Source organism: Chlorocebus sabaeus, chromosome 10 (genome assembly GCF_047675955.1).
Source record: "Chlorocebus sabaeus isolate Y175 chromosome 10, mChlSab1.0.hap1, whole genome shotgun sequence".
NCBI classification, from domain to species: domain Eukaryota; kingdom Metazoa; phylum Chordata; class Mammalia; order Primates; family Cercopithecidae; genus Chlorocebus; species Chlorocebus sabaeus.
The window spans coordinates 115,312,506-115,373,453 of NC_132913.1; the positions used below are offsets into that span (position 1 = coordinate 115,312,506).

The 60,948-nt window shown below is 42.8% G+C and overlaps 1 protein-coding gene, 1 long non-coding RNA gene and 1 pseudogene across 3 annotated transcripts; 1 reads left to right on the forward strand and 2 right to left on the reverse strand.

Moving 5' to 3' along the window:
• Positions 1 to 28,275: 28,275 nt before the first annotated feature.
• Positions 28,276 to 28,489, reverse strand: LOC119625101 (small nuclear ribonucleoprotein G pseudogene; annotated as a pseudogene).
• A 15,963-nt stretch (positions 28,490 to 44,452) lies between these two features.
• On the reverse strand, positions 44,453 to 51,597 carry LOC140712692 (uncharacterized). Its single transcript, XR_012094401.1, has 3 exons — positions 51,522 to 51,597; positions 50,599 to 50,665; positions 44,453 to 45,383 (listed from the first exon to the last, which is right to left on the reverse strand). It is a non-coding gene; the product is annotated as an uncharacterized lncRNA (long non-coding RNA).
• Positions 51,598 to 56,192: 4,595 nt separating this feature from the next.
• CCL20 (C-C motif chemokine ligand 20) lies at positions 56,193 to 60,086 on the forward strand. 2 transcript variants are annotated; one of them, XM_007966515.3, is made up of 4 exons: positions 56,193 to 56,523; positions 57,976 to 58,090; positions 58,836 to 58,913; positions 59,591 to 60,086. In XM_007966515.3, exons 1-4 carry the CDS (start codon positions 56,448 to 56,450, stop codon positions 59,610 to 59,612), a joined length of 291 nt encoding a protein of 96 aa, XP_007964706.2. In that variant the 5' UTR covers positions 56,193 to 56,447; the 3' UTR covers positions 59,613 to 60,086. The 2 variants fall into 2 exon arrangements, with proteins under 2 accessions (XP_007964706.2, XP_072876388.1); XM_073020287.1 differs by having other exon boundaries at positions 57,979 to 58,090.
• The last annotated feature ends 862 nt before the right edge of the window (positions 60,087 to 60,948 follow it).

A 60,948-nucleotide genomic window follows, 5' to 3' on the forward strand; every position in this document is an offset into this window, starting at 1 on the left:
TGAAACCCCATCTCTACTAAAAATACAAAAAGTAGCTCAGCATGGTGATATGTGCCTGTAGTCCCAGCTACTTAGGAGGCTGAGGCAGGAGAATCGCTTGAAAACCCGGAGGCAGAGGTTGCAGTGAGCCGAGATTATGCCACTGCACTCCAGCCTGGGAACAGAGCAAGATTCTATCTCAATAAAATAAAATAAAATAAAATAAAATAAAATAAAACCACATATATAATCTATATAATATAATCTATATAATATAATATAGATTATATATATGTTTGTGTATGTTACTTGTATCCATTATAGTATACTTATGTTATATATGAAATTCACATATATGTTATACATACGTTACTTATATATAACAGATATATATACCTCAGATTGTATACGTTACACACAATTTTTTACACATCCACATGTTATATGTATATACATATGTGTGTATGTATAACACATATATGTTCTCAGAGTCTAAACTTTGTGACTTAACACATGATTTTGTAAAATCTAGTAATTTTCGGAACATACATTCTCGAATACATTGTTTCCATTGTTAAGCCTTGCCTCCACCTCACTGTGTCTGTTCCTTTCTGGTCAACTGTGATTGCAGGGACTTCACCCTTGTGTTTACTTTATGCTCCGTGGCTTCTACCAGAGGTTCTCACCGGTCAGAATATTACCATCCAAAAGTCCTTTAGGCACTTCAATCCAGACAAAGCAAAGGCATCAAGATCTGCTGTATGTACTTATATGAAGAATGTCCATTGGCTCACACCTATAGTCCCAGCACTTTGGGAGGCCTAAGTGGGCGGATCACTTGAGGTCAGGAGTTCGAGACCAGAGTGAGCAACATGGTACAGCCCTGTCCCTACTAAAATTACAAAAATAACTGGGTGTGGTGGTGGCGCGCCTGTAATCCCAGCTACGCAGGAGGCTGAGGCAAGAGAATTGCTTGAACCCAGGAGGCAGAGGTTGTAGTCAGCCGAGCCAAGTTCGCGCCACTGCACTCCAGCCTGGGCAACAGAGCAAGACGCTGTCTCAAATATAAAAAAACATCCTTGAATTGTGTGTTTGTGCTGGCTGGCTAGTGAGCTGTTTGTGAAAAGGGTGAGTGTATGGTGTAAGAAGGTGCACATGGAGAAATGACGGTTGGTTTTGTCACCAGTAGAGGGTCATGACTGCAAGTCGTCCAGGTTCTTGTCATTTTGAACAAAGAACTGGACAAACTGCCCAGCAAAGAAAAAAAATAAAAAAATTAAAAAAAGAGAATGAAGCAACAAAAGAATGAAAGCAGGGATTGATTGAAAATGAAAGTACACTCCATAGTGTGGGTTCTGGCCCAGCAGTGGCTCAAGGGCCCAGATACAGAATCTTCCTGGGTTCAAATACCGCCTAGAAGTTTCCCACTGGCCACTTCATACTCACCTCATGTAAATAAAGCGGTAGCCTGCAACCAGTCTGATTGGCTGTCGACAGCAGCCAACCAGAGGCTGAAGTGAAGTTACAAAGGTCACACTTCTGTGCAAACCTCTGATTGGTTGCTTTTTTGCACCAATTGGTTGGCTAGGGTGAAGTTACAAAGTTATAATTCTATGCAAATGAAGTACACATAGAAGAAGAAGTGGTTGGAGGAGGGAGAGAGGTTGCCGTGAGCGGAGATCACACCACCGCACTCCAGCCTGGCTGACGGAGTGAAACTCCGTCTCAACAACAAAAAACCAAACCCCAAAAAACCAAAGGTCGATTATTCAGAAATACCGTATAACATAGTAAACAATTTCTTAACTAACTTTTCGTAAGCACATTATCTACCAACAGTAGCACATTGTATTTGTCTGCTAGGGCTGCCATAACAAAACACACGGGCTGGGGAGGCTTAAACAATAGAAATGTATTTTCTCACAGTCTAGAGGCTGGAAGTACAAGATCAAGATGCCAGTGAAACCGCCGTTGTAAAATTACAATTGAGTAAATTACGGCAGTGAAAGCCGACTCCATCTTGCTTCTAGCCTTTAAGCTATCCTTGTTCATTCATTTCTGGGCATAGGCAGAACTAACTTTGGGAAGGAATTCAGTTCATGGTTTGACTCTGAAATAAAATTGATAATAACTCTTTCCCTAAAAGACCCCCTTCTTGCCTGGGGACCAGTCTGCCTTTGCAAGACTAACAAAAATTAGCTACAAGATTAGAAATTACAGATAAGGGGTCATGCAGCCTCTGGCTCCAAGAGTCCGAACCTCCCCAAATTGTTCTTGGAGATAATACCACTATTGTAAACCTAAGATCAGTGCTTGAGATATTTTGCAGACTCCGCACTCGATGGATTAGCTGATACCATCCAGACGGTAACCTGGCTCAACCAGTTCTGCCTTTCCACCCAGGAACAGAGAGCAAGAAAAAGTTACTTCGGGTCAGGTGCGGTGGCTCACATCTGTAATCTCAGCACTTTGGAAGGCCAAGATGGGCGGATCACTTGAGGTCAGGAGTTCGAGACCAGCCTGACCAACATGGCAAAACCCTGTCTCTAATGAAAATACAATATTAGGCAGGTGTGGTGTTGCGAGCTTGTAATCCCAGCTACTTGGGAGGTTGAGGCAGCAGAATTGCTTGAACCTAGGAGGCAGAGGTTGCAGTGAGCTGAGATTGCACCATTGCACTCCCGCCTGGGCAACAAGATGGAAATTCCACCTCAAAACAAAACAAAACAAAACAACAGGAAAAACTCACTTCGACCCCCTATGATTCCATCTCTAACCTGACCAATCAGAACTCCCCTCTTCCCAAGCCCCTACCTGCCAAATTATCTTTAAAAGCTCTGATCTCTGAATGCTTGAATGCTCCAGGAGAATGATTTGGGTAGTAATAAAACTCTGGTCTCCCGCACAGCCGGCTCTGCATAAATTACTTTCTCCACTGCAATTCCCCTGTCTTGATAAATTGGCTCTGTCTAGGCAGCAGGCAAGGTAAACTCATTGGGTGGTTATACCAGCAGGGTTGGTCTTTTTTGTATCTTCTCTTCTTGGCTTGCAGATGACCCTCCTGCCATGTCCACATATGGCGTTTTCTCTGTGTCCACTCATCTCTGGTGCCTCTTTCTTTCCCTTCCTTCCTTCCTTCCTTCCTTCCTTCCTTCCTTCCTTCCTTCCTTCCTTCCTTCCTTCCTTCCTTCCTTTCTTTCTTTCTTTCTTTCTTTCTTTCTTTCTTTCTTTCTTTCTTTCTTTCTTTCTTTCTTTCTTTCTTTCTTTCTTTCTTTCTTTTCTTTCTTCCTTCCTTCCTTCCTTCCTTCCTTCCTTCCTTCCCTTCCTTCCTTCCTTCCTTCCTTCCTTCCTTCCTTCCTTCCTTCCTTCCTTCCTTCCTTCCTTCCTTCCTTCCCCTTCCTTCCTTCCTTCCTTCCCCTTCCTTCCTTCCTTTCTTCCTTTTTTTTTTTTTTTTTTTTTTTGACAGAGTCTTGCCCTGTCGCTCAGGCTGGAGTGCAGTGGCGTGATCTCAGCTCAATGCAACCTCCATCTCCCAGGTTCAAATGATTCTCCTGCCTCAGCCTCCTGAGTAACAGGGATTACAGGGGCCCACCACCATGCCCAGCTAATTTTTGTATTTTTAGTAGAGATGGAATTTCACCATGTTGACCAGGCTGGTCTTGAACTCCTGACCTCCTGATCTGCCCGCCTTGGCCTCCCAAAGTGCTGGGACTACAGGCGTGAGCCACCGCGCTCTGCTTGCCTTTTTCTTCTCATGGGAACACTGGCCATATTGAATTAGGGTCCCAACTGAAGGGCCTCATTGAATTGAATTACCTCCTAAGAGGCCCCATCTCCAAATATAGTCACATCAGGGGTTAGGGCTTCAACATATGAATTTTGGTGGGAGGCAGGAGTCACACTTCAGTCCATAGCACATATCATTATTGTAAATCCACAAAGGTGGAGTAGTTTGAACAAAACACATAGAATTAGGGGAGCCCCAGACTAATTAATCTCTAAGAATAGAAGTGGGGAAAGTTGACATATGATGTGTACATCCCGTACCTACTCCTACATGGGCTCGATACTTGTGAGCAAGAATATTTGTTGTATTGTTTATAGAAGAAAAGGGTTTGAAACTACCTAATGACCCAACAAAGGAAGACTTAGTTAAGTTTGGTACACATGTGAAAAGAAATAAAATAAAATATAGTAACAAATGAGAAGGAGGCAGCTGCCTATGTATTATTTTTATTTTATTTTATTGATGAGAAAGTCAAGGTAAGAAACAGAATGGCATACTCAGTTATCACAGGGGTCTGTATATGTATAGACTATCTTTTTCTTTTGTTTTTTTTTTTTTGAGACGGAGTTTCACTCATGTTGCTCAGGCTGGAGTGAGTGCAATGGCATGATCTCAACTCACTGCAACCTCCACCTCCCGGGTTCAAGTGATTCTCCTGTCTCAGCCTCCTGAGTAGCTAGGATTATAGGCGCCCGCCACCATGCCAGGCTAATTTTTGTATTTTTAGTAGAGATGGGGTTTCACCATGTTGGTCAGGCTGGTCTAGAACTCCTGACTTCAAGTGATCCACCTGCCTCGGCCTCCCAAAGTGCTGGGATTACAGGCGTGAGCGACTGCACCTGGTCCAAACCTTTTTTTTAATGACACAGGTAATATATGGATGCGTGCATGGCAAATTCGAATAATAAAAAAGTGTATGGAATGTAAAGCAGGATGTGTCTTCATCTCACCGCCAATCTCATTTCTGCTCCTATAGTCATAGTCATGACAGGATGGGGCTGGCCACCAGCCAGACTAAGTGATTAGAGAGTGGGAACTTTCAGCTCCGCCCACTGACCTCCAGGGAGGGGACCAGGACTGGAATTGGAGCTCCGTCCAACTTTTGAACAAAAAGATTCTGAGAGCTTCTGCGTTGGTGAATGCCCCAACTACCCAGAGACAAAAACTCCTGCACATACAGATACTTGCACGTTTAGAAACATATCTTACTGGGTTTTTTTTTTTTTTTTTTTTTTTTTTAATACAGCAGTGGAATCAAGATGTATTTATTTTTCAGAAAGTTGATTCTTTTTCAATTAGCATTATGCTTTAGAGCTCTTTACAGGGCAGTTTGTGTAGATCTACCTTATGCTTTGTTCTTTTTTTGAGACAGAGTCTTGCTCTGTTGCCCAGTCTGGAGTGCAGTGGCCAAAATCTCAGCTCACAGCAACCTCTGCCTCCCAGGTGATTCTCATGCCTTAGCCTCCCCAAGTAGCTGGTATGACAGGTGCCTGCCACCACACCCAGCTAATTTTTCTATTTTTAGTAGAGACAGGGTTTCATCATGTTGTCCAGACTGGTCTCCGGTTTCTGATCTCAAGTGATCCTCCTGCCTCCACCATCATACCCAGCTAATTTTTCTGTTTTTAGTAGAGACAGAGTTTCACCATATTGTCCAGGCTGGTCTCCAGCTTCTGTTCTCAAGTGATCCTTCTGCCTCGGCCTCTCAAAGTACTGGGATTACAGGCGTGAGCCATCATGCCCAGCCAGCTCTCTCTTTTTATGTCAAGATTTCTCAATCTTGGCTCGACCGACTTTGTGGGCTGGATAATTCTTTGTTGTAGAAGACTGTCTTGTGTTTTGTAGTATTAACTAAAAGGTATCTGATACGGACCTTGATCAGTTTAGAAGTGTATTTTGCCAATAGTAAGGACATGCCCGGAAGAAAAAAACATGGAATCACAGAAGCAGACTGTGACCTGTGTCTTTCTCCAACGATAAATTTGAGAGTTCCAATATTTAAAGGGGAAAAGTGAGCTGGAGGGGAAAAAGGGAGGGTACGGTAATCCCCATGTTGCAAGAGAAAAGGAGTAGGTAAGGAAATAGTCAATTATGCATTTGTCTTGTCCTCAGTAAACCAGCAGTTTACATAAGACACAACGGCTGGGCGCAGTGGCGCACACCTCTAATCCCAGCATTTTGGGAGGCTGAGGAGGGCGGACCACCTGAGGGTAGGAGTTCGAGGCCAGCCTGGCCAACATGGTGAAACCCCGTCTCTACTAAAAACACAAAAATTAGCCAGGCATGGTTGCACACGCCTGTAATCCCAGCTACACAGGAGACTGAGGCAGGAGAATCACTGGAACCTGGGAGGTGGAGGTTGCAGTGAGCTGAGACAGCACCACTACACTGTAGCCTGGGCAACAGAGCGAGACTCTGTCTCAAGAAAAAGATAAAAAAAAAAAAAAAAGTTCCCACCCTCTAATCACTTAGTCTTGCTGGTGGTCAGCCCCATCCTGAGGCCATCTAGGGGCTCTGCCCTAAGTAACCTCATTAGCATAAACTCAGGTAGGATTGAAAAGGGCCTCTTATAAAGAACAAAATACACCTTTTTTTTTTTTTTTTTTTTTTTTTTTTTTTTTGAGATTTGCCTGCCTTGCCCTCCCAAAGTGCTGGGATTGCAAGCCTGAGCCATCTCGCCCAGGCACAAAAGACACTTCTGTCACTCAGCAAATTTTAAAGGTTTTAGGAGTTCTGTGCCAGAAACAAGGGACAAATCCCAACTATGCGTTTTATGATGCTGCCTTCTATAAGAAGCAGAGAGGTGCTTTAGTAGAGATAGGTGGCAAATGGCCAGAGATGAGGTCTGAGAGCTAAAAGGACCAGGTCAAGAAATAAAGAAGTTAAAGAATTTCTGCTTTAGATTCCTGAATATTTCTCTATGATAGACGCTGAAAATGGATTTCCCAGGTTGAAATTTGAATTCTGATAGGCTCACCTAAGTTGCTACAATTTGAACTCGTGCTAATGGCATCTGAATGGCCCATTTCTCACTCTTGTTAACACTGGGTATTTATTTCTCTTGCGAATCTGGAAGGAGCATGAGGCACTTCCTTGAGTGTCAGGGATCCCAGGCTCATTTCCTCATGTAAGTTCCGCATCACTGCTCCTTTTTCTGGCAATTGCTTGTTCATATGTGTTAAGCAAAGTTAACGAACTTCTGTTACTTTCCTCATCTGTAAAATGGGGACAGTAATATCTTCCAACAACGTTCTGGAGAGAAAATTGTGTATGTCACTCGCAGAGAGCTTTGAGAGGTGCCTGGCCCAGGTCCAGGGGATGTTTGATGTACTCTGTGCATGGTGGTGCCAGTGCTGTTGAAAACTCCTGTGATTATTATGTGCTGATTTTTTTTTTTTTTTTTTTTTTGAGACGGACTCGCTCTGTCACCCAGGCTGGAGTGCAGTGCTGTGATCTCGGCTCACTGCAAGCTCCACCTCCCGGGTTTACGCCATTCTCCTGCCTCAGCCTCTCAAGTAACTGGGACTACAGGCACCCGCCACCTTGCCTGACTAATTTTTTGTATTTTTAGTAGAGACGGGGTTTCTCCTGACTTCATGATCTGCCTGCCTCGGTCCCCTCAAAGTGCTGGGATTACAGGCGTAAGCCACCGAGTCCAGCCTACTATGTGCTGATTAATTGGAGGGATGGCCTGCCTGGCGTTGGCCGAGAGCAGAGTTTGAGGGACGACAAGTGGCAGGATCCCATCACACCCACAGGTGGCCTCCACTCTGTGGTCTTTTTGCCAGGTTCGTCTCTGCAATAAATCTGAACCCATCTGGCTCAATCTTCATAGATGTTAAGGTTGTTCAAATTCTATTTCTTCTAATCCAGTGCTGACCAAGGAATGCTTTCTTTTCTTTTTTTCTTTTTTTTTTTTTTTTTTTTGAGACAAAGTCTCACTCTTGTCCCCCAGGATGGTGTGCAGTGGTGAGATCTCGGTTCGCTGCAACCTCCGCCTCCCGGGTTCAAGTGATTCTTTCCTCAGCCTCCCGAGTAGCTGGGATTACAGGTGTGCGCCACCATACCTGACTAATTTTTGTATTTTTAGTAGAGACGAGGTTTCACCATGTTGGTTAGGCTGGTCTCGAACTCCTGACCTCAGGTGATCTGCTTGCCTCGTCCTCCCAAAGTGCTGGGATTACAGGTGTGAGCCATCATGCCAAGCCAGGGAAAGCTTTCGTAATTGCTGGGTCTTTCAGAAAGTAGAGTTTATTTTAACTAAGTAAATAATTAAGCAATTGCTTTTAAGAGGATACGCTTGTCAGAGGATTTAACAGTTGGCTTGCTTTGGGAGTTAAAGAAAAAAAAATTGATCACTTCTGTAAGGTTCTCTGAACGGGCTACACCATGGTCGAGCCATTGTGACCCCTGTGACCCACACATACAGGCGTCCTGGAATCCCAAAGCCTGCAGCAATAGGAGAGCCACTAAAGAAGAAGAAACAGCTAGTTCCTGCCTTCACTGATTAACCGACCTTGCAACATTCCACCATTGTTCCTGCCCAACCCTAACTAATCAATCCACCTTGTGATATTGTGCCTTGTGACCTTCCCCCACCTCGTGACTATGCACCTTGTGACATTCTTCCCCTGCCTGAAAAAACTGTCGCTAACTGTAACTTTCCACTACTTTCCCTTTACCTGTAAAACTAACTGCAATGCCACCACCCTCCGCTGACGCTCTTTTTGGACTCAGCCTGCTCGCACCTGAGTGAACAGACAGCCTTGTTGCTCAGGCTTAGCCTGTCTCTTCAATTAGATGCAGGGTGTCTCTTCAATGAGACGCGTGCACAACTTCTGGCCGAACTGCCTTGTTTGGGCTTGGTAGCCTTAGTCACTGTTTCAGGCCTGAATGCCTCTGGGCCTCCCTCTAACCGCGCTCCCTCTTCCTACGCGGACCTCAGCCAGATGCAGCTCTTCCAAGGGGCAGTCATCATAAGGTCCCAGCCGGGTACCTACCCATCAGCTTTGCTGGGTGCATTTTCAGTCTGCTTTTGTTCCATGCCTCTTTAACTGTGACACGAGGAGTGGGTCAATGGTTTTCATAAGGATATCAGCATTTCTCCTTTGGAATTCATGGTCATTTGAAGGCTTCTGTGTTTCTCTCTCTCTCTCTCTTTTTGAGACTGAGTCTTACTCTATTGCCCAGGCTGGAGTGCAGTGGTGCAATCTTGGCTCACTGCAATCTCTGCCTCCTAGGTTTAAGCGATTCTCCTGCCTCAGGCTCCCAAGTAACTAGGATTACAGGCACCCGCCACCATGCCTGGTTAATTTTTATATTTTTAGCGGTCTATCATCTTAACCACTCGGCCACTTCATCCTACAATTTTTGAATTTTTAGCAGAGACAGGATTTCAGCACGTTGGTCAGGCTGGTCTTGAACCCCTGACCTCAACTGATCCACCTGCCTTCACCTCCCAAAGTGCTGGGATTACAGGCATGCGCCACTGTGCCCAGCCAATTTTTTTTCTTTTTTTGAGACAAAGTCTCACTCTGTCACCCAGGCTGAAGTGCAGTGGTAGGATCTCAGCTCACTGCAAGCTCCGCCTCCAGGTTCAAGCGAGTCTCCTGCCTCAGTCTCCCTAGTAACTGGGACTACAGGGGCCCACCACCATGCCTGGCTAGTTTTTGTATTTTTAGTAGAGACAGGGTTTCACCATGTTGGCCAGGCTGGTCTCAGACTCCTGACCTCAAGTGATCCACCTGCCTCAGCCTCCTAAAGTGCTGGGATTACAGGAGTGAGCCACTGCACCTGGCTCTCTCTTTTCTAAAAAATAGAGATGGGTTTTCGCGTGTTACCCAGGCTGGTTTCGAACTCCTGAGCTCAGGCAGTCTGTCTGCCTCGGCCTTCCACAGTGCTGGGATTATAGGCATGAGCCACCACACCCAGCCCTGTGCTTCTCTTTACCACAGCCTACAAACTCCGATGTAATCTAGTCCTTAACTACCAGCTTCCAGTGCACCCCTCTGTGCTGGACTGCAGCTCATCTCTTCTCAATCTTCCTTGCCTCAGGGCCTTTGCACCTACTGTCTCATCAGTTTAGAACACACTTTACCCCCATTTTGCACTTCTGGCTCCTTATCCCTCTGTCAGGTCTCACAGAGTCCTCTGCCCCATTATTGTCATCATCGCATTCCTTACAAATTGACATTACATATATTTGCCATTTATGATCTGTTTTCCTCCACATTTGGTGCAAATATCGTGGAAGTCTGTCTGCTTTAGTGCTATATCCCTAGGGCTGGGACTAGCCTATGCTAATCAGTACAAATTAGTAAAATGAAAAACAGAACAAGAGTGACCTAATGTCTGCAGAAATTGGATCAGCAGTCCTAGTTCCCAAACACGCAGATACCAAGGGCCTGGTGTGGCCTTCTAGGCCTTCCCAAATCTTACGCCATCTCTTTTTCTAAACTCAATGTCTAAAATTCCCCTTCATTCGAGCCATGTTTACATTAACCCGCACATTTTCATCCACCATCTCTGCTGGTTAGACTGTTTGTTTCTCTACTTGGAATACACTTTCTGCTACCCTCAGGCCAGCTTTCAGCACGTGGGATGCTGACCTCTCCATGTGTGTAGCTGACATCTCCATGTGGATGCTGTGCAACCTCATGATGCTATTTTATGAGTTGGCAAGAGTCCAAAAAAGGGGCCTTGCTGGGTGAACCTGAAGCAGTTGATGAAGAAGATCAAGGTGTCCTTGATGTCCTTGCCTTTGTCCTTGTTCTGCGGCTTAAGTTGGCGCATGGGGGAAGGCTCAGGCCTTCTTTCTCTGGGTTCACTGGCTCTTGCGTTCCTTTTCTTTTTCAAAAGCTACTGCAGGAAAAGTCTTGATAGCAGAAGTCAGTTATTAAAAGCTGTGTAAATGTACTAAAGATGACAGGTGCCAGACACATTTTCATTTAACATTTGACTCTCAACTGGGAATTGTTTGCCTTTGAAGGAATGTCAGGCACAGTTCCTAGTTGGGGCTGGAGCATTTTTGTGATGTTCTGTCTAAGTCTTGGTCTAGAGAAGAAAACCGGCTGCATGGATAGCACGAAGAATACCAATTCACTTGAGTAATAATTATGCAAAATCAGGGTTCAGGGCCCACTAGGTAATCATCCAACATTTCTGTACTGCCTCTTGCACATAACACAAGAGAGTGAAGTACGCCAGATCCAGGAAAAGGCAAAGTTCAATAATTAGCTATAAATACAACTTTATAGCCATTTCCCCAGACTAAAGGGCGAAGTTTAATAACTGGCTATAAATACGACTTTATTGCTACATCTCCAGACTCTATTTTTATAGTGAGGATAATGGGTTCTTAAATGATTAACACAGTTGATAGCTACTGCTCTTTGTCTTTGAAGAAGCATATGGTATTTCGTGGAAATGTGCGTATGTGTGTTTGTGTTTGTATCTTAAGTCAAACATTAACAAACAGCACAGAAAGTCCCTTGTTTTCTTGTCTTGCACTTAGCCTTTTGCATCTCACTTCTTTCTTTCTTTCCTTCCTTCCTTCCTTCCTTCCTTCCTTCCTTCCTTCCTTCCTTCCTTCCTTCCTTCCTTTCTTTCTTTCTTTCTTTCTTTCTTTCTTTCTTTCTTTCTTTCTTTCTTTCTTTCTTTCTTTCTTTCTTTCTTTCTTTCTTTCTTTCCCTTCCTTCCTTCCTTCCTTCCTTCCTTCCTTCCTTCCTTCCTTCCTTCCTTCCTTCCTTCCTTCCTTCCTTCCTTCCTTCCTTCCCTCTCCTTCTTTCTCTTCTTTCTCTTCTCTCTCTCTCTCTCTCTTTCTCTCTCTTTCTTTCTTGACAGAGTCTCACTCTGTTGCCCAGGCTGGAGTGCAGTGGCACAATCTTGGCTCACTGCAACGTCTGCCTCCCAGGTTCAAGCGATTCTCCTGCCTCAGCCTCCTGAGTAGCTGGGATTGTAAGCATCCACCACTATGCCCAGCTAATTTTTTGTATTTTTAGTAGAGACGGGGTTTCACTATGTTGGCCAGGCTGGTGTTGAACTCCTGACCTCAGGTGATCCACCCATCCACCCTCCTTGGCCTTCCAAAGTGGTGGGATTACAGGCATGAGCCACTGGGCCCTGCTACATCTTGCTTATTTCTAAGGAAAACTACTGAATGGGGATCTTTCTCCTGGCATGTACATGTGGGTATACAATACCTCCTGTCTGAGTTCTAACCAGGCCTGACCCTGCTTAGCTTCCTCACTCAGATGATATTGGGTACGTTAAGGGTGCCATGGCCATAGACTATATAGTGTCTTACATAAGATACAGCACATGTTATGTAAATAAATGATATTCACACAAAAATATGCCTATCTTCCCCTCCATCCCATAGATTTTGGGTTTACCTATCAGCTCTCAGAGTGGAGGACTGAAGGAAGCCCAGAAAGACAAAATCAATTTAGGCCAGGTGCGGTGGCTCATGCCTGTAATCCCAGCACTTTGGGAGGCCAAGTTGGGCGGATCACATGGTCAGTTCGAGACCAGCCTGGTCAACATGGTGAAACCTCGTCTCTACTAAAAATACAAAAATCAGCCGGCCATGGTGGCGGGAGCCTGTAATCCCAGCTATTCGGGAGGCTGAGGCAAGAGAATCCCTTGAGGCCAGGCGCGGTGGCTCATGCCTGTAATCCCAGCACTGTGGGAGGCTGAGGTGGGTGGATCACGAGGTCAGGAGATTGAGACCATCCTGGCTAACATGGTGAAACCCCGTCTCTACTAAAAAATACAAAAAACTAGCCAGGCGTGGTGGGGGCGCCTGTAGTCCCAGCTGCTCTGTAGGCTGAGGCAGCAGAATGGCCTGAACCTGGGAAGCGGAGCTTGCAGTGAGCTGAGATCACGCCACTGTACTCCAGCCTGGGTGACAGAATGAGACTCTATCTCAAAAAAAAAAAAAAAAAAAAAAAAAAAAAGAGAATGCCTTGAACCCGGGAGGCAGAGGTTGCAGTGAGCCGAGACCATGCCATTGCACTCCAGCCTGGGTGATAGAGCGAGACCCTGTCTCCAAAAAAAAAGAAAAAAAAAAAATTCAGTTTATATTGGAAAATCAAGGAAAGATTAGACTGGGTGGGGGCGAGGAGATGGTGAGATCCTAAGAGAAGAAAGCCAAGACTGAGTTCTTTGGGAATCTGGGGGAAGTTTTGGGAGCCTGGAGAGAGATGAGGACCTCTGCCATGCTCTGACTGGGAAGCACACTGAGACCAAGGGATGAGTATGTTGATAGTGCTTTTCTCTGGCTCCTATAATTTGCTGCCCATTTTGAACTTTGCTAAGAGAGTGCAGTGAAGATTCCGATTGTTCATGATTGTTTTCTTGGTTAACTGACTTTGTTTCTTTTTGCTTTTTTCCTAGAAAATCATGAAACAAGGAATAAAACTATGATTTTGTACTCAGATAGACAGCAAGGCAGCACAGTTTTACACAGACTGCACACACTCATCTCTCTGCCACTCTGTCTAGACTATTTATTTGTTTATTTATTTATTGAGACAGAGTTCTGCTGTGTTGCCCAGGCTGGAATACAGTGGCAAGACGATCTCGGCTGACTGCAACCTCCGCCTCCCAGGTTCAAACAATTCTCTTGCCTTAGCCTCCTGAGTAGCTGGGGTTACAGGCACGTGCCACCAGATCTGGCTAATTTTTATATATTTAGTAGAGATGGGGTTTCACCATGTTGGCCAGGCTGGTATTGAACTCCTGACCTCAGGTGATCCACCTGCCTCGGTTCCCCAAAATGTTGGGATGACAGGCGTGAGCCACCGTGCCTGGCCTAAACTTATATTAATTTTATATTGCACAAATAGACTGTGATGATGGAGAAATTTATTCTCTGGAACTGGACAAAGTAGAAACCAGACAGTCACAGTGAATCTCATCACCTAAAGGTAACCACTTTTGCATTTGGTGACTATGCTTTTAGGTTTTTTCCTAAGCATGTACAAATAAAAGTTACTATTTGCAAAGTGAGACTTATGTTCTATATGCTATATATTTTTTGTGCAACTTGCTTTTCTTTTCTTTTTTTCTTTTTCTTTTTTTTTTGTTTGAGACGAAGTCTTGCTCTGTCGCCCAGGCTGAAGTGCAGTGGTGGGATCTTGGCTCACTGCCACCTCTGCCTCCTGGGTTCGAGTGATTCTTCTGCCTCAGCCTCCTGAGTAGCTGGGATTACAGGTGCAGGCCACTATGCCTGGCTAATTTTGTATATTTTAGTAGAGACAGGGTTTCACTGTACTGCCCAGGCTGGTCTCGAACTCCTGAGCTCAGGCAATCCACCCGCTTCGGCCTCCCAAAGTTATGGGATTACAGGCGTGAGCCACCATGCCTAGCCTTGCTTTTCTTACTTATTATTACAGTACTGCATGTCTTTTCTGTTGTCTACACGTACCTTTTAACAATTTTTGCAAAGTTTTCCATCTTATAGATTTACCACAATATTTTTTAACATTTAAACATTTTTATTTTATTTTACTTTATTTTTTTGAAATGGAGTCTCACTCTGTCACCCGGGCTGGAGTGCAGTGGCACCACCTGGCTTACTGCAACCTCCGCCTCCCAGTTTCAAGTGATCCTCCTACTTCACCCTCCCAAGTAGCTGAGATTATAGGCATGTGCCGCTGCACCCAGCCAATTTTTGTATTTTTAGTAGAGACAGGGTTTCACCATGTAGGCCAGGCTGGTCTCGAACTCCTGACCTCCAGTGATCTGCCTGCCTCGGCCTCCCAAAGTGCTGGGATTACTGGAGTAAGCACCGTGCCCAGCTCACAATTTTTTTTTTTTTTTTTTTTTAAAGGTAGGGTCTTGCTATATGGCCTAAACTGAACTCGAACTCTTGGGTTCAAGTGATCCTCCTGCCTGGGCATCCCAAGTAGCTGGGGCTACAGTTGCCTGCCATTGTGCCTGGCTCCCACAATTTATTTATGTCACCAATAATGGGCATTTATGTTGTGTCTAATTTTTTGATATTGTAAACAATGCTGCAATGAGCATCCTTGAACATATAGAGGTGTAGATTCTACCAGAAACTACCCTTAAAGAAAAGATTTGTCTTTTTGTGGTGTTTGTCAGTGAAAGCACTACCCCAGTATCACGTGGCTCTGGAGGTTTCTGTGTCATTAAGTAACCTCAAAATCTGCAGCATATGGTTTTAAGTTATCTTAGTAATTTCCTCTTCTTTCATAATTGGAATTTGAGTGGAGAAAATTAAACACTATGCATGAAATAACATCATTCTTTATCTGTTCCCTACTTAATATGCAATTTCTCTTATTGGCTGGAAAAAGTGTTGATTTCTCTACTTCAAGTAACAGACAATAAATATGCTTACCTTAAACAGTAAAAGGTAGAAAAGAACAATGGTCCTGAAACGCAGTCCACACCATCACAGGAAGAGGAAAGTCTTGAGACTATGAGGAGACGGAGAGAGGCCAGAGATCAGAATTGAGCTCTAAAACAGTCCCTTCTGTTGGGGGAATTAGAAAGCAAATGGTGTGAACAAGTAATTCACAGATAGGGTAGTACAAATGGCCAGGAAACTTCTCAAATCACCTGGAAAACGTGAAACCCCCAGGGCAGTGTTAAGAGACTGCTTTAAAGGGAGATTTCTGTTATTCATGTTTAAAATATGAAAGATTAATCAGTCTTCTGGAAGAGACTGACACACAGAAAAATATAACAAGTAGCTTGTATTGAGCTTTCACCAGGAGACTTTCTGAGCACTTTTCACATATTAGCTCATATAACCCACGCAACAATTTTATGTAGATAGTTATTATCTCCATTTTGTAGCTAAAGAAAACAAGGCGCACAGAGGCATTCTGTGTTTTGTCCAGGGTAATTCAGTCCTTGGCAGAGCTGGCATTTGGGGTCGGGCAGCTGGGCTCCTGTGCCCGAGCGCTTAAACACTGCCTTGTGCTACCACCTGGCGGTCAAAAGCGATTCGCGCAACAATGGAGGTGAGCCCAGGCCAGCGAGGAGCGGACTCCCTGGAGGATGTGAACTGGAAGCAGAAATCAGGAAAGACATTCCAGGCAGAGGGAGCAGCACTCACCAAGGCACAAAATCAGCAGTTATCCTTCCATGCATGAGTGACAAGAGACAACTGGGAATCATAGCAAGAGGAGTAAAAAATAACAATACTTTTTTTTTTTTTTTTTTTTTAAGGAGCAAAGAAGGATGTGTTAGTACAGAATGAGACTACCACTTCTGTTGTCCTTCCGAGCTTTTCCCCATCTCCCCTTTTCCCTAGTTTATAAGACAGGAGAAGGGAGAGAAAGCAAAAAGTTGGAAAGAAACAGAAGATAACTAGCTAGACGACCTTGGCGCCACCACCTGGGCCTGGTGGTTAAAATAATAATAATAATAATAATAATAATAATAATAATATTAACCCCTGACCAAAACTACTAGTGTTCTCTGTAAATTCCAGACATTGTATGAGAAAGCACTGTAAAACTTTTTGTTCTGTTAGCTGATGCATGTAGCCCCCCGTCACGTTTTCCACGCTTACTTGATTTATCATGACTCTTTTACACGGATCCCTTAAAGTTGTAAGCCTTTAAAAAGGCCAAGGATTTCTTCTTCAGAGAGCTCGGCTCTTAAGACGCGAGTCTGCTGACGCTCCCAACCGAATAAAAAACCTCTTCCTTCTTTAATCCGGTGTCTGAGGAGTTTTGTCTGTGGCTCCTCCTGCTACATTAGGAGATTGAGTGGAGAGGTCAGCTGGGACCAGATGATGGGAGAGCTCCTAGTAAGGGGCTTGGACTTTAATCTGAGGCTGATGGGAAGCCACTGAAGAGCTTTTAATCACGGCAGTCAGCCGGGTGTGGTGGCTCACACCTGTAATCCCAGCACTTTGGGAGTATGAGGCAGGGGAATTGCTTAAGGCCAGGAGTTCTAGACCAGCCTAGGCAACATAATGAGACTCCCGTCTCTACAAAAATGAAACACCACATATACACACACACACACACACACACAAGCTGGGTGTGGTAGCATGCCTGTGGTCCCAGCTACTTAGGAGGCTGAGGTGGGAGGATTGCTTGAACCCAGGAGACTGAGGTTGCAGTGAGCCTTGCACTCCAGCCTGGGAGACAGGGCCAGACCTTGTATGTAAAATCGATCAGTCAGCCGGGCATGGTGGCTCATCCGGTAATCCCAGCACTTTGGGAGGCTGAGGCAGTCGGATCACCTGAGGTCGGGAGTTTGAGACCTGCCTGGCCAACATAGTGAAACCCCATCTCTACTAAAAATACAAAAATTAGCTGGTCATGGTGGCGCACGCCTGCAGTCCTAGCTACTTGGGAGGCTGAGGCAGAAGAATCACTTGAACCTGGGAGACAGAGGTTTCAGTGAGCCAAGATTGTGCTGCTGCACTTCAGCCTGGACAACAGAGCGAGACTCTGTCCAAAAAAAAAAACCAAAAAAACAATCGATCAGTCATAATCAGTCAGTCATGGCAGTGGCCTGGGGAGAGTTGCATTTTGTATAAAGTCCCAGGTGACTGTGAGGAAAATCGGATGTGCGGGACAAGGCCCAGGGGAGGCCAATGCAGAGCCGCCAGAAGGAGCCGTGAGTTTCCGAGTCACCAGAATCCCTGCGGTGACAGAGCGGGGAGAGCACAGGTTCAAGAAATATTTAGAAGGCAAAGTTGTCAGCACTTGGCAACGAACGTGATGAGAAATGGACAGAGTGGGAGAAGCAGGCTACAGACAACAGGAAAAAGACATCGCTCCAATCGCTCCTTGACTGTTCGGAGCCTTATAGCGGGATCCTCAACCAGGGGCCATTCCGCCCCCCAGGAGGCATCCAGCTGTGTCTGGGGCAGTTTTGCTGGTCACAGCAAGCGGCCGGGGTGGCGGTGCTAGAGGACGCTGCTAAACCCCCTCGGTGCACAGGGCAGGCCCCACGGGACGAGAATCCTGGGCTCGGGGCGCGGCTGCTTGAGTCCCCTCTGGCGGCGCCAGCTCCACCAGGCAGGAAACGGAGGAGGCCCTGGCCCACGGAGTGTGCTTTTGCAGAAACAAACCCTGGAGCTCCGGGCAGATGTCCGTGGAGTCTCCCACAGACCCCTTGCCCTCCATGGAGTCGTGTTCCTCCCAGGGTTCCCCTGCCCCAATTCCCCCTCCAGGCTCCTGAGCGCTGAAAACTGCATTCTGTGGCCCAGACAAGGTTACCGTCTTACTACCGGGAAGCCACTGGACACAGTTGCAGGCCAAAGGCAGTGCGATTCCCCTGAAGCAAGCCTTAGTTTATTCAAGGGCACGGGGCGTGCCTCCTTCCCCAGAGTCTCCTTTTCAGGAGCTGCAGGGCCTCTAGGCTTCCCGGACTGCAGCTTTACATGTCTGCCCCCAGCAGGATGGTTTCGGGGTCTGTACCTGAGTCGAGATCGCGCCACTGCACTCCAGCCTGGGTGACAGGGTGAGACATCGTCAAAAAAAAAAAAAAAAAAAAAAAAAAAAAAGTCATGACGAAGAATCGGTATTGCTGGATTTTTATTTTATTTTATTTTATTTTATTTTATTTTATTTTATTTTATTTTATTTTATTTTATTTTATATTTTATTTTATTTTGATGGATTCTTGCTCTGTCCCCCAGGCTGGAGTGCAGTGGCGCGATCTCCGCTCCTGCAAGCTCCGCCTCCCGGGTTCAAGCGAATCTCCTGCCTCAGCCTCCCGAGTAGCTGGGACTACAGGCGCCCGCCACGATGTCCGGCTATTTTTTTTGTATTTTTAGTAGAGACGGGGTTTCACTGTGTAAGCCTCGATCTCCCGACCCCGTGATCTGCTCGCCTTGGCCTCCCAAAGTGCTGGGATTATAGGCGTGATGTTGATTTTTTTTATTTGCTTCTGATTGAGTATCTATGTTGGTTAAAGGTAAACACAAAATTTCATTTAGACAGGAGGAATACATTCACACGGTCTATTGCATATCACAGTGACAAGAGTTAATCACGATATATTGTATACTTGAAAATTGCTAAGAGTAGATTTCAAGTGTCCTCAACACAAAAATGATAAGTATGCGAGGTAATGCTATATGTTTAATAGCTGATTTAGGCATTTCACAATGTATACATATAGCAAAACATGTTATACATATCATTTTTACTTGTCAATTAAAAATAAAACAATATATAAAAGAGTGTACAAAAAATTGCTGGAAATTGTTCCTATGAGATTTGTTGTTTATCAATAACATTATTATACTCTAGGCTCATTTATTTATTATTTTTTGAGATGGGGTCTCACTCTGTCGCCCAAACTGCAATGCAGTGGCATCATCTCAGTTCACTGCAACCTCCGTCTCCTGAGTTCAAGTGATTCTCATGCCTCAGCCTTCTGAGTAACTGGGACTATAGGCGCACGTCACTACACCTGGCTAATTTTTGTATTTTCAGTCGAGTTGGCCAGCTTCAAGTGATCCACCTGCTTCGGCCTCACAAAGTGCTAGGATTACAGGCATGAGCCACTGCGCCCGGTCCTAGGCTCATTTATTCATGTGAAAATTCTTTAGGCCCCAGAAGCATATACTCTGGATAGAGTGCAAACAGAGTCTGAGTGAGGCTTCAGGGACCAAACTGGAGGGGAGGGGCTTGCCGCGTGCTCTGTACCCACTCTGACGCTTTCGACCTGGCAAAAGTTTGTCTTCATTCTTTTGTCTTTAAATGAAAACACATTGGGGCTCACCATGTGGAAAGTAATCGCATTTACCACCTGAATTACTTTGCTTTTGTGCTGTATCAAATAAACACAGACTTGGTGGCCTAAAACAGCACATTGATTATCTTACAATTCCAAAGGCCAGAAGTTCAGAACCAGGCTCACTGGGCTAAAGTGAAGCTGTTCGCAGGGCTGGTTCCCTTTGGAGGTTCAAGGGAGAGTCTGCCTCCTTGCCTTTCTTGACTACTGGAGGGTTTGTGCACTTGTTGACTTAAAACCCCTTCCTCAAATCGTTCCAACCTTTGCTTCCATTGTGACATCTATTTCCTCCTCTATAGTCAAATCTTGATCTGTTTCTATCCTGTGAGGCCACTTCTGATTACATTTGAGTCCCACTCTGATTATCCAGAATACTCTTTCCATCTTTCCATTTACATCCTTAATCAGTCTGGGCTCAGTGGCTCACGCCTGTAATTCCAGCACTTTGGGAGGTGGTCAGATCACTTGAAGCCAGGAGTTCAGGACCAGCCTGGGCAACATGGTGAAACCCCATCTCTACTAAAAATACTAAAAAATCAGCTGGGTCTGGTGGCACATGTCCATAGTCCCAGCTACTCAGGAGGCTCAGGCGGGAGAATCACTTGAATCCAGGAGGCAGAGGTTGTAGTGAGCCGAGATCACACCATTGCACTCTAGCCTGGTGACAGAACCAGACTCTAGACAAAAAACAAACAAATAACAAAACAACAACAAAAAACAACCTTAATCACATCTGCAAAGTCTGTTTATGGAAGGTAACATTCCAGAGATTAGAACCTAGATATCTTTAGGGTCCTTTGTTCAGCCAACCACAGCACATTCTCCTTTAATACAAATTAGATGACTCAGAGGATCGTGTTGAGTCTGGGGCAAAATCTCATAGAATCGGAAAATATTTGCAAACTACAAAACTGATATAACTTCCCTCAAAGCAAATGTTTTGGCTGTAGGAAGTGTTATTTGGTCAAAGAAAATGATTCCTTTAAATTATTGAGGAATTCAACTTGTTAGCAAATAAAACATTTGTTTGCTAAAAATACTTTTTATTTGAATAGCAGCCTTTTTTTTTTTTTTTTTTTTTTGAGACCGATTCTAGCCCTGTCACCCAGGCTAACGTGCAATGGCACGACCTCGGCTCACTGCAACCTCCGCCTCCCAGGTTCAAGCAGTTCTCCTGCCTCAGCCTCCTGAGTAACTGGGATTACAGGCATACTCCACCATGCCTGGCAAATTTTTTGTATCTTTAGTGGAGACAGGTTTCATCATGTTGGCCAGGCTGGTCTCGAACTCCTGACCTCGTGATCCGCCCTCTTCGGCCTCCCAAAGTGCTGGGATTACAGGCATGAGCCACCGGGCTCAACCTCGAATAGCAGCTTTTGATTATAATTCATATTTTAATTTTATGTGTTTTAAGAATAGGCCGGGAGCAGTGGCTCACACCTGTAATCCCAGCACTTGGGGAGGTTGAGGCAGGTGGATCACTTGAGGTCAGGAGTTTGAGACCAGCCTGGCCAACATGGTGAAACTTCATCTCTACTAAAAATACAAAAATTAGCCTGGCATGGTGGCATGCGTCTGTAATCCCAGCTACCTGGGAGGCTGAGGCAGGAGAATCACTTGAACTCAGGAGGTGGAGGTTACAGTGAGCTGAGATCGTGTCACTGCATTCCAGTCTGGGCGACAGAGCAAAACTCCGTTTCAAATAACAACAGTAATAATAATTTACATCGTCACGATGACTTCTGCTAGTTTTCCCCGGTATTGTGTTACAGGTGTTTTCCCTAGAGTTTCCTCGGGTCTGAGATTTCCTTCTTTCTCCTTGTTTAACTGATCATGATTATCGAGCTTTGGGCTGGGTCAAAGTTCTGTTCTGCCTACAAGAAAGAATTCCACAGGGAACACGATTCTGCTGAGGAAAAAGACTGCTGGGTTCTGGAGGAGTATTTTACCTCCTCCTTGCTGGAAACAGTTAATGCCCTGGAGAATGTGGTCGATGGCCTCATACAGGCAGAGGCATGTTTTAAAATGGGGAAATCTAGTTTTCTTCGACAGTGACATGAATTGCAGGAGAGCTGCTCAAATGCTAACCAGCTAACTTCTGAGGCCAAACGCTTGCTGTCTTCAGCCTCTGGGTCTTCATTATGAAGTGAAGGATTTTGCCAGATTATATCCGTAGCTTCCCTCCTTTTTCTCCCATGCTGACATTCTTATAAGTTAAGTCTACTCTTAAAAGTTTCTCCACTAGCCCAGTGCAGTGGCTCATATCTGTAATCCCAGCATTTTGGGAGGCCAAGGCAGGTGGATCACCTGAGGTCAGGAGTTCGAGACTCACCTGACCAACATGGTAAAACTTCATCTCTACTAAAAATACAAAATTAGCTGGGTGTGGTGGTGCCCAATTGTAATCTCAATTACTTGGGAGAGTGAGGCAGGAGAATCGCTTGAATCCGGACGGCAGAGGTGGCAGTGAGATGAGATTGCCCCATTGCACTCCAGCCTGGGCAACAAGAGTGAAAGTCTGTCTCAAAAAAAAAAAAAAAAAAAAAAAGAAGAAGAAGAAAAAAGGTTTCTCCACTACTTGGTGAAGGTCTTCTGGGTCGTTACTGAGGCCTTCTCTCTCTCTCTCTCTTTTTTTTTTTGTAGAGATGGGGTTTCTCTACATGACCATGTTGGTCAGGCTGGTCTTGAACTCCTGACCTCATGATCCACCTGCCTCAGCCTCCCAAAGTGCTGGGATTACAGGCACGAGCCACTGCACCCAGCCTATTGAGACCCTTCTAGGCAGTTTTCTCCTTGAGCTCTCCAGAATCACAATAACACTCAAAGTGCAAAGCAAACAAACAAAACCAGAACACAAAGGAAGAGAAGGAATTTGAAACTGCAGCAGTCATATTTATTCGCTCCTTGTTCCATGTGACAAAGGGCCAGGTCATATTGTGTGATGAAGTTTGTACTTCTCAGTCACCTGGCCAAGTCGTGTAAACCAGGGACTCCAATCCCTGGGCGGTGGACCAGCACCAGTCCATGGCCTGCTAGGAACCAGGCCACACAGCAGGAGGTGAGCAGCAGTTGAGTGAGTAAAACCTCATCTGTATTTACCACCATTCCCTGTTGGTCACGTAACCGCCTGAGCTCTGCCTCTTGTCTCATAAGAGCACAAACCCTATTGTGAACCACGCATGTGAGGATCTAGGTTGCACGCTCCTTATGAGAATCTAATGCCCAGGATCTGTCACTGTCTCCCATCACCCCCAGGTGAAACCATCTAATTGCAGGAAAACAAGCTCAGGGCTTCCAGTGATTCTACACTACGGTGAGTTGTGTAATTATTTCATTATATTACAACATAATAATAATAGAAATAAAGTGCATAATAAATGTAATGCACTTGAGTCATCCTGAAGCCATCCCCCACCAACCCATCACTGTGGAAAAATCATCTTCCACAAAATCAGTCTCTGGTGCCAAAAAGGTTGAGGACTGCTGGTGTAAACCACACAATTCTTCCCACCGGTGGAACGTGGAACCATCTTTCACTCACCACATGCCATAATGAATGTGTATATGGTGTGTGCTGGGGATTGCTTTGGGCCTTAGGCTCTCACTCAGGGTGCTAAGAGGGGGCTCTACTAGGCCCACTGTCTTTCTTCCCCAAGGGTTCTGAGTGTCAGGGACACACCTAGCTTGTATGCATTTATATGGTCATCAGTTTCTCCTTCCCCCCACCTCTCTCATCATACCCAAGTTTCTGTTGTTTTACAATGCAAAGCACTGCAACATTCTCTTTTGTTTCCCTGTCCTTGCTCATGGTGATCTTAATCACTTATTATGACATGTTTTTTCATATGAAAATAGTTCCCTCTCCAAGTATTTTTGGCAGCAAGCATCAAGATTATGAAATATTTACTCTCTGCATACTTAGTTCACCTATAATACTAAAGAGACAGGGAGAGAAGTGTTGTTCAGGGGAAGAAGATCTTGGGTTCTAATATAAACGCAATCTTGGTTTGAAAGCATGGCTCCTTTTTTTCTCTGTGCCAAATAGGTCAAAATAAACACCTTATAATAAATGAAGAGTTAATTTTTCAGTGACAGATAACTATTATCTCCAGTTTCTCCTTTGGCCATCTTCTCATGTTTATGAATGCCTCTTCTTTGAAAATAGTAGTGAATTACTATATCCTTTTTCCATATTCTAACATTTTGTCTTTTTCATCCAAAGCGATATAAGCAAAACAGAGTTTGTGGGTTACATGAAGATCTTGAGAAGACCTGGACTGGGGCCCTGATTCTCCACTCACTGAGGTACTGCTCCTCACAAGAGGGCGTTAGCTACGGGGTTCTGCCTACAGACCCTGACCCAAACGACGGATGAATAAAATGTACGCTGACACACAGATACTCTGTTTTGCCAGTCCCGCTGAGTGTCTGAACGCCTACACACCAAGACAGGTTTGTCACTCCAGCCGGCCCTGAGCAGCTCGCACTCCAGGCATTTATTTACTATACAATTCACAACAGAAGCTCTGAGTCTTGTGGATGATTAATATGGTTAAGAGAGTAGTTCTACAAATGATTAAAGCTCAGGTACCGCGGTTTAAAGGAAATACCACTGGGGGCAATATTCCTGGTCCACCTCCCCACGAGAGGGCCATCTGGCTCAAAGGTTAGTCAGGTAACGTTACCTAAGGTAGGGAAAACAGACTTAACTGGGGAAACCTCTATCGTCCCTAGTATTCTAATGCTCTAAGGTAAGACGTGGCTGCCTTCAGCCTGTTCAATTACTACAAGCCATGTAACCTTTCGACCTTCCAAAAAGTTTTGTGACTATTCCTTATAACTTTCCCTAATATTTCCCTTTAATATTTCTGCCACCATCCTGAGAGAATCCCAACAACTCAGTAGATAACTCACCCTGGAAAAGTCATTCAACAGACCTGCGGCCCCATTTCATCATCTGAAACTCAAATGGTTGTGGAGATGGCCTCTGCAGTTTCTGTTAAAATATCGCCGAACTCTAAGTGGTCATTTTTTTGTGGTATACTTTTCTACATTTAAATTGCTACTAGGAAGACTCTTTCAAATCTAGGTAAGCCAGTTTTAAAACAGACAAAGAATACAGAAGAGGAAATGATGAGGAGTTTGCTGTTTTCCATTTCTTAATTTTAAAAACCGAAGTCCTGATATTATCTATCAGAATTTCCTTTAATCATGAAAAGCACACTGGGCCTCTCATCTTCACCTCTCATTGACTGACAACCTTTCATTTTGATTCCACCCGGCATTACAGGAGTTTTCTATGTTCTTAACCTTTCTGAAGGTCTGGCAAAACTGTGTGAATGCCATCAATACTGATTTCCAGGAAATATTGATGTTGACATTTTTTCTTTAGTGTTGCGGTGTTTTGCCTGCTCTGATGTAAACTGGAAAATATTGTCTCCCACACTTGGAAAACTAGTGTGAAAAGTGATGCTAACAGTAAAGTTCTTTCTTTTAATGAAAAGACATATGCTGACATTTACACATTTGGCTTCAACTTTTTCTTCCTCTCTGTGTGCTGACAGGTGCAGTCTCAATCCACATGATTCATTTTCTGCTTGTTGTTCTTTACTTTGTATCACTTTAAACGAGCCATTTGCTTAAAAAGAAAAAGGTACAAGAATATGTCACTATAAGTTCATGGTTTCTGCTTGTAGTTTAGGTGGCTAGGGGGCGATTTGACCTTTAAGACAAGCCTGGTAAAATGCAGATGGGATTATATAACGTTTACAGTAGCATATAATTGAAGCTGAAAGGGGTGTGTGTGTGTGTGTGTGTGTGTGTGTAAGCGGTAGAGTCAGAAGCGAGTAGAAGTCACCGCCGGAAACAGATCCTGACTCAAAGGAAAACTAAAGCCCATAGTCCTGCATTGTCTCAATCTTCTCTGGATGCTTTCAGAGAAGAACAATTTTTTTTAAAAAAAATTTAATTTAATTAATTAATTTTTTTGAGACAGAGTCTCGTTCTGTCGCCCAGGCTGGAGTGCAGCTGTGTGATCTCGGCTCACTGCCACCTCCACCTCCCGGGTTCAAGCAATTCTCTCCTGCCTCAGTCTCCCGAGTAGCTGGGATTATGGACGCCCACCACCAAGACCTGCTAATTTTTGTATTTTTAGTAGAGATACGGTGTTTCCATGTTGACCAGGCTGGTGTCAAACTCCTGACCTCAGGTGATCCTTGGCCAGGGAGCCTTGGGCCTCCCAGAGTGCTGGGATTACAGGCGTGAGCCACCATGCCCAGCCTCAGGGAAGAATCTGTAGGAAAAGGAAAACAAACAAACACAAAGGAATCTTCTTTCATGCAGTAGAAAGGAAAAGAGCAGGGCATGGCTGCAGAGAGGTTTTGGTGGGGCATTAGGAACCAGTGGAAAGAACTTCTTCTTGTATCTGATTGTGGAGAAGGCCTTATGAAAACTAAATTAATCCATGAAAAGCAGGAGAAAGGACACGATTCGGCTAAAAAAATAACAACAGTCTGCTTGGACTAGACTCATGCTTGTGCACAGACATTTTTTTCAGTTTTAAATTTTGCTCTTTTATTGTGGAAAAATTTTGGGTGTACAGGAAAGTTACAAAGATACTAGGGAGAATTCTCGTGTGCCCTTCACCTGGCTACCTCTACTGTGGGCAACTTACATAGCCATGTTGCATTGATGAAGACAGAAGATCACATTGGCGCATTCCTGTTGACTAAACTCCTGACCTTATTTGGGTTTCACTAGTTTTCCACTAATGTGTTTTCTTGTTTTGAGGATCCCTCCAAGAGACCACATTCCATTTAGTTGTCAGGTGTCTTCAGTGCTCCTTGGACTGTGATAGTGACTCAGTTTTTCCTTGGTTTTGGTGACCTTGATATTTTTGAGGAGTCAAATATTTTTAATTGCTTAGTTTATTAATTATTATTTTTTACAAAAAGTGGATTTTCTTTCTTTTCCCTCCCTTCCTTCCTTCTTTCCTTCCTTCCTTCCCCTTCCTTCCTTCCTTCCTCTTCCTTCCTTCCTTCCTCTTTTCCTTCCTTCCTTCCTTCCTTCCTTCCTTCCTTCCTTCCTTCCTTCCTTCTCTCTCTCTCTCTCTCTCTCTCTCCCTTTCTTCCTTCCTTTCTTTCTTTCTTTCTTTCTTTCTTTCTTTCTTTCTTTCTTTCTTTCTTTCTTTCTTTCTTTTCTTTCTTTCCTTCTTTCTTTCTTTCTTTCTTTCAGACAAGGTTTTGCCATGGAGTCCTGGATGGTCTCAAACTCCTGGGCTCCAGCAATCTGCCCACCTCGGCTTCCCAAAGTCCTGGAATTACAGGTATGAGCCGTATGCCCGGATTTTTGATTTTTTTTTTTTTTTAGATGACCCAGTGAATTTCTAGTGGCAGTATTCATTATTAGTTGTTGTGATGCTACCTCTTTGGCCAACATAAACATGGCAGGATGTCCCTCAGAGAAGACAGCTGGCTTCTATGGAAGATGTGTCCCAAAATGTGGTATATCCACACAGTAGAATATTGATCGGCAAAAAATCCCCACAAAGCACCGATACGCGCTACAACACAGATGAAACTCAAAAATTTCATGCTAAGTGAAAGATGTCAGGCACAAAAGGCCACATACTGCAAGATTCCCCTGTATATAAAGTAGGCTTGCCTGTTCTTGTCTCCCAACCTCCTCAATAAATAGGCCTGTGGCTGTGTGCAGTGGTTCAGGCCTGTAATCCCAGCATTTTGGGAGGCCGAGGTGTGTGGATCACCTGAGGTCAGAAGTTTGAGACCAGCCCAGACAACATGGTGAAACCCCATCTCTACTAAAAAATATATATACAAAAATCAGCCGGGTGTGGTGGCATGCACCCATAATCCCAGCTACTTGGGAGGCTGAGGCAGAGAATTGCTTGAACTTGCGAGGCAGAGGTTGCATGAGCCAAGATAATCCAGTTGCACTCCAGCCTAGGCGACAGAGTGAGACTCCATCTCTAAATAAATAAATAAATAATCTTGTGCATTCTGGACATTTTATGTAAAGGGGAATCATTCCACTTTGTTTTGTTCCTTCCTTCTTCCCCTGTTTCCTTCTTTCCTTCCTTCCTTCCCTCCTTCCCTCCCTCCCTCCCTCCATTCTTTCCTTCCTTCCTTCCCTCCCTGCCTCCTACTCTCCTTCCTCCCTCCCTCCCTCCCTCCCTCCCTCCCTCCCTCCCTCCCTCCTTTCCTTCCTCCCTTCCATCCTCCCTCCTTTCCTTCCTCCCTTCCTCCCTCCCTTCCTTCTTTCCCTCCCTCCACTCCCTCTCTCTCTTTTTCTTTCTTTCTATTACACAAGTTTATTTAACAAAAAGTCTAATATGAAAATGTGCATGACCTAATTCTTACTTCATAGTAAAATGTGCCCTTTGGAGAGAGGACATAGGCTTCTCTGCTGAACTGCCATTATTTATACTGATCCCAAGGCTTCTAACACTCATTTATTTACTTTTGAAACAGAGTTTCACTCTGTCGCCCAGACTGGAGTTCAGTGGCATGATCTTGGCTCACTGCAACCTCTGCCTCCTGGGTTCAAGCAATTCTCCTGCCTCAGCCTCCCGAGTAGCTGGGATTACAGGTACCCACCACCATACCCACCTAATTTTTGTGTTATTAGTAGAGATGAGGTTTCACCATGTTGGCCAGACTGGTCTAGAACTCTTGACCACCAGTTATCCACCTGCCTCGGCCTCCCAAAGTGCTGGGATTACAGGCGTAAGCCACCACGCCCAGCCAAGGCTTCTAACATGATGATACTATTTCCTCATATTACCACCTTTCCAATATTGTTCTGTTGCCCACTAGTTGCCATCTCCATGCAGCCATCTATCACAAGATTCATAAAGGGCTCAAATCTCTGCAAGATTCCTTGAACATGTCTGCCACTATTTAACTTCAATGATAACTTCTTGTCCATAAGTTTTTTCAACTTGAGAGGGTGAGCTTTGCTCATGGTGTCTATTCCACAGGCTCACAGATGCCTTGGAACGGAATCTCTCTCTTTCTTCTTAGGAGATGGGATCTCCCTATGTTGCCCAGGCTGGCCTCAAACTCCTGACCTCAAGCAATCCTCCTGCCTTAGCCTCCCAAAGTGTCGGGATTACAGGTGTGAGCCACCACACCCAGTGCAAATCACTTTATTTGAGCAAAGTTAAGTGTTAACAAGCAAAGAGCCAAAAGGGGGCTGTCTTTCCCCATTCAGGGTTTTGGCGATTTGGCACAAAAGGGGTGTCGATTTCTTCAAAACCTGGGCTAAAAGACTCAGGGAGGTCTGAGAATCCCATTTTGAGAAAGCCATTTTCTTCTTAGAAGTAACCGAGGGGCTGTACACGTGTCAAGAGAGAAGAAGGTGGCAGAAAAAGGTGTGCTTTCCACAAGGGAGTTTTGCCACCAGGAGAGAAAGAGATGATGGATTACAGGAAGGAAAAGAAGGGCTCTAGGCTGGATGCAGTGGCTCATGAGTGTAATCCCAGCAATTCGGAAGGCCAAAGTGGCTGGATCACCTGAGCTCAGGAGTTCGAGACCAGCCCGGCCAACATGGCAAAACCCTGTCTCTACTAAAAATACAAAAAATTAGCCAGGCATGGTTGTGCAAGCCTGTAATCCCAGGCACTTGGGAGGCTGAGGAACAAGAATCCCTTGAACCTGGCAGAGGTTGCAGTGAGCTGAGATCGTGCCATTGCACTTCAGCGTGGTTGACAGAGCGAGACTCTGTCTAAAAAAAAAAAAAAGAAAGAAAAGAAAAGAAAGGAAGGGCTCTCCTTGCCCCAGGGATGGAGGCCTGAGGCACCTCTCTCTCAGCGAGCTGGGTGTGGGAGAACTACCCAGTAACCTTTTTAATTTAATTTAATTTAATTTGTTTTGGGACAGAGTCTCTGTCATGCAGGCTGGAGTGCAATGGCGTGATCTTGCCTCACTGCAACCTCTGCCTCCCAGGTTCAAGCCATTCTCCCACCTCAGCCTCCTGAGTAGTTGGGGTTACAGGCACCCGCCACCACGTCCAGCTAAGTTTTGTACTTTTAGTGGAGATGGGGTTTCGCCATGTTGGCCAGTCCGGTCTCGAACTCCTGACCTGAGGTGATCCACCTGCCTTGGCCTCCCAAAGTGCTGGGATTACAGGAGTGAGCCACTGTGCCCAGCCTTCAGTAACCTTTTTAAAAATAGCTTTATCAAGATAAGTTCACATACCACGGAAGGTATACAATTGAATGTTTTTTATTATATTCACAGGGTTGCGCAGCTGTCACCACAATCTAATTTTAGAGCATTTTCACACGCCCAGAGGAAAACACGTGCATTCACAGTCATTCCCCATTCCTTTCCCACCTCCAGCTCCTGCATCCATCCATGTCACTTCTATTTCTATGAATTTGCCTATTCTGAACATTTTATATAAAGGGGAATCATGCAGTATGTGGCCTTTTGTGCCTGACTTCTTTCACTCAGCATGAAGTTTTTGAGGTTCATCTGTGTGTAGCATGTATCAGTGCTTTGCGGGTTTTCTTTGCTGATCAATATTCTACCGTCTGGACATACCACATTTTATTATTAATGACTGACTCTATGAAAAGGAGGGGAGAAAACCAGCAGAGCTGTCATATACATGATGGCAATAGCCTGGATAAAGTGAAAGAGAAGTTACAGCTGCCTTTTTGACAAGACTCAATTGCTATAGAGTGTAAACATCTAAACATCGGACAGCAGGAACCGCATTTTTTTAAAAAATTATTTTATTTTTCGAGATGAAGTCTTGCTCTGTCACCCAGGTTGGAGCACAATGGCATGATCTCATCTCACTGCAGCCTCCACCTTCCAGGTTCAAGGAATTCTCCAGCCTCAGCCTCCCAAGAAGCTAGAATTACAGGCACCCACCATCATACCTGACTCATTTTTGTTTTTTTGTATTTTTAATAGAGACGGGGTTTCACCATGTTGGCCAGGCTGGTCTCGAACTCCTGACCCCAATTGATCTGCTTGCGTTGGCCTCCCAAAGTGCTAGGATTACAGGCATGAGCCACTGCACCTGGCCCAGGAACCACATTTCTATGTATTATTTTCCTTGTGTCTGTCTGGCCTTGCCTGGTGTCCAGCCCTGTACTCCCCTCTGTGTGGCTAGGACTCCTGGACCGCCACCTGCTGGCCCGGCATTGCACCATTTTAAGGACGTATTTTCAACGTTGAGTGTGAAGAGTGAACTTAAAAAAAAAACACTACCTTATTATCTATTTATTTATTTTATTAACACACCCAAAGCTTCCAACCTCATTGTTTTTTAAATATTATTTTGATATTCTGGAAGATAACCACAGATGACCTGTTAAAGAACAGAAAAGGAATGCTGTTGTTACGGTAGGTAGCTAGTCAGACGTGAACAGGGCAGGAGAGGCCCCCTGACTTCCCACCCGGAATATCAGGCAACCATCAACCATCTAGTGACGGTCAGGTGGTTGTTAAACTGCCTTTCTAAAATAATAATTGGTCACAGCCAGTGCCAGGGAAAGGCAGTCTCCCAGTAGATAGAAAAAAACCTGAAACTGGTGATCAGCAGCTTGCCGATAAGATCTCAGGAGTTGGGTGAGTAGGCTCAAGCATGCACGCTAAGCGGTGAAATGGCAGAGTTTAATTGGTGTATGACCTTATAGAAACACTCGCCTGGAAAGGGAAGAATAGCTCAAGCGAGTATGCATACAACTTCAGTAAACACACTGCACGTGGGGCCCCTCCCAAGTGCTGGACGGCCTCTGTGCATGCGGACGGCCCACCCCAAGGGAAGAATCCGGGGAAAAGGGACAGATGCCAAGACCCCAGAAGCATGCCAACGTATAAAATCCCAAGTCAAAGGTCAAAGAATGCACTTGTCTTTCAGGTTGACTGCTTGACCCTCTTCCAAGTGTAGTTTACTTCCTTTTATTCCTGCTCTAAAGCTTTTAAATCAACTTCCAGTCCTGCTGTAAAACTTGCCTCAATCTCTCCTTCAGTCTTATGGCCCTTCGTAGAACTCTTCCTTCTGAGGAGGCGAGAATTGAGGTTGCTGCAGACACATGAGTATTCTCCGCCAATAACACTGTGATCAAATATGTTTGGGAAATGACTTATGGCCCCTTTTCGGAGATATCGAAATTAATCTGAGTATACAAATGCTTCAGCAAAAATATCAAAGCATTTGGTGAGCTTTGCTAAGCCTAGGGCCACCCAAGATTCCCTTTACCCTCTCTAGTGACCATGGTGGTCCACGGAAGAGTGGAAAATGCCTCCTTCCAGACAATATGTTAGGACTTTGCCCCCTCGCCACTGGTCCAACCTGACCATGCATCCAGCTGTGATTTCTGGGCTTCTGCCCTGTTGCTGGGGCCAAGGCCAGGTCTCAGTTCCGGAGACGGCCTTGCCTTATTCTCAAACCACTTTGCTCTCACCCCAGGGACCGCAGTCTGTCCTGAAAACTGGGCACAGTGATGGGGTCTGCTATTTTCTGTTCATTTCTCTGCTGTTCGCTGCATCCCTACCCACTTTGTTGAACAGGTCTCTTCATAGATTGCTTGTCATCTCTGGGGACACTCCAGTTTCTTAAATCTTGAGCATCCTGACATCCTGTTCTTCTGCCTGGATGATCCACAGCTGAACTCGTACAGCTCCCACCTTCTGTAGCTGTTGTCCACTCCATTCCTCTCTCACCTTAGGTCTTACTCAGTCCCCAGTCTTCCTTGTCCCATGGTCGTCTACTGAGGTCAAGGTGCTGTGTGTGAGACACAGCAGTGCCACTCAGGAGTGTATTGCACAAGGTAGATGTCCAAGGCTCGGCTGCTGAAGTTGTAGCAGGCAGCATCAATGTGTTCATCCTCCCGCATTGTTTCTTTATTTTATTTTAGTTTTTGAGACAGAGCTTTGCTCTTGTTGCCCAGGCTGGAGTGCAATGGTGCAGTCTCGGCTCACCACAACCTCCACCTCCTGGGTTCAAGTGATTCTCCTGCCTCAACCTCCTGAGTAGCTGGGATTATAGGCACGTGCCACCATGCCTGGCTAATTTTTGTATTTTTAGTAGAGAGGGGGTTTCACCATGTTGGTCAGGCTGGTCTCGAACTCCAGACCTCACGTGATCTACCTGCCTCGGCCTCCCAAAGTGCAGGATTACAGGCGTGAGCCACCGTGCCCAGCCTCTCCTACATTATTTCATTCTGTACCATGTTGCTGCTGACGGAGCATGAACTCTAGTGCCAGGCAGACCCACGTTTCCATCTGGGCTCTGGGACTTACTAGCTATGTGGCCTATGGTGGGACGTAAATTTTTCTGAGTTTCAGTTTCTTCATCTGTAAAGAAAAGTGGGTGTGAATACATTTACCTCTCCTAGTTGTTACATGGATTGATTTAGAAGGTTTAGACACCTTCACTGTTCATAAGACTCATGTGATTCTGGTATGAGTAGTTTCCAAATATCATTCTGAGAGACACAGGAGTAAATAATAGATTCAAAAGTCCCTAGCATGGGATTTTTTTACGTTATGAGTTAATATTTGAAAATCACTTATAAAAAGGTCTGGAATAAAAGGCATGTTTGTGTTATGTAAATGTTGTTTAAAAAAGGAAGTTCCCTTTCTTCTTCCTTCTAGAGAGTAAGGATCTTGAGCTATTGACTGAGGTTTCAAAGTGAAGAAATGGGAAAAACCATTTATGTGGGGTTGCTGGTCATACCAGGAGTTGGGAGCAATGTCCACTTTGGTTGGGCTCTACTGTGGTAACAATGGACCCCACAAGACAGCCAGAACTTCAAACAGCGTGGAAGAGGTGGTCACTGTGCTAGCTGAGAAGTGAAACTTCATTGCACTTTTGAAGAAATTCTCTCACCGAAAGGAAAGAAAAACTAAGTGGATATCAAGTACAGTTCTGCTTCTCAAACCATGTAGCAATTCTCCTCCCACCCACTCAGAATAACCAAGCGCTTTCTTGAAGATCCCTGCCCGTCTTACTAGAATATCCTCCTTGTCCACTCAAATTTTTTTTTTTTCTTTTTTTTTTGAGACAGAGTCTCTCCCTGTTGCCCAGGCTGGAGTGCAGTGGTATGATCTCAGCTCACGGCAACCTCCGATGTTCAAGCGATTTTCCTACCTCAGCTTCCCCAGTAGCTGGGATTACAGGTGCCCGCTGCCACATCCGGCTAATTTTTGTATTTTTAGTAGAGATGGGGTTTCACTCTGTTGGCCAGGCTAGTCTTGAACTTTTGACTTCAAGCGAGCCACCCATCTCAGCCTCCCAAAGTGCTGGGATTACAGACGTGAGCCACTGCACCCGGCCTGTCCACTCAACTTTAATCCCAGCATCGAGACCTTTGCCGTTATCTCATCTTATGTCCCCTATTTCACTTTCCCAGATCCATATAACACCAGTGAGAGATAACCCTCGATACCTAGGGAGAAGTGTGGTCTCACTATGTCCACTTTTTCCCGAACATGAACTCCACGATTGTGTCCAAGGAGTAAAAGCAATTTCTCCTTTTTATCGCTTCTGGTAAAGCTGAAGTTGGGAAGCGGAGAGGTTTGGCAGAGTTGATGGGACCTTTGTTTCCTATTGGAAAGAAAATGAGGGTAGGAAGTTGCTGAACAAAGGGTCTCTGCCTTGCCTTTGCAGGGCTGCTGACCCTCATCATGGGCAGAAGCTACTGCCAGCCTGCTGCCTAGAGCTGTCTTTGCAGATTTAACACTTTAGTGAGGGGCTAGGTCCTACTGCTGAGCCCAGGATCTAGTCAGTTACTAAACCTTGCAGCACGAAGCCAGTTGGCAGATCTTTAGTTTTGTGCTGGTTAGATGTGACCATGACTTTGGTTTTTATTTACTTCTTTCTTTTGTGTAACTATACATATTTTTAGATTGGGTGCTACACAGCTAAGTCTGTATATATGATTTGCATGATCCAGTTTAGGCCCAAAATCGGGAAAATTGCTGCCATGCAAGGTGAGTTGACATGTTCCTGTGTTTGTGGCTAAGAAGCTTTGGTATATATAATTAGAAAAAAATATATAGAAAAAAGCAAAGACTTGGAATCAACCCAAATGTCCATCAATGATAGACTGGATTAAGAAAACGTGGCACATATATACCATGGAATACTATGCAGCCATAAAAAGGATGAGTTCATGTCCTTTGCAGGGACATGGATGAAGCTGGAAAGCATCATTCTCAGCAAACTATCACAAGGACAGAAAACCAAACACTACATGTTCTCACTTATCAGTGGGAATTGAACAGTGAGAACACTTGGACAGAGGATGGGGAACATCACACACCGGGGCCTGTCGGAGGGTGGGGACCTGGGGAAGGGGGAGCGTTAAAAAAAAAAAAAAGAAAAATAATGGACTCAAGTAAGAAAAGAATGTGTGTATGTCTTGGAGTTGGTGATAGAGAATGATTTGGAGGAAAAAACCCTCTTAAAACTAAGCCTTTGATGAAATTCGTGGGTGTTTGGTCAACTTGTTTGTTGAACTGGATGAGTTCACTTACAGCACTGAAATCTGACTGTGGATTCAAACATTTCACTCCCATTTCCCCGAATCATTTTGCATTTCTAACTTGAAGCCCTGAATTGATAAACATAGATGACAGGAATAAAATGGTTCTACATTTTTCATATTTCTCAATAGGTTTGGTTTTCCTTTTGGGAATTTTTTTTCAAAAGAGAACTGATAGGCTCTGGGCCCAGTATCAGGAAACTACCTGCTCAGTCAGGCAGAGAATGAAAGGCTTGAGATAAAGGGCCTGGGAACAGTTTATCAGTCAGACTTTCAAAGGAGGAGTAATCAAGTAGTGTAGGAAAAGCGCAGCATGATTGTCTGAACAAGGATAAAGGAAAGAAGTGGGGAAGTGCCACAGCTGGGAAATTAGCTGTGGTGCTCAAATAACCAGGATCCTGGAATTCTGACCATAGGAAAGCACTGAGGGAAATTTGGAGGCCCCTTTTGTTACCAAAAAGACCCTGGACTGTTGAAATTCCTTTGCATAGTAGACTCAGGGAAATAAATTGAAAAGAAGAAACACTGTTTGTTTGTATTTTGTTTGTTTGTTTTTAGAGCAAATCTAAGGATTTCCGGAAGTGCTCTGAGGTAGCCATTCTTCAACTTTTTGGAGTTGTGGACTCCTGGAGGACTTGGATTAAAACTATGGCCTACTTCTCAAGAAAAATATACCTATACATACAGAGCCAAACACAATCTCTGGGGCTGGGTAAACATCTTAGAGACCAGCCATGGCAATGCCTAGGGATCCAAACAATTTAAAGTTAACAATCCTTCAGTTTGAAGCATTGTAGCAAACTGCTATAAGTGATAAGTAATTATGAAGCAAGGAGTATAAGGAAATGCTTCATGGAAGACAGAGTTACCTCTAGCAATGCCATGGAAGTCTTGGAAAAGTTATAGTGCAACAGACAGAAGCAAGGTCACAAGACTGGAAGTCAAAGGAAAACACAGCAGAAGCAGCTTGGGTTTTGGAAGAAGGTAGTTCAGTGTTGAATTTCTGATTCCACTAGAGTCTAGCCACGTGAACCTGGGCAAGGGTGCTTACCCAGGTTTGGAATCCAGTGATTCCTGGGGAGCTGTCAACTTTCTCCTTTTATGGCCAGTATAGAAGAAGCAGGTGATGGAACAGAAGCAGTGTGGAATGTGTGTCTGGATTTATCTGGTTTCAAATCTCAGCTCTGACATTATAAGTCGGGTGACCTCAGGCAGGTTATTCAATTTTCCCAGTCTCTTATCTCTAAAATAGGTATAGAAATAGGTATCCAAAGAATGATAAGTACAGAAATAATGATGAGAACATAAATAATGTGTTATAGAGAGAACTTTCAATAATAAATAGGTTTTATTATGACAAACGACGCTTATTTAATTTCAGTAGAAGGTACATTTTGGGAGAAAGTGACAGATCTATGAAGAAATTAATGCCAAATTATAAATATCAAAAAGCTATTAAGCTCTGTCCGTTTTGGGGTAAATTTTACTCATTTAATATTTTTGTGTGTCTTCCTATGTGACTTCCTGCTTAAGATGTTAGAATTTCTTTTGATAGGTAATGGGTTAAGAATGGAAATAATAGGCACGGTCTGCATTTTACGGGATTCTTTGGATATTACAGCAGCAAGAATAATTGCTTGGGCAGGGTAATTTCTGAGTTGCTAGACTCTGCCAGTGATTAATGATATACCTTTGCATAGGTCACTTAAGTTTTGTGGACTGCAGTTTTCTGATATATTTAAGGAGATAACTTCCTTTTTATATTTTATGATTCTATGATCTTGAGGTTCTATTGTAGCCAGAATAAGGCTGAGATATTCTGTGATCTAGTTTAAAAAAAAAATTATTTATACATTTTCTGTAGAGTTGGGGGGTCTTACTATGTTGCCCAGGCTGGTCTTGAACTCCTGGCCTCAAGCAATCCTCCCACCTCAGCCTTCCAAAGGTGAGGGATTACAAGTGTGAGCCACCAAGCCTGGTATAATTTAGTCTTGTTCAACATGACATCGAGCAATCCAGTAGTCTAAGCACAAAGTTCTCAAAAATAAACTTCAACTTACTGTAGGATTTCTGGTAGAGGTAAGAAATCCTCTACAAGTTTTTTCCACAGAGTATCATTTAGCAAAAAATTTCAAACTATTCCCTGTAGACATTTTACCTTTCTTTAAAATTTCAAACTCATGGTTACTGCCCACCACTCCCCACCCCCCCACCCCAGCCAAAAATCTCATCACCTCACTCTGTTTATGTAATTTTCCCATCATTACTCTTTTTCCCTATTTACTTCTTCTCCTCGGGTCTAGTTCCTATAAAAGGATCTTGCCTGTGTCAAAAACAGCCCCCTGGGGAAGTTGGACTGGTCTGTCAACCTCTTTTTCTCTCCTGGGGACCAACCAATTAGAACAATGGAGAACAAATTTGGGATGTTATCATCCTACTATTCTTTGATTCTGTGGCTGGGGCGAGGACACAGCTTCGGAAAACTACTATATTAATACAGACTTTGAGCTCTGAGACCTGACACCAGGACAGCCAAGGTGGGAGACAAGGAAATGAGTTGGAGGCAAAGTGTAAAAAGAATTAGTGACATTAGAAGAAAACCTAGGGAATACCATTCAGGACGTAGGCATGGGCAAGGACTTCATGTCTAAAATACCAAAAGCAACGGCAACAAAATCCAAAATTGACAAATGGGATCTAATTAAACTAAAGAGCTTCTGCACAGCAAAAGAAACTACCATCAGAGTGAACAGGCAACCTACAGAATGGGAGAAAATTTTTGCAATCTACTCATCTGACAAAGGGCTAATATCCAGAATCTATAAAGAACTCAATCAAATTTACAAGAAAAAAACAAACAACCCCATCAAAAAGTGGGCAAAGGATATGAATAGACACTTCTCAAAAGAAGATATTCATACAGCCAACCGACACATGAAAAAAATGCTCATCATCACTCACCATCAGAGAAATGCAAATCAAAACCACAATGAGATACCATCTCACACCAATTAGAATGGCAATCATTAAAAAATCAGGAAACAACAGGTGCTGGAGAGGATGTGGAGAAATAGGAACACTTTTACACTGTTGGTGGGACTGTAAACTAGTTCAACCATTGTGGAAAACAGTGTGGTGATTCCTCAAGGATCTAGAACTAGAAATACCATTTGACCCAGCCATCCCATTACTGGGGATATACCCAAAGGATTATAAATCATGCCGCTATAAAGACACATGCACACGTATGTTTATTGTGGCACTACTCACAATAGCAGAGACTTGGAATCAACCCAAATGTCCATCAGTGACAGACTGGATTAAGAAAATGTGGCACATATACACCATGGAATACTATGCAGCCATAAAAAAGGATGAGTTTGTGTCCTTTGTAGGGACATGGATGCAGCTGGAAACCATCATTTTCAGCAAACTATCTCCGCTGGCGGAGAGGCCCCGGGACCTCGCGCGCCGGGCCCGGGGGCACAAACCATCTTCCCAGCTCGCGCCCCGCCACCACCGAGGCTCTGGACGATCTGGGCCCGGCCTCCCTTCTTCCCCTCCATCCCCGCTCCGGCCCGACCAGCTTACCCGAGAAGAGCAGAAAACCAAATACCGCATGTTCTCACTCATAGGTGGGAATTGAACAATGAGATCACTTGGACATAGGAAGGGGAGCATCACACACCAGGTCCTATTGTGGGGAGGGGGTAGAGGGAGGGATGGCATTAGGAGATATACCTAGTGTAAATGATGAGTTAATGGGTGCAGCACACCAACATGGCACATGTATATATATGTAACAAACCTGCACGTTGTACACATGTACCCTAGAACTTAAAGTATAAAAAAAAAAAGAAATAAAAAGAATTAGTGACAAACAGATAGGGCAAATGAGGGTAGGAGTAATCAACGGTGACTTCCCATGGTTGATCCATCTTCCACACATCCTTGAACTTCTGAGCACCCTCCGTAAGGTGCTAAACGGACAAGGACAGAACAACACAGGTGATTATGTGGCATGAAAAACAAAGCCCGATGGGAGTTCAAAGTAGAGAACTGTTTCATCGAATTATGGGAAATTCCTTGAAAAAATAGCCTTTGAGAATTAGACATTGAATGACATGTAGAATATGACCACCTAACAACAGTGATGGTTTTAGCTCCTCCAGGGGCAAGTGAAGACCCATTAGGGAAAGACTTTGAGATATGTTTATTATGTTAAGTGAGAGATAAGACCAGAAGAGTTTTTGTATTTTCCCAGGACTTCTTGGAATGATGGAATTGCACAGGAGAAGCGTGGATAGAATTCCACCAAGTGAGTTCCCTCTCATGTTCTGAGGGGCTTCCCCAAGCCTGCAGATGTGTATGCTAAATGTCCCCTAGGCTAGTCACCTTGACAATGGTCAGGGTCTGAAGGCCCAGATCTAAGAAGGCCTGGCTCAAAGAAGGCCTTGTGTGTCCCCAGAGACAGACACACAATCAGTTCCTTTCCCCTCTACTCTTGGCTTTGTCTTCTGTCTGAGGCTGATACGTGTTTAGCATTCACTTTCCCAAACAATGTCTTTCTACACTCCAAATTTTCCAAATCCTCATTTGGGAATCATGCTAACTTTCCCCCCCGCATCCTGATCTTATCTCTGGTGGATGTTGGTTTTAAAAAACTCTTCTTGAATCCCCGTTTGAGTTTCTCTGTTTGCATCACACTCATGGGCTTGGTGATGGGGATCAGATGGCTCATGTGTGATCATGCTAGACTGCTGTTAGTCACTCCTGGGAACTGGATTTGGTTCAAGTTTATTCAGTGCGACTTAATGCTGACAGACTACTTTCTACTTTAACGTCAAGTCTCTTACTGATGTACAGGAAATGATAAATAGGTCACAACAAAAATTAAGACTAAGAAGTCAGCAATCATCAAACTGTAAGAATTGAGGGTGACGAGGGAGCTGGAGTAGTCCTTGCCAGAACTCCAGGCCAAATGGCACACGTGGCAGGTAAATATTTGTAGGATGCTGGCATGCACATTGTGGGTGGATTGCAATTTTTTTTTGAATGATGAAGTAGAAGCAGGGTTTTTTTTTTTTTTTTTTTGGCATCACATACAAGAAATGTCTACAGGTGCCAGGAGATGATCTTATCATATCTAGGAAGTTTTTGTGTGTTTATTTATTTACTTATGACATTGTTCTCCCCCTTCCATTTCTAGAATGTGTTTTCTCTCCTTAGTCAAAGAAACCCTAATTGCTGTTTATGATTCAGACGAGTCTTGAAAGAATAGAAGGAAAAAAGAGAACAACTTCATTTCTTCTTTTGTGTAAAATGTCCTGTGTCAAATTCCCATACTCTGACACTTTCTCTGTAGTATCTTCATAATTCACCAACTTCTTTAAAGGAAGAGAATAATTTTTAATATATCTTTGTTTCTCTGAGAATATTCATCAGAGTGAGTGTTCACCGCTAGGTTGTTGGTTACCTGAATAATATCTCCTTTAATAACATAAAATGTGGAACACAGAATTTAGAACTGTATTTTCCTCTTTCTATTTATTTTTCTTCTCCTTATTCTTCTCCTCCCCTTCCTCGTTCTCCTCCTCCTCCTCTTTCTCTTTCTCTCTCTCTCTACTACTGAGTTCAAATCTCATTTCTGTCACTTACATCCTGTGACTCTGGGCAAGTTACTTCATTTTACTTTGTTGCAGATTCCTCACTTGTTAAATGGGAATTATAATAGTCATTATGATATATACAATAGAGACTATATATGATGATACTTATATTATCATTGTAATGATGAAACAAATTGATATACATAAAACACATATAAAAGTGCCTGCCAGTAAGTTGCTATATAAATGCTTGCCGTTGTAATGACTTTCTTATGAATTTTTGTTTTGTCTTTCCAACTAAATCATAAGCTGCTCAATCACAAGTCTACTTCTTTTATGTCTGTGTCTTGACCACATTGCTTAATGCAGTAGAAACGGTGTCATCAATAACAGTTTGCACTTGAGTCATACTTTACATCGTACGGGCTACTTTCACTTAGATCACCTCACCAATCCTCTCAATCATACTTGGATACATGCTTATTCCCACGTTTTAAATGAGAAACTGAGTCTAAACTTTTGTTTGATCAGGGCCACACGGCCAGTGTGTGACCCAGAGGACCTTAGAACTTAGTCTTTCTGGTTTCCGGCCTGTGTTATTTCCTCCAGGCAACCTGACCACATGGCAGATGTTCAACAAATGCTTCTGTGTGTTCATGTGTTTCTCTAAGATGCGTCTTTCACATTCTATAGAGTAATTTGGCGCGGTAACTTTCAGTGGTCATTTCTTATTTATATATTTTGGTATAGTTAAAATTCCTGAAATAAGAGATTCCTGTCCTTCTAATGTGCTTTATTGCTATAAATTATAGGAAACATCACATCATTCAGTCTCTTCCTCCTTTCTTCCCCTCCTTCACTGAAAGTTCTCATTAGTTTTAGCTTCCCAGTTTCTTAAAATAATTCCCTGCATTCCTGTACTTAGTCTCTTACTTCTTCTTCTTCTTCTTTTTTTTTTTTTTTTGACAGGGTCTCGCTCTCGCTCTGTCACCCAGGCTAGAGTACAGTGGTGTAATCTCGGCTCATTACAACCTCTGCCTCCTGGGTTCAAGTGACTCTCCTGCCTCAGCCCCCTGAGTAGCTGGAACTACAGGCATGCACCACCACGCCCGACCAATTTTTGTATTTTTAGTAGAGATGGGGTTTCACTATGTTGGCCAGGCTGGTCTTGAACTCCTGACCTCAAGTGATCCTCTTATCTTGGCCTCCCAAAGTGCTGGAATTACAGGCATGAGCCACTGCACTTGGCCCTAGTCTCTTACTTCTATTATTTATTGTGGAGATTGGACTTCTTAGGAGTTGGAGGGATGAAGAACCTTGTGTCTGAATGATTTTCTTAGCTGCCTTCATGCGGAAACAGAAGCTTTCTCATTTGTAAGGGCATTTTAGCCATTATGCGTTCATGCTACCTACTTCTAAACTCCCAAAAGTCTGTGGAAGAACTTGCTAATGTCTTTTCTATTAGAGGTACAGTTTGAAAGTAAATACATACATTTTTATCAGTAAGTAAAACGGTCAACATTTTTCTAGAGCTTAAGTAAAATTCTACTCATGTACACTAATATTTGGCACAGAAAGCAAGGAAGGAGAAAAAAATGGAAGCAGAAAGAGGGGAAAAATCTTATATACTATATTTTATATGTAAAAACTAATGGCCTATTGAAAAGGAATAAGAAAAGCAGGTGTGATGGGAGAGAAGATAGAGAGAAAAGAGGGAGGAGGAAGGCGAGGAAAAAATAAGGTTAAATCCCCAAAGAAAGCAGAAGTGATATTAAAATAAAATAAATTCAGAGTAAGAGAAACGAACAAAGGATAACTATACAAAGGTGCTTCATGTGCTACTCAGGCTCCACGGTGTTGTGAGTTACCTGCTTTCATTACTGAAATCATCTTTTTAAAAGTGATTCTGGGCTGGGTGTGGTGGCTCACGCCGTAATCCCAGCACTTTGGGAGGCCAAAGTGGGAGGATTACCTGAGGCCAAGAGTTTGAGAACAGCCTGGTCAACACGGTGAAACCACCTCTCTATTGAAAATACAAAAATTAGCCGGGTGTGGTGGCGTGCACCTGTAGTCCCAGCTACTCAGGAGGCTGAGGCAGGAGAATGGCTGGAACCCGGGAGGCAGAAGTTGTAGTGAACCAAGATCACACCACTGCACTCTAGCCTGGGCGACAGAACAAGACTCCGTCCAAAAAAAAAAAAAAAAAAAAAAAGTGATTCTGAACCTCTATTCCTGAGTAACACATAGTTTTAGGGTGGAAAAGTCTCTAGTGACTTTCATGGTAAGATACCCGATTTCCTAGAGTCACAGCTTTCCTTAATATTTATTTATTTATTCATTTCTTTATCAGAGATGAGGTCTCCCTCTGCCACCCAGGTTGGAGTATTCTAATCCTAACTCACTGCAGCCTCGAAATTCTGGGCTCAAGAATTCCTCCTACCTCAGCTTTTTGAATAGTTGGGACTACACATGTGTGTCACCATGCCCAGCTAAATTTTTATTTTTATTTATTTATTTTTGAGATGGAGTCTCACTCTGTTACTCAGGCTGGAGTGCAGTGACATGATCTTGGCTCACTGCAACCCTTGATTCCCGGGTTCAAGTGATTCTTCTGCCTCAGTCTCCCAAGTAGCTGGGATTACAGGTGTGTGCCATCATGCCTGGTTAATTTTTGTACTTTTAGTAGAGATGCAGCTTCACCATGTTGGCTAGACTGGTCTCAAATTCCTGGCTTCAGGTGATTCTCCCACCTCAGCCTCCCAAAGTAGTAGGATGTAGGTGTGAGCCACCGTACCCAGCCTATTTTAACTTTTTTTGTAGAGATGGAGTCTTCTTATGTTGCCCAGGCTGATCTCAAACTCCTGGGCTCAAGTGATCCTGCTTTGGCCCTCCTAAAATACTGGGGTTATAGATGTGAGCCACTGCACCAAGCCTTAACTTTTTTTCCTTCAGCGGTCCTGTTCATCCCTCAGTGGTCCTATTCATCCCTCAGCTTAGGTAAAAATTATCACCTGCACTTGACTCATCTCTGGGAGCAGGTTCTTTCCTGGAAGGCTTACTCTGTATGACACAGATGTTTAAAAGGGGTTGACAATCTTCATTTGTCTCTACCAAGGGGAATCAGTGTTCCTCCAAAAGGGCAGGAGCCTCTCAGAAGACGCTTACACTCAATCATCATGCAGGGTGTATCCTATTCACTGGCTTTCATAACAATTTCAGACTTTTTCTAGAGACACTATACTGATTTTTGTACCAGTAGAAACCACATTTTATTCTTATTCATCTGCCATCACTCACTTAAGCTCCCTTACATGTGGCCAGCTTGGAAAGATCCGCGTGACAGAGGCAAAACAAGTCAATTGGGTAATGGATCCAAAGCTTTGGGCTTATTAGCATCATTCCCTGGTTAGCTACTACGTCACCCTACCTATTTCTACAGCAGTTGAAACATCGTTTGCATCAAGTCAACGATTCATTTCCTCTTTCTGATGTGCCATATAGACTCCAAGCAGATTGGTGGCTCTTGACCTGGGCTGGCAGGCATGATGGAGCATTCCAGTTGCTCATCTGTTTCTAGGGTTGGGTTCACTCCTAATAGGCACCTCTGGACTCTAAAGAAATAAGTCATAAATGGTAATGTATGTAGCTGGAAGTGATATGATAGCTTAGGGTTTGCCTAACTTCTGCTGTGAGAAGAAAGGCTAAGATGGCATGATGTAATGCAATCATGAAACAGAACAAGGTTCAAAATGGATGCTTGTTTACGGTCAGACCATCGCGAAAGGCAATAAAGCATTTAAAAAACCACTGGTTAAATTGGCTTGTTGTAAACTGATTTAAATCATCAGGCTAGAATACTGTAAGAGGTTGTAGTCATTTCTTCTTATTGTGTGGAGATGAAGCTGCTAATTAGTAAGATCTGTAAAAGAATTCTTTTATAACATTGAATCATACGATATTACTTTCCAATGTTATTTTTATAGCATTGAATCATATAATATTACTTCCCAAAAAGAGTTCGGGGAATAACTAATTGCACACTTCTAATTGTCTAATGGAGATACCAAGACCCAGAGAACGCAATAACTTGCCCAACCAACACAGCAAGTTATTGGTATGATTAATTAGCCATTCTTTAGCCTTCGTGAGATGAATTAATTTGTGTTTCTCAAACAGTTTTATGGACATATTTTTTCTAACCTAATAAAACAACTTCACAATTAAATTCTCTAAAAGCTTAAAAGCTTATTTGCCATGTAAATTGTTTCCAGTTAGCTTTCATCTATTTTATCCTGTAAATCCCAATACAAGATATAATATATTATTGATGTCTTCCTGGCAGAGTTATGTTTCTTCTAGGGCCATCTACACAGTTAGGAGGGCAGTGAAAATTTTGTAAGGCTTACTGTAATATTTTCATGAGAGCCTTGTATGAAGTATTCTAAGAAATAATGTCTTCCTTGGCCAGGCATGGTGGCTCATGCCTGTAATCCCAGCACTTTGGGAGGCCAAGGCAGGAGGATCACCTGAGGTCAGGAGTTCGAGACCAACCTGACCAACATGGAGAAACCCCATCTCTACTACAAATACAAAATTAGCTGGACGTGGTGGTGCATGCCTGTAATCCCAGCTACTCAGGAGGCTGAGGAAGGAGAATCTCTTGAACCCAGGAGGCGGAGGTTGCGATGAGCCGACATCACCCCATTGCACTACAGCCTGGTCAACAAGAGAGAGACTCCATCTAAAAAAAAAAAACAAACCAAAAGAAATAAAGTCTTTATTCCTCTTCCAGTGGCAATTTTTACTATAAAGTATTAAAGCTATAAATAAAAGTAACTCTGTACAATTATATATATATTTTTTCTTTTTCTTATTTTCTTTGAGACAGGGTCTCACTTTTGTTGCCCATGTTGGAATCCTGGAGTGAAGTAGCATGATCTTGGCTCACTGCAACCTCTGCCTCCCAGGCTCAAGCCATCTTCCTACCTCGGCCTCCAGAGTTGTTGGGACTAACAGCATGTGCCACCATGCCTGGTTATTATTTTTGCATTTTTTGTAGAGATGGAGTCTTGCCATGTTGGCCAGGTAGGTCTCAAACTCCTTGGCTCAAGCCATCTGGCTACCTCAGCCTCCCAAAGTGCTGGGATTGCAGGCGTGAGCCACGGAGCCCAGCCTAACATTTTTTCTTTCTTTCTTTCTTTCTTTCTCTTTCTTTCTTTCTTTCTTTCTTTCTTTCTTTCTTTCTTTCTTTCTTTCTTTCTTTCTTTCTCTCTTTCTTTCTTTCTTTCTCTTTCTTTCTTTTTCTTTCTCTTTCTTTCTTTTTCTTTCTTTCTTTCTCTTTCTTTCTTTCTTTCTTTCTTTCTTTCTTTCTTTCTTTCTTTCTTTCTTTCTTTCTTTCTTTCCTTCCTTCCTTCCTTCCTTCCTTCCTTCCTTCCTTCCTTCTTTCCTTCCTTCCTTCCTTCCTTCCTTCCTTCCTTCCTTCCTTCCTTCCTTCCTTCCTTCCTTCCTTCCTTCTTTTTCTTTATTTCTCTCTCTCTCTCTTTCTTTCTTTCTCTCTCTTTCTCTCTTTCTGTCTTTTTTTGACAGAGTCTCACTCTGTTGCCCAGGCTGGAGTGCAGTGGCATGATCTTGTCTCACTGCAACCTCCACCTCCCAGGTTCAAGCAATTCTCGTGCCTCAGCCTCCCCAGTAGCTAGGATGACAGATGCCCACCACCACACCCAGCTAATTTTTTATATTATTAGTAAAGACAGTGCTTCACCATGTAGGCTGGGCTGGTCTTGAACTTCTGACCTGAAGTGATCTGCCCTCCTCGGGCTCCCAAAATGATGGGATTACAGGCATGAATCATGGCACTCGACTATATTTCTCAGTTTATTTTGCTTCATATACTAGGAACTGTAGTTCGTTTCACATGTGATCTTGAAAATAGCTTGTTCTGTTCTGATTATAAGTAATATGTATTTATTGTTTAAAAAAAAAGGATAAATATCCAGGTGCAGCGGCATGTGCTTGTAGTCCCAGCTACTCGGGAGACTGAGGCAGGAGGATGCCTTTGAGCACAGGTGTTTGAGACTGTAGTGAGCTGTGATTGTGCCACTGCATTCTAGCCTGGGTCACCGAGCAAGACCCTGTCTCTAAATAAATACATAAATAAATAAATAAATAGATATTGATAAACATAGAAAAAATGTGAAAACCAAAGGGGAGCACCTCCCACTACCAGAGATCATTTGTATTTTCATTCTGGTGAATTTCCTTCTAGTCTTTTTAAAAAATGCATAAATATAGGAAATACACAATTACGAGAAATATACAACTTCCCATAATGAGTTAACACACCATTTATGATTTTGTGTCCTGCTAGTCTCACTGTCATTATGTCATTAGCATTTATCCCTTGCATAAAATGTTTCGCAGATTACTAAATGGCAACATACTATAATATTGAACTTTGTGGATATCCAAGAATGATTTTAATCACTATTCTCTTATGGAGTATTTGTGTATTTTTTGTTTCCTTTCCTATTTTAATTGTGATGCAGTGAATAGTTTTGTGCAGAATTTTTGTACACATTTCTGATTATGTTCATAGTAAATACACATTGTCTTAAACAAATGGTTAGGCTTAGATTTTCCTGGAATAACTCTGGAGCCATATACAAATGGACAGCTGAACCTTTTTCTACAGAACTGTAATAGACTTAAACTCACATAAAATTGGAGTATTTACACATCACATGTTAGAACTTGGAATATGCCAACATGCTAGCCTATTAACGCCATTCATAACGACCACTTGGAAATTCTTGGCTCTAACCTGAAGCTACATGCTATGAAGGAATGCAGGCCTCGGTCCCCGTTTGTACCTTAACTGATCAGCATTCCTTAGTAAACTGTTCTCTGCCTAGTCAGATGATTACTGTAGCTGTCTTCTTATGAGACACATGCAGGGGAATTTTCAGATTTACGATAGAGAGCTACCAATATTTCATCATCAGTGCCACAACTCTCATACATATTAAAAACCTTTGATCTGTTAAGTAAATATACTCAGCACCCAGAGGCTCCTTTGGAAAGTACAGGAGTGGTAGGGACCGCCCTCCCCATTTCCATTGGTTCTCTTCTTCCGGTTCTTCGATTTCCCTGGCAAAATATTTACTTTAAGAGTTCAGGGTGTGGCATACTCACTTTACAAGGGCATGTGCTCTTTATACCAGGAAAAAATAAAAAGTCCCTTGTGGTTAATGAAGTAGAGGTGAGGACATAATCACAATAGCCGATAGTGCTGAGGCTCTTGTCACAGTTTAGACTCATATTTATGAGAAGATGACATAGTTGCTTCTGCAATATCCTAAGTAAATTTATCTCTAGCTGATCTTCGTGAAAGGTGCAGAGAAATGGGTTTACTTGATCAGGGAGTTCTGGAAGGTTTCGCAATCTCTCTCTCTCTCTCTTTTTTGGAGACAGAGTCTCACTCTGTCACCTAGGCTGGAATGCAATGGTGTGATCTTGGCTCACTGCAACCTCTGCCTCCCAAGTTTAAGCTATTCTGCTGCCTCAGCTTCCCTAGTAGCTGGGATTACAGGCACACACCACCACGCCAGACTAATTTTTGCATTTTTAGTAGAGACGGAGTTTCACCATATTGGCCAGGCTGGTCTTGAACCCCTGATCTCAGATGATCTGCCTGCCTTGGCCTCCCAAAGTGCTGGGATTACAGCCATGAGCCCCCACATCTGGCCTACAATCTCAAAACTGTTAAATATATGCATAGTTTTTGACGGCAACATTTCATTTATTGAAGTTATCTTAAGAAAGTAATTAAGAATATGTACAGAGATTCATCCACAGACTGTTCTTCATAGTACTATTTATAATGATTGAAAAATTAGAAACAACCTGGAGAATTCAATCATGAATAACCACACAATTGAAAATTGTACAACTGTTTTAAATGATGGCATACAAAGTCATTTTTTAAAAGATGAACAGATGACTGTATTCATACCCTTAAATGAAAAGGCTAGGTTAAAAAAATGTACTCTAAGATTCAATTTATGTTAAATATATGAACAGAAGTGAATCTGGAAGCTATTAAAAACTTAGCACTGTGATTCTCTAGATGGTGAGTCTATGACTAATCTTTGCATTCCTCTTTTAACTTATTTATGTATTTTATTTTTTCAACAGAGTATGTATTATGGTAATATTTTTTGAAGCACAGAAAGAGATTTAAAACTCTGTTCTTTCTGTATTGTGCCTCAAAGACTTTCTTCCACCTTCAAGAGAAGATAAAACAATAGAAGATTTATGTACTTAGACTGACATGCACATTTTTTCTTTGTGATAAAGTTTCCTTGCGAGGAAAAGACTAAACAGCAAATGTTACACTAAAACCATTACAAAAAATTGGGAGCAGATATGATTCTAGAATTACAAATATGTTGCCTTTATGACATCATTCTCCCCATCTCAAAACAGTCATCCCACTCTCCTCAATGTAGTGCGGTTAGCCTCAGAATCCCAACCAACACCTTTCCTCAAAGATTGGCATCCCTTTGCTATCTCAGAAAATTGTCATACTAAAATCAATTAGAAATCTGGTAAAGAAAGGCCAGGAGCAGTGACTCACGCCTGTAATCCCAGCACTTTTGGAGGCCGAGGTGGGCAGATCACCTGAGGTCAGGAGTTCGAGACCAGCCTGGCCAACATGGTGAAACCCCATCTCTACTAAAAATACAAAAATTAGCCCGATATGGTGGTGCGCACCTATAATCTCAGCTACTAGGGAGGCTGAGGCAGGAGAATAGCTTGAACCTGGGAGGCGGAGGTTGCAGTGACCCAAGATTATGCCACTGCACTCCAGCCTGGGCGACAGAGTGAGACTCTGTTTCAGGAAAAAAAAAAAAAAAAAAGAAAGGAAACTGGTAAAGAGTATTTGTTGCATTTTTCATGAAATATTGTTATAAAAAAATTCTTCTAAACCAAGAAGCATAGCATTTCCCTTTAAGAAAAATGCTATGAATGTGTTAGAATATTTAAACAAAAAAGCACAATTTATTTTATTGTGGGGAATTCCATATAACATGCTGGAAATACAGAAAATCAATAATTTTTCTTTTTGTTTTGAGACAAAGTCTCGCTCTGTTGCCCAGGCTGGAGTGCAGTGGCACGATCTCGGCTCACTGCAACCTCCGCCTCCTACATTCAAAGGATCCTCCACCTCAGTCTCCTGACAGGTACATGCCACCATGCCTGGCTAATTTTTGTATTTTTAGTAGAGATGGGGTTTCACCATGTTGGCCAGGCTGGTCTTGAACTCATATCACTCAAGTGATCTGCCTGCCTCGACCTCCCAAAATGCTGGGATTACACACGCGAGCCACTGCGTCCAGCCTAAATCAATACTATTTTAAAGTACAATAAATCAGTGTACATGTGTTACAGAGTACACCCAGGTATCTTCTCATGGTGACACCATGCACATATACACAGACATTCAGCATGAACACTGAGTATTTTGGTATGTCCTATAGCATTTACCTTGTTTCTTAGGGGAGTTTTAATTTCTTGATGTTTTGTTTAGCATTTTAATCCTCCTTCAACCTGGATTTCAAGGCACAGATCTTGGTTGAGCCAACAGGGCTTAAGGCATTCTACTACCAGCTGAGCAAAGAAAGGCAAAGTTGGTTTGATAATACTAAAATTTCAAAAGCTCATCTTTCCTGAAAGACTTGAAGATTTTAAAAATCACTTATGTGGATCTGTAAAGTTGTTTCAATGGAGTTGATTCTTTATTGTAAGGACAATTTAATCATGGAAAGTTGATAGGCTTGGTTATGCAAATTCTTCTGAAGTGGTAAGGAAGACTCACTGGCTTCAAAAGTTAAAAGGGAAATTCCTAGTAAGACCTTTGAGCCCTCGTGTACATTGATAAATAGAATTGTCTTTACCATGGCGAAAGGTTCCTTGGAAAGCAGCCAGGTCCTCACTTCCTTGTCCAGTAATGGAAGCAATAATCTGCAATAATCAGAAATGATCTGCTTTATTTTATACTATCTAATAACAACAAACTTTTTGATCACAAATACATTGAGCCTGAAAATCAAAATAAAAGAAAGATGAAGTTGCGTTCAAAAGTGCTGTGAAATAACATGGCTTACTTTCCCATGTGTAGGAGAAATTCTGTGTTTTATATCTATCTGTATGTTTTATATCTATGTATGCTTTCTGTAGGATAGCATATCGTCTCCTGTGTTACTTTTTGTGGTTTATATTTTTTGTAGATATGTCATACTTTATTCTACTGGGCGCTAAAAATATAAAAAGTTAGCCAGGTGTGGAGGTGGGCACCTGTAGTCCCAGCTACTCAGGAGGCTGAGGCAGGAGAATGGCGTGAAGCCGGGAGGCGGAGCTTCCAGTGAGCCGAGATGGCGCCACTGCACTCCAGCCTGGGTGACAGAGAGAGACTCTGTCTCAAAAAAAAAAAAAAAAAAAAAAAAATTCCACCTTCAGCTTTGGTCTTAACAAAAGATGCAATGCACTCATTATGTCATACTTTATAAAATTCTCACAGGGAGTAGGTCAGATATCAGCTTTCCAAAGAAATATGATGATGCTCTAAAATAGCCACTGATAAACTCATGCATAGGCTGCTTTTTTTCAAGAACCAGAAGAACTACCACTGAGACTGTTCAGGCACTGGCTGTGGGACAAGTAGAACAGGAAGCCACTTCTGTTATAAATTCCTGCAGGGCTATTGTTTAAACCACAGTAAAGAACCTGGATGCCCTGTCTGATAACTGGGGCTCTTATTTCAGGAATGGAGCCTTGAGGCTCACCAAGCCAATTTTTCAATAAACATCTGGACACCCACCTGAGTTGATGATCAAAGAAAGTTCACTCCTTTTTTCACCTACTAAGATTTCATTACATTCATATTTAGTTTCCCTGTAGAAAGAAGAATTGACATAAAATTCAGCTAATTCCTCTATTCATTGTTTTTCCTGATTGGGAGGCTTTTCAAGTTCCCCAGGTTTCTTGCCTCCTTGGTTCCTATTTAAGGTCACAGCAGAGGAGCCTCTATTAACAATATGTGGGAACAAATCAGCAGAGCTTTTGTAGGACTTACGCTGGTAACTCGCAGACGCAAAATATGTCAAAGTTTTCTATACACGACCATGGAACATCACCCTTCCGGAAGCCAGCAAGCTAAGGCTATCAAAAGGTTTGAAGACGGCCTAACAAGGCTAAGGAATGGAGAAGAGGATGGGCCTTCTCTGCCTTGTCATCTTCAGAAGTGCATTTGATGTGCTAACATCTAAGCCAGTGGCGGGCTCATCCGGAAACAGAACAGTTACAGCTTTCATCACCTCCACTGCAATGCTGGGCTTCTTTCTCCTCCAGACACACCCCAAATGACCTGGTTTCCTACCTTGGAGTTTGCTAATTTTGCTGAAGGCCACCTCTTGAACCGTTTTGTTAATGTGTGTTTTTTGTTTTTGTTTTTTGGGTTTTGTTTTTGTTTGTTTTTTGTGCCTAACTGTTTATGCTTGTTGACAGCCAAAGGGCCACTGAAAATTTTTTCCTTACCCTTCGCTATACCATCGGAGACTACATAATCTGAGACATCTGAGACACCTTTTTTTTTTTTTTTTTTTTGAGATAGTGTCTCAATCTGTCGCCCAGGCTGAAGTGCAGTGGTGTGATCTTGGCCCACTGCAACCTCCGCCTCTTGGGTGCAAGTGATTCCTGTACCTCAGCCTCCCCAGTAGCTGGGACTACAGGCACACACCACCACCCCTGGCTAATTTTTGCATTTTTAGTAGAGACGGGGTTTCACTGTATTGCCCAGGCTGGTTTCGAACTCCCAGCCTCAAGCAATCCACTGGCCTCGGCCTCCCAAAGTGTTAGGATTACAGGCATGAGCCATTGCGCCGTCTTGGGATACTTTTGAAGCTGGCAAGTTGAAGGGTTTCATTTAGCAAAATATCTGCAGAGAGACCACAGGAATCCTTCCTTGCCTCCACCACAGGGTCCCAGGATAGCATTAAAACCAGGTTTTATCACCCACTGACAACCTTCAATATCTCCTTCTCAACTGTTTTTTAACCAACTAGAAGCAATTCTTCACCTTCATTTAATAGTAGATATTATGAAAACTTAACACAGGTACATCAGATAACGTCCCTAAGTTTTTGGAGGGCCCAGCAGGTAGACCATTAGCGCTGGTTTCTTGTTGTTGTTGTTGTTGTTGTTTTTAAGCGATGGGGTCTGACTACATTGGCCAAGCTGGTCTTCAAGTCCTGGCTTCAAGCAATCCTCCTGCCTCAGCCTCCGAAAGTGAGGGCATTACAGGTGTGAGCCACAGCACCCAGCCTGTCAGTGCTTGTTTTTGATCTTGGGAAAATAAAAATGTTTTTTGCAGACATGTAGAAGTTGTTTTTTTTCCACTGTGCTGCCATGGGATGAAATTAACCTTTCACGTAGAACCCTAAATTGAATTCTGATTTATGAAACTGCTAAGGACACTTCTGCTACGGAAAATAATCTCTGCTTAGTCTTCAATGTTAGAACATTTACATGCACACATTCACACACAAATATACACACACAAAGGACAAGCTACGGTCAGGGAGGAAAAAGGACATGAATTATTATCACTCAAATAATGACTCATTTACATGAACCCTATTGTTCACTGAAGAGGAAGGATAGAAATTCACTCATTCGTTCAATAAAGATCTATTGTGCACTTAATTTTTTTTTTTTTGATGGTATCTCGCTCTGTCGCCCAGGCTGGAGTGCAATGGCGTGATCTCGCTCATTGTAACTTCCACCTCCCAGATTCAAGCGATTCTCCTGCCTCAGCCTCCTGAGGAACTGGGATTACAGGTGCGTGCCACCACATGGGCTAATTTTTGTATGTTTAGTAGAGATGGGGTTTCACCACGTAGGCCAGGCTGGAATGCACCTAATTTATGTTAGAGACTGTTCATGTCATGAAGAATAAAGTGGCTCAAACCTGCAATCCCAGCACTTTGGGAGACCGAGGCTGGTGGATCACGAGGTCAGAAGATTGAGACCATCCTGGCTAACATGGTGAAACCCCGTCTCTACTAAAGATACAGAAAATTAGCCGGGCGTGGTGGCTGGCGCCTGTAATCTCAGCTACTCAGGATGCTGAGGCAGCAGAATTGCTTGAACTTGGGAAGCGTATGTTGCAGTGAGCCGAGGTCGTGCCATTGCACTCCAGCCTGGGCCACAGAGTCAGACTCGGTCTCAAAAAAAAAAAAAAAAAAAAAGCTGTTATTCAAATAAAACATATTTTTAGTAAACAAATGTTTTATTTCCTAACAGGTTGAATTCCTCAATAATTATAAAGGAATCATTTTCTTTTCTTTTTTTTTTTTTTTTTTTTGAGACGAGTCTCGCTCTGCCGCCCAGGCTGGAGTGCAGTGGCGCGATCTCTACTCACTGCAAGCTCCGCCTCCCGGGTTCGCGCCATTCTCCTGCCTCAGCCTCCCGAGTAGCTGGGACTACAGGCGCCCGCCACCATGCCTGGTTATTTTTTTGTATTTTTAGTAGAGACGTTTTTCACCTTATTAGCCAGGATGATCTCGATCTCCTGACCTGTGATCCTCCCGCCTCGGCCTCCCAAAGTGCTGGGATTACAGGCGTGAGCCACCGCGCCCATCCCAAATTTTCTATTTTCTTCTTTAATCAGGGTCAATTATTTGTGTCTTTCATCTCTGTTCATATCAGCTGTGATGTGGTCATAGATGACTTTTATCAGGTTGAGAAAGTTCTCAACTATTCCTAGTTAGTTGAGTGTTTTTGTCATTAGAAGGCATGCACCACCACACCCAGCTGATTTTGGTATTTTTCGTAGAAACAGGGTTTCACTTGTTGGCCAGTCTGGTCTCGAACTCCTGACCTCGGGCAATCCACCCACCTCAGCCTCCCGAAATGCTAGGATTACAGGCATAAGCCACCACTCCCGGCCAGACACATTGGTTATTTAGGAATATATGGTTTCCTTTCTGTCTGTTACTGATTTCTAATTTAATTCCATTGTGGTTTGAATGTATACTTTATGTGATTTCAGTCGTTTTACATTTATTGAGACTTGTTCCATAACCTACCATATGCTTTATCCTAGAGAACGTTCCATGTGCAACTATTCTGTTGATGTTGGATGGAGTAGTCCTTAGATGCCTGCTAAGTCTATTTGGCTTATAGTGTTGTTCAAGTCTTCTATTTTCTTGTGGATCTTCTGCCTAAATTTTATTAATTAGTGAAAATGTGGTATCAAAGCTGTCAACTTTTATTGTTAAATTTCCCATTCTGCCGGGCACGGTGGCTCACGCCGGTAATGAGGTCAGGAGTTCAACCTGGCCAACATGGTGAAACCCCGCCTCTACTAAAAATACAAAAATTATCTGGGCGTGGTGGCGCATGACTGTAGTTCCAGCTACTCAGGAGGCTGAGGCAGGAGAATCGCTTGAACCTGGGAGGTGGAGGTTGCAGTGAGCTGAGAATGGTGCCACTGCACTCCAGTCTGGGCAACAAGAGCAAAATTCTGTCTCAAATAAAATAAAATAAAATAAAATTTCCTATTCTTCCCTTCAATTCTGTCAGTTTTTACTTTCTGTAGTTTGGGGTGCTACTTTAGGTATATGTATGGTTATAGGTTTTATATCTTCCCAGTGGGTTAATTTTGTGTCACCATGAAAGTCCCTCTTTATTTCTAGTAACATTAAAAAAAAGTCTATTTTATCTGATATAGGCATCACCAACTCCAGTTCTCTTTTGTTTATTGTTTGGTACATCTTTTTTTATCCTTTTACTTTCAACCTATTTGGGTCTAGTGGAGAACTCTTATACTGCCTTAGGTTAGGGAGTCATATTACATTATCATGATTAGTACTATTATTTGACATTTGTTTTGCTGACTAGCTACTGCTGATAGGTTTTTCTTCAATCATTCTGAGGCTCTATATTGAGTTCTATTAGTACATCATCATGAAGAGCTAAAGGCAGGTAAGGATTATTTTCTGAACTGCAATATTGATTAAACCCATGTGAATGTATAAGATTCTTAGAAGAGTTGACATTAAATCAAGGTGAAGATGAGGTTTCAGCCTTACTTAAAGACTGACATTTTCCGCTCTAACTGTGGACAGTACTGTAGCACTGTTATAATATCTGCTCTGAATGTTAGTCTAGCAATTCGGAGTCTTCTTCATGACAGCTGAACATCAACCACGCGATGGTATATGCATACCAGAGTGTGCCTGGCATCCCACCTCCTCCTCCTCCCCCTCCTTGACTGGCTCTGGAAAGCAAATAGGGTATAACAATAGGAGTGCTGGAATGTTCCTGTGCGGGGCTGACCTTTGTATCGCTGTTATTCCTCTACTTTCAGATGCAAAAAAGATTAAGTTAAAACTGGATGAAAGTCTTTTCTGGGCCACAGGGCTGAGCTGCTTTTGCTCTTTGCAAATCCAAAGAATTTAACAGGATTTCTCCCTTTGTCAACTTTCTATCCCCTATCCTGACCTTTGCATCTTCCCAATGTGAGGAAAAAGAAGGAAGTTTTCCTTGCGGGTTTTTTTTTATGATGACATGATGGGGCCGGTTGATCAACGGGGAAAACCCCATGTGGTAACACACCTTCTGTGTACATTCCCAATTATTTGCTATAAATAGAGCCATCCCAGGCTGCTGGCAGAACACAACAGCACTCCCAAAGCACTGGGTACCCAGCACTGAGCAGATCTGTTCTTTGAGCTAAAAAACCATGTGCTATAGCAAGAGTTTGCTCCTGGCCGTTTTGATGTCAGTGCTGCTACTCCACCTCTGCAGCGAATCAGAAGGTAAGTGTCACTCTTTCTGCTAGCACAGGAGAAAGACTATTTTCATTTTCCTTTAAGCCTTGAGCTCAACTGGGGGTCCCTAAGGGGTGGAAAACTGTTTGAAAGTACACAAGAGGGAGTGATGGAAGTTTTCAGCCCATTGTGGAGTGGAGGAGAGAAGAGTTACAGTTGCGGATCAGGCTTTCCTCTCTGCTGTCAGTCTCAGCAGACTGGGGGAGTGGTGGGCTCTTAGAGACCCCTAAACTTCAGGACAAAGCCAAAGTGCTGTTTCTGGGAGTGATACAAAGTGTGTGATGTCACCAGTAGATGGGGTCGTTTTGAAATGTAGAGAATACTCCTACGTCCCCAACTTTCTTACCTCCCAACTTAATAGTTTTGGGAAAGTTCAAAACTCATCCTTCAGAAGTAGATTATAATACCTGTCATCAATATTCCCACAAGGCCTGGGGGACTTTGCTTGCCAACTTTGAAATAACATTAATCCCTTACCTGACAGTATGTTGTTATCTGACTAGGGAATGTCCAAGTATTGCTTTATTGCTTAATAGTCACACATCACTTTTAGCAACAGGTGCATTCCTGAAAATGCACATCGAATTTTTTTTTTTTTTTTTGAGGCAGGATCTCACTTCATCACCCAGGCTGGAGTGCAGTGGCATGATTACTGCTCACTGCAGCCTCAACCTCCTGGAGTCAAGTGAACCTCCAGTCTCAGCTTCTTGAATAACAGGGACCACGGCCATGTGCCACACACCCGGCTAATTTTTTTACATTATTTTGTAGAGACAGGGTTTCACTATGTTGCCCAGGCTGGTCTCGAACTCCTGGAGGCAAGCAATCTTTCCTCCTTGGCCTCCGAAAGTGCTGGGATTACAGGCGTGAGCCACCATGCCCAACCACGTGTTGAACTTTTATGAACAAAATTAAACATTCCTATTAGCTAACATGACAATTTCAAAGCGTTTTCACTCCTATAAATCGTATTTCCCTTTGTAGCTCTATTTCTCAATACTTAGCCAGATAATAGATTAAGATCTGCCAATTTATTCATTTTCTGCTTTTGGAAGTTTATCTACATAAGGGTTCTTTCAAGCAGTAAGGAAGGGGATGCTCATATTCTTGAATGATTATAGTGAACTGAAATGAAATATTGTCATTTTGTGTTTCTTACTAAAGATATCCCACTTAGGAGAAGTCATGTGTTTCTCAATTGTATTATTGAACCAAAACTTCTCAGCGCACAAACTGTTGTTTCAAAGAACTGTAAACTATGTTAAATTGGTTCTCAACGACCTTACAAAGGTTTCGAAGACATTGAAACTCTTCCACTAGGTGGTTTATTCATCATATACATGAGATTCACTAGATTTTTCACAACTTAAGGTAGTTTTATAATACCAGTCACAGGATAAGTTTGTTCATGTAGACCCAATAACTTTCACTTTTTTTTAGCAGCAAGCAACTTTGACTGCTGTCTTCGATATACAGACCGTATCCTTCATCCTAAATTTATTGTGGGCTTCACACAGCAGCTGGCCAATGAAACCTGTGACATCAATGCTGTCATGTAAGTTATTAATTGATTTTAATTCAATTGTATCAGGAATACCTAGAAACTTCAGTTTTAAAAATGTTTGCCTTTTTAGAGTTTCATTCAGAAATTACTGATGTTTTGAACATAGGATCCTATCTTAAAAAGAAAGAAATGATGTGGCAAAGATAGCTTTGTTTTAGTACATATCTACTTCAAAGTTCACTTTAAACAGGACTGGAATAAGGCAAAAACTTCCTTTTTTAAAAATTGTTTGGTCAAAAGGAACTAGTATAGGGCAAAAATCACTTTCTAAGGCTATTAAAGTGATATTTTAGGAAAGTATGGAAGATACATATTTTGACATGACCATCTTCTACCAGAAAATGTTTGAGACCAAAAGTAAAATCTCAGACTAATTACACTATCACATATAATTTTCTTGATTTATAGGATATTATATTTTGGAATTATAGAAGTTATTGATCAGATACATACATATTCTATGCAACCACCAATAGCAAAATTATATGACAATTCTGGGACTTTGTCTTCTGCCATTGTACTATTATTTGTTACATTGCAGAGAAAGGGAGAATCACTTTCATTTAGCAGTACTCTTCATCAGAAGCATTTTTTTTTTTTTTTGGCATTTTATTTTACCTCGTCAACTGAAGTGTTTAGTGTGTAATGAACTGGAATATAAAGTTTCCATTGTACGTTCTGTGAAAAACCCATTTAAAAGCTCATTAAACACAAATCAAATTTTCTGATTTTTCAGCTTTCACACAAAGAAAGGGTTGTCTGTGTGCGCAAATCCAAAGCAGACCTGGGTGAAATTGATTGTACGTCGCCTCAGGTATGTTACACTGACATTTAGCCTCTGCAAAGGTTTGAGGAAAGAGGAGTATTCAAAGGGGCGGGCCGTAGGTTTTCTGAGATTCTTTAGTCTAACTACTGTGGAATTTTTAAAGGGAAAATTTGAGTTGGACCACAAAAACAAAGAATGCATTTTTCCACTTGTAGATCATCATGGTTATTATTATTTTAATTTACTGATTTCTTACATGATGTATTAGATTTCTCTATGCATTTGATAGTTACTAGCTGTCTGATTCTTGTTGCAAAGATGCCTCCTGTTTATATAATATAACGGCAATGCAGCATTTGGTTGTTTGTTAAAAACTGAAAAATAAACATTAGTTGAACAGAGATCAATGGTTCTGATTTACATTGACAATAATAGACAGTGACACTTTATCAACGGATGGAAGGCACCTAACACCAGTGTGCCATAGCCACTGAACTTGGAGACACAAGAAATGTGTACATATCCTGTTTCTGTCATTAATGAGCTGAGTTAGGTTGGGCAAGGGCTATCCTCTCTAAACCTCAATTTCCTCATCTGAACTCTGAGCTGCTTGACATACTGAGTTGAGATTAAGGGCAGATGAAGCAACCTTTAGGTACCAAAGTCATTCCTCCCATGAAGTCACCTCGTCATTACTTACACTTTTCTTCTTTCTCATTTTACAGCAAAAAAATCAACAAGATGTAAAAACTGTGGCTTTTCTGGAATGGAATTGGACTTAGCCCAAGAACAGAAAGAACCTTGCTGGGGCTGGAGGTTTCACTTGCACATGATGGAGGGTTTAGTGCTTATCTAATTTGTTCCTCATTGGGACTTGTCCAATTAATGAAGCTGATTCATATTGCATCATAGGTTGCTTTGTTTAAGCATCACATTCAAGTTAAACTGTATTTTATATTATTTATAGCTGTAGGTTTTCTGTGTTTAGCTATTTAATACTAATTTTCCATAAGCTATTTTGGTTTAGTGCGAAGTATAAAATTATGTTTGGGGGGAATAAGATTATATGGACTTTCTTGAGAGCAACAAGCTATTTTTTTAAAAAAACTATTTAACATTCTTTTGTTTATATTGTTTTGTCTCCTAAATTGTAATTACATCATAAAATAAGAAAAATGTTAATAAGACAAATATTGAAAATAAAGAAAGAAACAAAAAGTTATTTTGCTGATTGAGTTATATATCATTTTTATGATGTGTATTGAAAACATTTCCAGGCACAGAAAATGTAAGAATTGTCTGAGAAATTACAGTTGCCACTAACTTCTAGTTGTTCCCTTTATCTCGGCCCCTCATGGCCCTGGATTTGATTTTACATGAATTATAATGGAACAGTTGTTCTATATTTTCTTCAATTCAAAGTCATCCAGATTAAAAGTTGAAAAAGATCCTATATCTGAAATTCATAACCCAATGTTTATTGATTTTTAAAAAACTGTTTAAAATAAGAAACCATGCCCACACACCTTTTGACTACAGGGACACAACAACCATTTAGAATATACCTTCAGGAATCACTTCTTCCATCCTTCCGTCACCAGCCAGGATCTCAGCATACGAACATTTCTCCCTTTAAAAGTCCTCCAGAGTCACCTTTAAGCAGTTTCTGAAAGGAAAGTGACTGTTCAGAGAGTTCTTAGTGACTGCCTTGCTAACCAGAGGGGAGCCCCCAAACGTGTGAAACCTGGTAAGAGTCCAGCAATAGGATGAAAAGACTCGGAACCAGTAGTTAACTATCACTACATTCATGCACCAAGGTTCACAGAGTGCCTCGGATTCCAAAGAACACACGGGATCACTGGAGGCAGGCACACTGATGATATGATGCAAAATCAAGACACATAAATCCATAAAATAGGGCAGTGGTGGGTCATTTGACGTGGAGCCAAAAAAGAGTAAGTGGCTCAATTGTCCCCGAGGGCGTCTGCATCCTCGGGAACAGCAACACTGAATCATCAGGGAAAGTATGCTCAACATCCTGTGTGCTGATTCATCACACATACGTTTAGTATGTGCTGGGCAC

What these genes read in the sequence shown, in the direction of transcription:
- CCL20 (XM_007966515.3), top strand. Translation starts at nt 56,448, where the DNA reads ATGTGCTATAGCAAGAGTTTGCTCCTGGCCGTTTTGATGTCAGTGCTG. An exon ending in TGTGACATCAATGCTGTCAT is followed by an intron (nt 58,091 to 58,835) that starts GTAAGTTATTAA and finishes CTGATTTTTCAG; the next exon opens with CTTTCACACAAAGAAAGGGT. An exon ending in TTGATTGTACGTCGCCTCAG is followed by an intron (nt 58,914 to 59,590) that starts GTATGTTACACT and finishes CTCATTTTACAG; the next exon opens with CAAAAAAATCAACAAGATGT.